Source organism: Leuresthes tenuis, unplaced genomic scaffold (genome assembly GCF_036924035.1).
Source record: "Leuresthes tenuis unplaced genomic scaffold, fLeuTen1.0.hap1 SCAF_10, whole genome shotgun sequence".
Classification (NCBI taxonomy): domain Eukaryota; kingdom Metazoa; phylum Chordata; class Actinopteri; order Atheriniformes; family Atherinopsidae; genus Leuresthes; species Leuresthes tenuis.
In genome coordinates this window covers 22,594,386-22,665,380 of record NW_027325364.1, presented here as the reverse complement: position 1 = coordinate 22,665,380, position 70,995 = coordinate 22,594,386, and the positions used below count along the sequence as shown (strand labels likewise).

Here is a 70,995-nt window from a genome sequence, read left to right as displayed (position 1 = left end):
CCTCTAACTGACCCACTCAGAATCTTCCCAATTAGGGGTTATGATCCGGTTTATGATCCTCTTACCCTTACAATTTCTATAAAAGAGATTAAGTGTTAACCTGTTGTAAGACAGTATTCTTTTATTCAACGCTTAAATACAATTTAAAAAATAAAAAAAACTCTTGTTGCAATAAAACTTCTAACTGCAGCGTATCAGCTTAGATTACATTCAGAACCAATGCTGTGAACCCCGTGCTTGATGGCCCATCACATGATTGAAAAACACAGTAATTCTCAGTCTATGGTAGAAATGTTCCTGTGGGATTAGTGTTGTGGGACAAGACTCCTTTGTTTTGGATTTCAGCGCTACATTCTCTCTACACTCAAATCATTTCGCAACTACAAAACAGCTTGCTGTTCAGCCACTGGCAGCACCGAATGCACTCCTCCAAACGGCACCGACCTGCCTCCATCACTTTGGGCACATGTCATTACTCTCCACAAACAAAGATACGGCTCATGCACGCTGCAAATCTCCCTTTCATTACAGTAAATAATTCTGCTACGTTTTCCAAGCTGATAACAATTAGGCCACAAAGACCGTGCGTGTAGCGCCAAGCTATATGTCCAGATAGCACAATAAGGTTGTGTATCAGAGAAGTGGGGTGTGAATGAGAGACTTACAAACGCTTTCAAGGGGGACGCTCTGAAACTTCCAATGCACATTTGTCATGCTTTTAAGTGATTTACAAATGAGAGGCATGAGGGCTTTGTGAGAGAGAGGTTTTCAGAGAGGAGCTTTGTGTGTCCCTGCCTACTCGCAGCATATAGATGGAGTTGGAAATTGTGTTTGTGCGTCATCATCGGTCATTAAAGCAAGACACACACTAGAGTCCATAAGGGTGATGGAGGTGAGGAGGAAAAAGGGGAGATGACGATGAGGATGATGTATATTATCTGGACACTTTTCATTGATTATTAATTTCATCAAACGAGAGAAATTTAGAATCTAAGTCAAAGAATTGGAATGAATTCATTTGAAAGTATCAATATTCCAGTTGAGGTTTTTTCTCATCCATGTGTGTCCACTTTACTTCAACTCCCACGACACCACACCCACTCTTTCCTATACACACATAGTTTCTCCCTTTCCCACGCGCACACACAGTCATAACACCTCCACACAATAATAACATGGAGCATCTTATGTGCTCTGACATTTGTTCTCGCCACTTTTGACTCATTTCTTGTAGTTCAGTGTTCAGGGGTTGCTTGTTCGAGCCAGGCAGCCCTTGAACAAAGATGAGAGTGAAGGAAAAAAAATAAAAAAAGACAGAGGAAGAGGGAGGAGGGACAATCTAAAAGCCACCCATCCCCCCTCTCCGTTAGAAAAAAGAAATGCAGGCCTTACCATGATTTCCTCTCTCACCTTCCTACATGAGGCCAATGTTGTTTTTTTAAAACTTTTACTTTGCATAAGTAAGAGAACAAGATAATGCTGAACACTCGAGCGCGTCACTGTTTGACTGTTGCCACCGTTTATCATTTCGAGTTGAGGAAAGTTGTTGACTAGTTTTCTACATACGGCAACAGGTTTCCTCTGCGAAAACAGGTTGCTTTAACTCCACCATAGATGTAATTTGGTGAGATAACTTCAACATATACTCTAGCTATAATTGCCTATTCTTTCATAACCACAAACGACTGATAAGTATAAGCTGACACGTATGAGTGTCAGCTGTTTTGAACACGGCTTCTGTGTTGGAGCTATTGTCACTGGCTGTGTGCGCCTGTGTGTGGCTGATCCGGGGTCTACTTTGCAGAGAGGATTGGGAGTGGGGGTGGGTGTTGTGCAGTGGGATGCAGCTCCTATTGTTGTGTAGGGGTTTCGGGCTCCTTCTCCACCATCCACACTCATCACTTCGGCAAAGCACAACTAGAAAGGGCTAATTACAAAGTCAGTTATAGCACTCGGGTGCAATACAAACAACAGCTGTTTGTGGCATGAGTAGGAAAGTCAAACACACAGTAGCGCACAGAGACACAAATCTACACACACGCCTTAGATATAATTAGCAAGATCAAGATAAGTGGAGGGCAATACAAAATGTCTGTTATGTGTGTCCCGTGTGCTGAAAAACATCCATTTGTTAAGTTTCACAACCACAGATGAATGCGCTGAAACTTTGTGTTGAATGCACATATTTAGATCTCTCTCTGTTTTTATTCATCTTATTTCATTTGATTCATCTTGCTCTCCTCCACTGACCTCTGTCTCGTCATCTATTTGTGTTTTTTACACGTCATTACGATGCTGTCGTGTGATTGTGGCTGTGGTAAGCTGCAAATGAATTGCCCCTCTTGGGATCAATACAGTTGTCTGTGTCTGAATCAGAATCTGACAAGCAAAGGTAGTTATTGTGATGGAAGAATGGCTCTCTGGCTGACATTGTTTTCACTTTGTAAGTCTGTATGTGTGTGGTAATGGAAAAATGTGCTCCTGGAGACATCCGCTGTGGCAGCACTACCACAAGGGGAGGTTTGAGTACTTTGTCAGGTGTTTAATTTGTCTGTTAATGGCCAGATTCCACTAACACAACAGCGCTGCAACTGTGGAGGAAGAAGACTTGATGTATGTGTGTTGATGAGATCAAAGTGAGGGCTAAGTTCAAAGATCCTTAAACAGCAGCTGTTGACAGATGTTGATGCTGCTGGGTTTCCATAAGCGTAAAATATGGTCTATGACATTATCAGACTGAGAGTAGAATTTACAGCTTGAGCTTGCTCTGTGTTTTTACAGTGAAGACCAGCCATTGTCAACGCAGCGATGTGGCTCTCTACGTGGTTACAAGATAAATCTGAGGAGTCATAGGGTGGTTAATGATTCTTCTGTTTTTTAATATTATTGTAAAATGCGTCTAAGTGTCCTCGGTCATTCAGTGGCGCTCAGTGTGATCTGGTATAAAACTGTCTTAAAGCTGTCGCAAAATAAAAATGGAGATAATAAAGTTTAAAGAAAATAGTACAATACTGATTTGAAATGACACAGAATGCAATGGACAAATACTACAACGTCATTCTAAAGAAACACTGTAAGCACGCTTACTTAAAGGGATATTTCTTTTTTGATTAAAGTGTGGTTGTGTGATGCTCTGAGTTCAGTCAGCACGGTTACATGCACAGTTCAGATGAGCTATGGTTCCTGCTCAACTTGTCCCAGTATAGACGCAGGGGAGCAAATCGAGTTATTAATCGAAGTGTGTCCGACTCCGCAAAGCTGTGGACTGTTCGAGAAAACATGAAAGATATTCTCCTGCTTCAGACTTCCTCGGTAGAAGCCATCACATATGCAAGTATAGCTGAGTTCACTGCACAGACAGTGTATCTTAAGTTGCTTAAATGGTGAATTTGTCAGATGATGTTGGATTTTATTAGAGCAGAGCGACAGTCTGGAAATGATTTTTTTGCAAGCTGAAGCGTAGTCTTAACGCGCTGATTAACAGTCCTAATTTCTGACGTGTTTAGCTGTCTTTCAAAAGAAACAGAAACATGTGAATTAGGACAACTGTATATAAGTGTTTATATTTTAGTTTTTTTCTAGTTGCATGTAAACATGCTTATTGACAACTCACAAAAACTTCACAAAACTCAGCTTTAGAAAAGAAGAATCCCTTTAAATACTCTCACTGGGCTGATTTTAAGTGTGATTTTGAGACTATACTTCACTCTTAAGCTGGATATAAATGTCAAAATCAAGGCCTTTTTTTTTCTTCTGGACACACATTTTTGAATAAACAAAAATAAAACAACCAAGAAATAAGCTAACCAACTGGATGTCAGAAAAATGCCTGAAATGGATGTGTTATGGTAACAGGATTTTGTTTTTCACGTTTATACCAGTATTTGACTCCTTATTTTTAGAGTGGATCAGGAGAGGGTAAGAGTGTGTAACTGAAGGCTCGGCAAAGCAGGTAATACTGTGCCTGAATCCTCTGGTTCTGCAGCTGAAATGTTTCATGCATTGCAGCAGAGCTGGTGGATGAACTGGGTGAAAAACAAGTGACAGGGAGTCAGCTGAATTTTCTCATTAAAAAGACATCTTTGAATTTTTTTTAAACGTGTCAGCCAAGCCTGCTAATCCCCGTCTGCCAGGAGGAAAGCAATCAAGATTGGTTTCGATCCCTCAGATCCAAACGAAGATTCCTCCGTAAGTCAGATTCCCTGCTGTTGTTGACTTTCTTTTTCCACCTGCACCAGTAGTCACATTCCTGTTGGGCCAGATGGGCCTCACGAGTCAACCTGTTGTCACTCTCCATTTGTTAAATATACAAAGCTCATTTTCAGAAAAGTTGGGAAGTTTTCTAACATGCAATAAAAGCAGAGAGTTGCAATCACAAAAGAAACATGATGCTGTGTCTGTGTTGAGCTTTGGTTTGTTTTGAAAAAATTAATTGGAGCAACACACTCAAGAAAAAAAAGAAAAAAAAGGGGGATATTATATAAATTTCCAGTCCTATCGCAGGACTCAAACTCCTCCAGCTTGATGTAGACCCTGTCCACATCTGTCTTTACGTCAGTGCTTTGTGCACTGAAAAATGCCCTCTCAAAGGTGGGCAACGCAGTGCATGAGAATGAGAGCTCCTGACCTTGAATTGGTCCACGTTTCTGTTGTGTTGAGCTTAAAGTCGGCCATTTATTGACATTAGTGAACTTCAATGTGAAGCTAACTTTAGCTCCCATTCAGCATTGTTGTTGCCGAAGGGGGACAAAGGAGATGCAATGAAGCAAGGCCCCCGGACACGAGGATAAACATTACACCTTTGGGAATTTCCTGGAAAATGAATTCAGGATTTCTTTTCATAGAAATCGGACCATGGGCAACCGAGGAAAATGAGGAAGGCGTCACCTTTAAGTCACATTCCAGGTTGTTCACACACACTGACTGCACACCTTTAACTGCTGGTGTTATGACATAAAACACTCTCGAAATCATAGAATATGCAATTCAGTGTGTTGTTAGCTTAAGCTATTGTTGTTTGCATTTTGTTGAACTCAGAAATGTGTTTGATTAAGTATATTTTTATAATCCATCACTGTGGCTTTACTGTGACCTGTTACTTTAATTGATTCTAAGAAAAAATGGTAAATGGACCACACTTATATTGCACCTGTTTTTTTTTTTATATTAACTTTCCTTTTTCTTTAAGCATTACATACCTAAACCAAGAGGCATTGTCACTGTCACTGCAAAAATGTGCTCTAATAAATTATATGAAGGTGTTTAAACCATCTTTTTCCCGGTATGGTTGCTCATTCAGTTGAAGTTGTTTTACAAAAGAAACACTTGGTGTCTTTTTCTAAATATTTCACTGCACTTGGTTTCGAGTCGTGGAGGCATTCTTGTTTGCACGACCGGAGTCGCCAGATCTGTGAATTTCATAGAAAACAGGTCACCAAAACCCACGGTTTTAACGTTGGTTTTGTCTCAGCCCCCAAAATTCTCATAAAAGCACACGCTGCAGTGCGCACACGTGAAATAAAGCTTACTAATGGGGTGCCCAATACAAAAATAAGCATGTTAGCCCAGTTCAGTGTTCTCATTACACATATGATAAAACCCAGAAAGTAAGTTAAGTGTCTTTCAGCTCGAAATGTGTTTATTAACATCTGATTGACACAAACAGAAGTGATCACAGAGACACAGTTATTACTGAAGCAGCTGACCCAGCTTCACATGTGGTGAATAAAAAATCCTTTGAAAGTCATCATAATCTTTCTTCATCGTTATTATTGTCCATACAGTCGATTTATTGCATTATAACTTTACTGAAGGAGATTACCTCTCAAGAGAAGTTTGTTTTTAATGAAAACCTTCGGATGAACCGGAGCGAAATGTTTTGTTTCCTCCTTACAGGATCTCACGGACACATTTCAACAGTGGTGCATTTCTCACCCGTCGGAGCGCTTGCTAAATTGGAATAATAGAGCCTCATGGCAGACAATAATGTGAATTACGTCCTGTAGGGCAAGGAGCTGCAGAGATAGCCAAACAAAAGATAATCAATATCATATGGTGTGTCGCCTGGAGTCTAGACTCTAGACTCGCCCGCATACTCATCGCATGCCTCTGAGCGGTTGTCTACCACCAGAGTCAATGTCAGACACAATGTCAAACAGCCAACACGTCCAGGGCAACGTGTTAATCACAACATCATCGCACTAGTAAACACAATAGTGATCTGACAGACTTCAACACCACGTGTTATTGTGAATGTGTTAAAAGCCAAAGGACTCTGATAGAGTTCAACAGCAGGTTGGGTGGATTAAAAAAGATCTGAAAATCACTTAGATGATATAAATATATAGTTCTAACGGGAAAGACCTTTTTTATTTTTATTGCCTAATAAAAGATGTGGAAGCACAAACGTATGAAGCCATTTTAAAGAGTGTCCTAGTTGTGTGTTTATCCTGTCATTAGACACCATATGTAAAGCACAGTAGTGGTGGCTTCAAATATCAGCATAGGCAGATGTATAGAATGAGGTTCAGAACTTACAACACAAGCTTTATGCACCTTTTCCTGCCCCCATCACATGTGCATACTACTAACACCCTCCCTTTCCTCTCGATTTCTTTTGAACCTGAGGACAGACAGAGCTGGCTCTGTGTTTGGATTAAAGGGCCACGACAGGAGCGGACACTTCCCTTCTTCTGTGTCAGGCTCTACGTGACAGGGGCGCTGTCACCAGTAAAATTAACCATGCGTGCATGTCGATGGCAACAGCGGCTCCCTGCCTGACTTCCTGTTTGCCTTGTGTAAGTCAGACATGGGATCCTCATGTGGGCTCTGCAACACAATCACAGAGTGACACAAGATCTAATGATGAAATCCCAGGCTGTTATATTCTCAGTGTATCCCCGATGGCTGTTTTTGTCTTATTGTTTGCTCTCCCGGCACCTCGTCTCTGAACATGCATGGCTGCCTTTGAATGAGGTGGGGAGTGTGTGTACCATATGCAGGGGGGGGGGGGGGCTTGCTGTAGGGAATATGTAGTTACCTTTTGAGTGCATGTAAAGTCTGTTCTTTAGGTCATCATCTCTCTTGTAATCAGCTTGCGGACTGTGCAATGTTTATTTGTGTGGTTGCTCTTGCCCCTGCATCTCGCAGCTGTTTGTGTTCAGGTCTGGTGTGTGTGTGTGTGTGTGTGTGTGTTTTTTTAGAGTGATAATTCTGCTGAGAGGTAGGCAGACAGTAGGGGAGGGAGAAGGAGGAGGAGGAAGAGGAGGAGGACTGAAGACAATGTCAGCGCTGCAGTATGATCCTGTATCCATCAGGCTGCCTCCTGCAGTCACTGCTGCTTAAAATGCACTGCCACTGAAACACACACAGGAAATGGTCTCAATCACTGTAGCACACCGTCCACAGTTTCTCATTCCAGATGGGATTATGATGTTATTATTGCGCGATTACACCACATAACTATGTTAGCAACAGAACACAACCTGGGACTTGTCAATCAGTCACCTTCCCTTTATAATAAGAGGACTTTTCAACAACCCCTCCCTGCCTGACACACACACACACACACACACACACACACACTGCACACATCCTGAACTAACAACAACAGGAGTCAGCCATTTACCTTTATCTTTATCCTCCCTGCTGCTGCTGGCAAATTAGTTATTGTAAACATGGTGTAACAATGTTTGTGCTGCCATGATTTGCTATTTTATGCTCCTGAATTCATCCAGTGATGCAAACAAGAAGTGTTTTATTGGGAGATTTAATTTTTTTTTTCTTTGCAGGTGAATGTTACAGCCCCAGCTGAGAACAGCTCTGCTAAAATAGCAATGAATGATCACTCATGTGGGTGGATCCACCCTCACTTCCCCTCCCCACCCTTTGGAATTTGATAAGTTGGAAAGGAAAGGTGGACAAGCAAAAGAGAAGAAGAGGACTGGTGGAGGCGGGGGTGGTTGGGGGTGAAAGAGATGTGAAATTTCTAAAAAAGAAAGCAAGGGGAGGGGAGGGGTGGGAGGAGTGTAACCAGGAAATAAATGAGATCCAAAAGCTGTTTGCGATCGAGTCAACAAGATAGAGAATGAGAGAGAAACAGAGTGAGAGTGGAGGGAGCAGCACTTCCTCCTGTACAGTAATGAAGAAGTAACACAACACAGTTTTCCTGAATTCAAAATGCAGCCTTTCTGGAAACATTTTTTGCCTCAGAGTCATGAGGTGTGTGTGAAAAGCTGTAACCGTATGACACAACTTACAGCAAAGAAGTTAGAAATGAGGATTCACACCAAAAATGTATCTATGCATTTATTTGACGCCTGCTCAGGACATTCTTCTGTTAAACTGAAGTGACTGAGGCGTGGCGCGTTACTGTATTTGTCTAATTCAAATGAGAGGGAATGCGATATATCACATGAATATTTCACGTTGTATGGCAATGCCTGCTCAGAGATATGTGTTCCCGGGCTGATTAGGCAACAAAGCACCACCCCCACCCCTGCACTCCCTAAGGCATCTCCTTCAGGGCTCCCCTTGCACTCCTTTGCCAGCTGACAATTAGCATGCGGTCGCTAATGCACTACAACATAATTGAGCACAAGGGGGCTGAAGGTGTCAGTCACTGGAGAAGGCTTGTGATAGCGGCGTATCCCACCACTGAACACAACTGCCATTTTAAGATAAGAAGGGATCAACTTAAGAGAGGAAAGTGGGTCACAACCTGAACAAAAAGTAAAGTCAGGACGAAAGTCTAACCACCTCCTCTTTAAGCAAATATTTCTAACATGTTCAACACATTACATTAGGTAAAAAGTGTCTCTCAGTGACATGCTATGAATTATTCGGCTGCTTGAAGAATATCAGCATTTTCACAGTAATTTGGTGAACTTAATTTCCCTCTTTTAGTCAATACCTCACAAGTGCAATTCATAGTGAAGTCAGGTATCAAAAACCCGTTCTGACACCACATATAAATCAGTGCTGGCTGGAACACTGCACATCATTGAGTTGAAACCAGGGGTAGCTATTATAAGAGCTGCCCTGAGGTGCGTGCGTGTGCCTGCCGCGCATGCAAGTGAGGCTATGCATGTGTGCAAATGCGTGCATTGTTTATCTGCATGCACCATGCGTGCAGTGGTTAGGGGAAGGATTTTCAGACCTCTCTTTTCTTCAAAGGTGAAGGTTCACTGAGGTGTGTTTTAAATTGCTGAGTGGGTGCAGACTGAAGGGCGTTCAGCAAACGGCAGCGAGTCTGCTCTGCCGACTGCCTCGGAGAGGAAAAGAGACAGGAGAGGGAGAGGACACCTTGGTGTGTGTTTGCCTTGACATTCCCTCCGACTTGGAAAGCAGGAATGGAGAGAAGGGGAGACTGTTTTAAAAACGGCTCTCTTATAAAACAGGAAGTATCTGAACAGTGACTCACACACTACAGGGACAGAGTGTTGAAGCTCTGTTCAGTGTGTAACAACAGTATGCATCACTCGTGTGTGTGTGTGTGTGTGTGTGTGTGTGTCTTTCTTATACTCAATGGTGGGAGTAGATTTTTTTTCTTCATGCATGTCATACTGAGCATCAGTTAATGATTGTGTTTGCGTGTGAATGACATTTACAAAGCAAGGAATTGGATATTTTAGAAACCATGGGGCATTTTAAGCATGAATCCTAATGTACGTGTGTTTGTAAGGAAGTCCACTTGCATGCATATGGATTGGTGTGGGTGTGTGTATTACGTTTGCAAGTAGATCACATTTCAAGAATGCTGCTGTGCATGCATGTGTGTGCGTCCGTGCACTCGGAGGCTATCTGCATGTTGTCATATATGAGTTTACGGTGTAATACTGAGTAAATCTTCACGGATACAATGATTTTTGCTCTTGACGAGCATGTCCCTCTGTATCTTCAGGTGTGCATGCATATATTTGATGTTTGGTCATCAGTGTTTGTTACTGAAGGTGCAACGACGCATCGCAGAGAACATGTCAGTGTGTGTATGGGAGTGTGTAGCTCCCGTGGAGCTCTGGGCGCTGCATATACAAAGAACTCTGCCTGCCATAACAATTCAAGGGCTTGCTGCTGATAAGATGTCCGTGTGTCTTGAGTCACTGGTGCATCAGCAGCCAGCAACATGGCTCCTTCTTACTGTGCTCGAGCTGAGCAAACAGCCCCGACCTCTGTGTAACACCCTCAACAACACAGACAAGCGACAGTTAATACACATGACTTGTGTACATAAAGCTGGAGCTCGTTTTGTCGACACCACAAGTGGATCTGTGCGGCATCACGGTGTCGAAGCCCTGAAGAATGTACACAGCTTGGTGAGAAGCAACGAGTGTCTTGAGCATATCATCAGACTTTGAAAATAGTCTTGAAAAACATTAGATGTGTGATCATGGTTTATTACTGGAACCAAACAAGCATACTTGTCCACACATTTGCACAGTTTCTGATAAGCACCTTCATTTTTCATGCTTTTCTAGACCTTCCAGTCCTGCGAGGGAGGCACGGTTAACTCCTGCTTGAGTGTCATTTTTCTTAGATGTGTCAACAATAACCTGATTAATCTTCTTTTATGTTTTAAAGTACAGGTTATGTGAGTTTAGAGTCACATCTAAGCAGCCATCTGTTTTTTGAGAGTCAGGGTAATCATGTATTGGACTTTTAAAAGCTGATGTGCTGCTCTGTTTGTCATTTCAACCTGAATATGTGGAACTGGATTGAGAACCTGCTCTGCAGTAACAGACATGCTGTCCAGCAACAATATGGTGGCTAAGCGGAAGTTTAGTTTGCTTTGAAGAATGATACAGTCCTACATTCTAATATCCATTCTGTTCCAAATCTTTTAAAGCAGGAAAATTTCTTCAATAGAGCAAACATGTTGTGAGGAATATACTTTTGTTCACTTCCACATTTGAGAGAATACCTCAGGCAAGTTGAGACTGCATCTATATTGCTGACAGTATTGATACAATGTTAAACTATTCTGCTCAGATAAGAGGAAATTATGGTCATATATTTATGTTTTTTTTGGTTAATATTTCTCTCAGAATAGGACAGCCTGGGAGTCTAAAACAGGGTGGGTCAAGAACTGGAACTGTCTGTCAATATAATGTCACTCGACTGGCATAGCGTGTTATAATATTCCCATTGATGATTTTGCATCCTTTCTGCGCCATAACGTAATTTACAATCTTAAAATGACTGTAAACACGTCTGTGCATTGACAACGCCGCACTCTTGGGGTACTTTTTCGGAGTCCCCCTCAGCGGCATCAACAACTTTTCGCTGATGAGACAATAGCAGATAGTTCCATTTAATGCAGCGCCAGCCATTCCGCCCGTGAAGAGGGGTGTTAGGAAATCGTCAGAACTCTCACGCAGGCACCAACACGATGTTGCTCGCGCTGGGAACTCGAGCTGTTTTAACGTAAAACGCGTCGGTTTATTTGGTCAACACTAAAACTTGACGTAAACCCGATACGCGAGGGCTCGCGAGGAGGATTCCACGCTCCAGCCTCCCCCTCGTGGGACAGAATGGACTCGACCTACTCAATCATGCACTTCAGCATACACTGCAAAGAGCACGCTTTCACCTTTAGGATTGTCTGTGCTTCTTGAAGTCACCCTGGATTATTGCCGTGGCTAAAGCGGGTACGCAGATCTACTGTTTCCTTCTCTTTATTTTACACATATGTAGACAGGCGAAGCTGTCCCTGTGTTTTGAATGGGCTGTAGGTGGAAGTCGGCTGTCTCATCTTGATTTATAAATAGGTTACATGCAGACAGGGTTGTAGTGGTTGATTGAAAAATATATCATGCACGACCTGTGTCTGTGTCTGTGATCATCTATCGGCTATAGAATGGTGGGAGAGTGCAAATGTATTTTGCGAGCCATTTCCTACTTTTAATAGACACTTGCTGACTTGCAGCAGTTGGTTCAGACTTGTGAGTTGGTGTAAGTGCTCGCAGTTCATGCCAGCTTTAATAAACAGCCCAAACTTAGGGGTTCGATATCAAGCTGCTGGAATAATAATTAAAAAAAAGAAAAAGAAAAAGGAGCATCGGCGGAACATCACGCTCCACTGACATCCTTCTTGAGGTTAAGCAAACTTTCCACCAGCTCACCATACACACTCATCTCTTCCCTGAGCATTTTTTCTTTTTCTTTCTGTCTCTTTTTCTTTCTTTTTTTTCATGAAGTCCTCAGCTTTCTTATCACACGGAGAGGTGACACCAACAGAGCCGTAAGTTGGGCAGAAATGGCTAAAAGAGCGGATGCTTCTTTTTTGTGTGTTTTTCAAAAAGATTGTTTTATTCACTCGGAGACAAGCACACAGAGGGTGGAGGTGGACGTAGGGAGGGGTGGGGGTGGGTGTGGGGGGGGTGTATATCCATATTAGGAAGTGGTGTCCTACATAATAGACATGGCACAACTGCCACTGAGCAAGGCACAGGTGCCAGCAGTCGGTTCGGTGCTTCTTCTTGTTGCTAAAACGAGGATCTGAAACCGCTGGAAGCTCTCTGGTGGGTTGCCTTTCTTCTTCTTTCAATCTCTGCGCCAGCTGAAGCTCTCACAATCTGCATGCGGTGGGTGAGCGCGCGCGCGTGTGTGCGCGAGTGTGTGTGTGTGTGTGTTGTGGGGGGTGCGGAAACATGTGGCGAGGGAGGGAGTGAGGGGACGCAGGGGCTCGATCACGTGCGTGTGTGTGCGCGCGCGTGTGAGAGAGCGATGTTGGTTCCTTGCGTGGAACTTTTAACCCTGAACAACGGCGAGGCGCCCACAGGATGCCGGCCCCCGAGGGGACGCAGTGGAAGAAAGTGGCATCGAGCAGTCTGATTGAATGACCTTTCAGAGTTTCTACCTAACCTGAGTTATCAGACTTCTGTGTCTGCAGGTGACTCTAACAACTCCAGCGCGCGCGCGTGTGTGAAAAAGTACGAAACCCGATGAGAGACACAGTGTTATCACTCCCAACATGTCAACCAGCCGGTGAGCTGGGCGACAATTGTTCGGTGTGACCTCCTCTCCGGACATTTTATAATTAAATAGACACACACGTGCACGCGCCAGCTGATCCTCCTCCCGAGGAGACATAAATGAAACAAAGACACAGTGAAGTGTGTGTCCTCCGCGGGGGGGGGGGGGGGGGGGGTGGGGGGGGGGTGACAAGGACTAACACCGCAGGGATAAACTTTTTCTGCTTCTCTCTCTCTCTTTTTTTTTTTCGCCCTCGATCTTGTCCTCGGTGTTTTTCACACACACACGTACACGCTCACACGCGTACACATTCAAACGCGCGCGCGTGCACGCACACAAACAGGGCTACTTTCCACTCGAGGCGCCTTCAGGTGCTCCGAAAAAGCTCGGCTATTCCCACGCTAGCGAATGCGAGCAGAAACAGCGCAGTGTGATCTGCAAAAGTAGGAAGGACCTCTTCGCTTCGCGGTGGCAAGGGCGAACACTGGGTGGTCACGTGCGCTTTATAAAGACACCATATGCAAACTAGTGCACGCCAGGGCATAGTTTGTATTCTGGGTCTATAGAAAGATTTTTCCAAAATAAATTAATCCAGCAAGAGCTAAAAACGTTTTGTTATCAAAACCAACAGTTTCAACTGTTGATAAAGAACTAAACGACTATAGGGAATTCACTTTAATAGCCTTTATATATATTATACATTTATATGCTGTATAGATATTCAATATCTATATAGCTATATATATACGTGTGTGTGAACGCACATTTTGAGGAGCCCATGAATGATTTGGGATTCTTGATGAAGATAGATAAGTAGAAATAAAAAGGAACACTGATAAAAATGATGAATAAATGGATTGCATATAAGAAGACACATTTGAGAAACAAGTAAATCAAGATTTAAATAGAGTGGGAGGGGGGGGGGGGTATATCGACTTTAAGAAGACTCGTGAGAATGATTTAGCATTCATATCTAAAAGTCAAATGCAAACAGCCAAAGCACGAGGTCTGAATGTATCTCATGGACCTATAATTGAGCTTGTATGTAAAAAAAGGGGGGGGGGGGGGGGGGGGCGTCTCTCTTTCTTTCTCTCTCTCTCTCTCCCTCTCTCTCTCTCTCTCTCTCTTTGGATCGTTAGTCGCGAACATGTGTCAGTTTACCTCCGAGTTGCAACATATCCGACAATACCTGAAGGCAGCACTCGTGAAACGACAGGAGACAAGACAGAGAGGAGAGAGAGACCGAGAGAAACAGAGAGGGGAGTGAGAGACAGAGAGAGGAACCTGTGCTGTTCCTCAACACAAGGAGACAGGAATCCACCAGAGATCATGATCATTCCTCTCGATTTGAGCAAAGTTGATCCGCGGGCTGCTGCTGCTGTCAGCCGCTGCTCTGGAAGACAGGGAGATAGTGGATCCCCTGTGTATCCCTGCTGGATCTAGACTCTGAACAATTTGCTTTTGGAGGAGCTGCACCGGTCCTTTTTTCTTTCTTTCTTTCTCTTTTTTTTTTTGGTTTCTGCCAGTGTTTGCGCTCAGCTGTGTTTGAACCGGTAAGGAAGTGGCTGTGTATAATTATTATTGTTTGTTATTGTGAGGGTGTGTTCGTCGGGGCTGCCGCTGCTCCTGCTGCTGCAATCTTTGCCTGTTACACTCTTTAGTTTTAACCTTGTCATTTCCTTTTAGGCTAGAGGAGAGAAAGCTGATTAAGAAACGGGCAGCAAAAAAAAGTACATGTGCCTCAGTGGAGATAAGGGTCATTTGGAGGAATGTTTGGCTGATAAGAGAGTGGAACGTTGTTTGGGGGGGCGACAATAATCCCGTGATACATTTAAGTCCCAATACTATAATAGGCTAAAAGAAGTCCCTAGAGGAATGTCATAGTTTTCCACTATAAAAAGCGATCTAGCATCATGGCACAATGGAGCATAACAGCGTTCTAAACTTTTCTCCCCCGCAGCTGGAGTTCCTGATTGAGTATCATAGCTAGCATAGGTGATAAAGAGTAGAACGCCATAAAATTAAAGTCAGTGTAAAAGCTATTAAACATAAAATGTACCTGCTTTATTATCCTGCTACAGGAAACGTTACACAGTGACCCCCCCCCCCCCCCCCCCCCCCCCCCCCCCCTTCGGGAGCTGGCTGGAGTGGCTTTCAGAAGAGATAGTTATGTAAAGGCATAGTTTGCTGCAGAGAAAGAGAAAGGCTGCGTGTGCCCGCGCGTGCTCCAAAACTGTGCTCATTTCCATTTTTTTTATTTGTAGTTTGGGGTGGGGGAAACAAAAAGGATGAAGAAAGACGAGGAGGAAACAAACACTAAGTGTCGCCTTGCCCTATCTGTTGCTGTTGGAATTTTGACTTCCAGTAGTAGCCTATGGGATCGCTTTGCATACACACACACACACACACACACACACTATAATACTCAGCTGTGTGTGGTGCTTGAGTAGTTTTCCTCTCTCTTTCTTATCTGCGTTAACACAGTTTGATAATGGGGTTGTGTTTGGTATTCCACTAAACATCTTTTATAAATCCACAGTGTTTGTGGGATCCTCGCCTGCAAGGTTTTTTTTTCCTACTTGTTAGAGTTTTTCTGCCCCCCCCCCCTTCCTCCTTTCAGATCTACTCTCTTTGGTGTGCTGCTGTTGAGGTGAACGGCATTTTCTTCATTGTGAGGTCCCGCAAAAACACACACTTATAGAAAGACAAAGAGACAGAGGAGGGAGGAGACAGCGTGGTGTTTTGCAGACAGGATCGCTCTGTCTCCTTCAGATTTCAGATGTTATGTTGAACATTTCTTCTTCAGACAGCAGCTCTCACCCTGTGGTTGTGGCGGGGGAAGGCAGCATAACAACAATAAACTTCTCCGTGCAGCTCATCAGACGGTGGATAGCGGAGAACGCCACCTGTTCTCCAGCACGTGAAATGATATCCAAGTTGAGCGCATTCAGTCGCCGATCTTTTTGACCAAAATTGAGCCACTGACCTGCTGAATTGACGTCTGACAAGACTGAGAATCTAACTTCTCCTTTGTTTTGTTTTGTTTTGTTTACATGTCTGTCCAAGTGGATGGAAAGCCACAAATAGGATTAACCCCACCTGAAGATTTCAGTGTTGGGGAGTTACGTCATACAAACAGACTCTGAGGTCACTTGTTGAACACAGTAAATTGAGGTAAAAGACGAACGAGACCTGTGTTTAAATTGGTTGACTAGCACAGATGTGATTCATGCTCATGCTTTTGGACGGCAGTTGCTACATAATGAGATTTCTTTGAGACAGCCTGTCACTGCCTCAATTCGACTATCGGATCCCTCGAGAGCTTACACATGACTCGAGTGGAGCTTTTTGTTTGTATTTGATTGCCTTCCACCATTGTGCGTCTTTTCATACACTGAATAAATGCTGCATACATTAGGCTTTTGTCAATAGCACTGTTTGTCTTTTGTATGCAGCCTGTGTGCTCACTTCTCCAGCCATGTTCTTATCATGATCAAACTTTCAACTCTAACATGGCTTTCTCTCTTTAAAGTTCAACCACCCCCTTAGCCCCTCTCTTCTTTTTTTCTTCATGTGTGCGGGAGTAAAATTAGCAATTAAACATTTTTTTTTGTCTTGTCCCTGCACTGTGTGGAAGTGTTTTATTGGTGTGGCAAGAAACAATGAGGACAAGGCAGGGCTTTGTGGTGGCAGAAATGCATTTTTAACCCATGTGAATGAATGGCGCCTCACATTCCACAGCAGCAGGCCCTTTGCTGAATGGCAGCACTAACTGGGCTGTTTTCATTACTCATTACTGCCTTGTGCCTTTTCACCATGAACAAAGTCATTTACCTTCACCGACTAAGACAGGGGTTCAACTATAAAATGTTGACTTTTCTTCTTTTTTTTCTTTTTTTTTGCCAGCTTGTTGATAAGTTGTTGGTTCTGCTGCGTTTTGTGTCACTTGTCCGTTAAAATGAAATATATTGTAATAATAAATAATCACCCCACAGCATCAGTTCCTGCTTTTAGCTTAACTAAACCCAAGCCGTCTTCACACCCTACTCGTCACGTGTTGACAGTCGGTTAGAAGCCTATTGCGCTGGTTTTGAATGCAGCGGATAACCCTTAATCGTCACTTTTGGTGCAGGATTTCCCGAGCTGGGAATTGGACAGTCCTCATGGCAATGGAAGATGTCCGTAAAACTTTGAAATTGATTGAAATTTTTAATTTGACTGATTTGATCTGGGTAATAACTCAATAACCCAGAAATTAATGTAAAAAAAAAGAAAAAAAAGCAATTTTTGTATTGTTGTAGACCAAAATGACCAGAAACTTCTGTTGTTTTTTTTTGCTGCCACAGAGCTGAAGAAGTCTCTGACTGAACACCCAAACCCTAACCAAGTACTTTAAAGTTTAACATTTTCCAACTACAGCGTATCAAAGTTGTGGAATGAAGGAAGTCAAAATGAAGGCGGGTGGTGAAAATATAGACCAATGAAAGAAAAGCAGAAACAACATTACCAAGATTGGGCTTGAACGTGTGTCTCATGCTTGGGAGCCGGATGTCTATCCCCCTTCCACCTCCTTATGTAAGCCGTGATTTTATTTTTTTTAATGACCTTTCCTGTCACCTTTTATTATTGATGCTGCAGTTCCCTGTGCCTTGGAAAGTGATGGTAAAATGGTACCCCGTGCGTTGAAAATTGATGCAAAAGGGTTAGTATGTGACAAGTTGGGAATGTGTTGATTAATCAGGATACAGAGTTCAGCACCAAAGCAGCTAAAATGTCAGATCCTTCAGATATTTTCCTCATGAGTTGGTTGAGACCAAAACAGAGCTAAACGAAGAAAAGCAAGGTAAATGTTGGACTCAGGTGTACAGACACAAATACTAATGTTCTTCCACATCTTCTGGCTGTATAGGAAGAAAAAAAGAGTGTCCGAATCTCCTAGCTGTGGAAAGCTGTTTATTTTCATTGAACGCCGTTGAGCATTATCATGGGCCGAGGTCTCGGTGGGTGGCATCCACCTTGCAGAATTCCCAGTGAGGCTCCACAGCTGGATATTTTCTTTGCACATATGCATACTTAAGATGTAAATTGAATCCGTTTAGTGCTTTTTTGACTGTAATTGCTGCCTTGCTTTGACTGCACTCCCTCATCTCTGTCACAACAGTCCGTGAAAATCTTGTGCGGCTTTGAACTATAACCGGCGTGAAAAAAGAGTAAAGACATCAAGTCACAAGACAGATCGGTTTTCCCACCAAGTCAGTGCGAGTGAAGTTCTTTTTGTTCTTTCCATTTTTTTCTTTCAACTCTTCTTTGTTATGCTTAGGGTTGTATCAATCTTTTCTTGGTGAAGGCAAATATGTGTCTGCTTTCAGAGACTTAGATAACTTTCTGTGGCATATTGAGGTTGGATTAGGATGAGAGGCAGGAAACAAGTGAAAAACCTATTTTAACAGCTGTTCCTTTTTGGTGTTATGAAACAAAAATGAAAATAGAAAGGAAAAAAAAAAGAAGTCAGAAGTGATCCTCTTCTTGCTATAGGTCCAGACTGTCCCATATGTATTTTTATACTGGCTCTAGTGTCTTTTCTGAGGTGATGGCATTGATTCCCTGCTGCATAGTGGGGGTTTCCACTCTGAAAGGGCAATCTCTCTGTGTTAGCCTTGAAACACCAAGCTCCTGGATTAAATTATAAATGAGACCTCCATGGGAAACGTATTGCTTACTGCCTCGGATAATGAGAGGGAATTTGCATTAGCTGGGACTATCACCCTACACATTTCCAGATTCCACTTTTAGATGCCCATTTTCTTAAAACTTTGCCAACAGGTGGATATTTAATCCCTGTATTTGGGTCACACCTGTGCCCTCTCCACCCATATGGATCAATACAGTCTCGGCCAAGCCAAGCAGGACTGTCCAGGTACCAAACCTTGAAGACCCGACTGTCTAAATTAGAGCCAAAGAAAATGATGTGGTAATCAGGGGATTAGGATAGCAGAGGGGTCAAGGAGGTTAGAGTTGGTGGGGGGCAGGGGAGGTGCAGGCTTTGGGGATTTAGGCACAGGGCCATTTTAGCCTTCACCTATTGTGAGAAGTACATGGTCTTACATATCCTTTCTTTAACTGAACAAATACACGAGATATATCGGGAAACTACCATCTCCAGTTTTTGCTAATGTGACAAGGATTCACACTTTTATTTCCCCTTGAGGTGTAATGTTGCTGTGGTGGAAAACCCCTCAGAAACTCAAAAGCTACTCAAAGAAAACTGAAAAATACCCCCCCCCACACACATTTTTTTTCCATGTTACAGTGTTTCTATTAAGTGTTATTTAAGTCATGATTGCTTCAGCTTGATCTGTCTTCATCAGGGTTACTGATAAAGCAGAGTACAGGTGCTGACATTATCCAAAGATAGGGCAACTGAATGTGTCTATGTCTGTGGAAATAACCCACTAATTATCTGCAGCAACTCTATATTTCAGTTTTTTTTTTTGCTGCAAAAGTTCCATCAAATAAGTGCGATCATTGAGAGCAGAACTATTTGTAGCATCAGTCACAATTTGGAACAACGTTATTTACAATTCTTCTAAATGAAGCTTTTAAACGAAAGGGCAAAGGGTAAATCTGCTCTGAAATTACAATATTGAATATCTGATGCCACATTTTTAGGGGAAATGTTTGCAGTCATTCATAGAATGCTCACAGTGATGAGCACATTTTTTTAATTTTCTCTGGAATTTCCTTGTCATTGCTGTGGATATACAGGCAACAATAAGCCTTTTGAGTCTCAACCCTTCCAAACATTTTACTGTGAAGTCATTTTAGATGAATAAATAATAGGAAAGCAGTGACTCATGTAGGTGTCTGCAATTTTTCTTTGCAGTTTGCTCTTGTTTCCACTCTGCAGTTCGCTGGAAACACTATTGCTGCTAGTCGTACAGGTAAACGATATGTTCACTAATAAATCGGAGTCGGCCCCAGTGAGCGTCTGATATTCTGATAAGCTTCAGATATCGAGCACATGCATCTGTGCCCCTCAGGATCCATTCTGTGGCGGACTGTAGTGATGCAAGCCGCTTGGGAGCCGGTGCATAGATTTCATCAGTTGAATTGAGTGCGATTTGTTGGATTTTTGCCAAAAAAAACGACTTCCACTTCAGCTCAAACAGAAGCCTGTTCACTACATTACAAGGTGCTATATCCATCACCGTCACTCATGTTGATTTTCCGCCTTACACATTATTGATGACCCAATGAAATAACAGCCAACGAGCTGGCTGTGCTGAACTGAATGTGCTGGATTCATTAGCGGTGCTTATCAGGCCCCGAGCTGACGTAGTGATCATAGTTAACAGATTTCGGCCTGCCTCTATGAACCCACGCTTGGCATTGTTGCTGTGATTGCTGCAGGATTAAAGAAGAGAAATAAGCTTAGCTGGGAGAAATAGCCCGGAGAACCACGTGGCTGTGATCAGGGATTGAGAGAAGGGGAGAGCTGCCGCGGGAAGGAACAGCACTCTTTGTCCAGCCCAGATGTCACTGTAGTAGACTACCATTATTGATCCGCTGCTTTACACACATACATCCTGCATACACACCCGCACACTCCCGTGCACTCATGCTTTAATTAGATGGCATTAAAATGGGAGTTGCTGTCAAGATGCTGTCAATTCAGCTACATAAACACCTTTTATGACTTGATTCATCCTTTACTTTTTCAAAACACTCAGTATAGATTATTCTTGATTATTCAAAATGGAAAACATGCTACTGTACTACTCTGTAAAGCAGTGACCCGTGAGTTGGGCAGGTCCTATGGATTTGTTGAAACATATTTTGACACATCCTACACAATACATCATGTCATAACTGCCTGATCACGTGTAAAAAAAAACAAAAAACGACAGCCTTTCTTGGCTCTGAGCTTCATTCTATCGCGTATATCAAGTATAGACAAGTGGGACTTGATGGTCCTCCTCATATTTGATAGACCAAAATGACACGTGCTTTCAGCGTGTAGGTGTTTGCTTGTGTGTGTGTTTGCAGGGCTCAGCAGGGAGGGGACATGGCACCCAAACTTAATCCAAACTCACAGCAGCCCAGAGGGCATTATGGGTGAGTGGGGGTTGGGTGATCTGTTTCCTAAGCAGAGAGCCTCCTTTTTAACATTCTGTTCCAGTTAATAAACACCCAAAATAGGGATGGAAATTGTCCAAAATGGCCTTCAATTATATAACATTGGGCTTTTTTTTTTTGTCTTTTTACTTTTTACCTGATGAATTATCCCAGACTGTACAGGATATTTTACAGATCTTTTAAGAGTTAAAAAGGAGGAAGCATAGATGATATCCAACTTGGTGGCTCAGACAAAGAAGAGGAATGTCCCTCATTAGGAACTTTGATTTTACAAACAGGCTTGGGGTATTTCAGGGAAGTAGAGGGAGCAGAAGTAACGACAGCAGCTGACATTAAGAGCATCATTTTGAAACTGAAACAAGATGATGACAAAAAAGAGGAAGTTGTAGAATACACGTTGAAATAATCAATAATCATAGTCATTCCTACTTTAGTAAATTGATGCAAATTCTTAACTCCTCCATGTCCTCCCCCTCCCCTCCCCCATACACACATCGTACCGCCCCGTCTGCCTCAAGGAGCGACTGATGTTACTCCACTCTGGTATGAAAACAAATTCAAAAACAGCAAACTTCTCTATTTTACTCATCTCAGTTGCCCTACATTCTCCACATTGTTAGCATCATCCATTACTCCTCAAAAAGTCTTTCCTTTTAATTGTGCCAAATCAGAGAGAATGGAGGATAGGGCTTGTCGTTTGTTCCAACTGAAGGCCAGTGATGTTGCATGTCTGACTAACTCAGGGAAACAAGCTGGAAATGTCTCCAGGCCATAGCAGCTAATCATTCAGCCCACAGAGGAACTGATCGTTAGTCGCTGATGTCAGTCTAACCTTGCCACTGTGTGTTGAGGGGGAGAGCCAGGGGTACGTGTGGATGGAAATTTGGACTTTGCCCATTCAAAAACTGTTTGCTGATCATTATGAAGGGCAAAAAATACGAGCTTTATTCCCTCAATTAGGGGAATACATCTTTAAACTATAAAAGCAATTACCCACTGCTGGAGTATGGGATCAACCTTTTGCTCTGGCAAAGGGAAAAAAAGCCCTTCTTAGAAGAGCAGATTCACTCATTTGAAAATATGGAGGGCAGTTTGATTTCACCTTGTCCCAAGAAGCTGCTGGAGGTCTCAAAATGGATCAAAAGAACCAAGTGATCATATTTTACTTCAACCCAAATATATATATATATATTAGGGCCATCACCGAATCTGAGACCTTTATGGATTAAAGCTGAGTGAACCACCACTGCCAGAGTGTCAGTCTTACAACTGTCTATACCTCTAGTGGTGGGAATGAACAGGCATCGAGGAAGTAATGGTAACAGTAGGCGCTCCGACAGGGTTCAAGCAGGCCGCAGGGTCACTGAGGACAGAGGTGAGGAGGAGGATGGTCGCCCAGGGGCTACTTGGTTCACCTAGAATAAACGTGTTTCAGAGACACAGTTCAACAGCAAGCCTGTGTATGAGGAATGGTATCAGGAGACAGGAGCAAGTTGCCAGTCATGTCTATCATTTATTCTCTGTGATTCTTTCAACAAAAGTGAAAAAAAAAAGTAATTTATTTTTCTTTTCACTGTTTCTTATCCTTTTATATTCATTTAATTTGACTGCACAGACAAAAATAGCCAAGAAACTTGTTGGATTGAGAATGTTGGGAACGTTTTCTCCCTTCACTCTCACACTCTTGAATAGTTTTTCAAAACAGTTTGCTCTAAACTTGCAGTGGGGGTAAGACAGGTTGGATTTAACAGAGAGGAAAAGGATGGGAACCCTCCATTTGAATCTCAGAAGTCAGAATTTCCAATCCCAGACGGAACAAATGATTTAGAATGCCCCCTTAAGTCAGATTTTTTTCTTTGAAAGTCAGAGGACATTCACCAGCCCCAACATCATGACTCAACACGGCTCCCTTGTTTATGTGAAGTGACGATTGCTGCATTGATAAACTTAACATGCACAGTTTGTTTCTCATTAAATCAACATTGCACTGTGTTGTTACCAGCTGGCATTATTAATGATAGCTAGCCCAGTCAGTGACTTGCAAACTTGGATGAAAAAAAGACTAAATTTAATTTTTTTGCTGAAACGATTTAAATTCTTTTTTTGTCTTTTTAAATCTATCCACTGTAAAAATTTTCCGCTAACTATGCTTAATGTATGGTAGCCTAAACATGGAGGGATTGTATCGTTAAATCTGTTGTATTTACTCTGTTATGGGCAGAAAAAAAGCTTCTTTTTTTTTCCATCATTAGGATTTGTGCTCGATGCTGTGCTTCCTCTTCTGCTCTCTGCTGCTTACCTCAGTTCCCATCTGCCCATCAGTCCGTCTGTTGCTCAGGGGCCTTGCAGTCAACTACACAGGGAAGAAGAGACCAAAGATAGGGAGCTTTGTAGCCCCCCTCCCCCTGACACACACACACACGCTTTCGCACTACAACACACTCAACCCTACCGCCCCAGCATCCTCCACCACTTGCAGCAGCAGCACTCTTGATGTTTTGTGAAGAATCTCCCAGCACACTAACACCCTCCCTGCAGCTATCCTCCTGGCCTCTGTGCCTTGTTCCAACATTGTATCCAGATGTGTGGAGGATAGTTGAGGGGAGGAAGGTAGGGGCCCCTGGTACTGCCCACCTCTTTCACCTCCAGCCCCAAAGAGACCAGACCAGCTAAACACATCTCCAAACTGGAACTTTTCCAGTGTTCTGAACCCCATAGAAATAAAATAAATCAGACCTTCAGAGCAAAAAAAAAAAATCCTACTTTAATCTTATTTCCACAAATAAGCTTTTCCACAAAGACTTTCATTTCAGTATCTCACCATGTTGTACACACCAACCATCATAGTGACCGCTTCTGTGTTTTGACCTAAAACTATAACCATATAGATGAAAATCTGTTGCTTTTAGTGTGACTAGCTGTGATAATCTAATCCCTGGCTGCACAACTCTATTTAAGGAGCATAGCCACTAATCCCATCAGATTATACCTCACCAACTCCACAAAATCACCCAATTAATAGTCTTAAGAATGGCTACAAAAGCCTGCCCCCTTCAAAAAAACCAAAAACAAACAAACAAAACAACAACCTATGAATCACATTGAAAACAATGGAGTAAATCATGCTTCGTCTCACACTACAAAGCAGGCAGGATCAATATTTGGGACTCTGCAGCTAGAATAAGAGTAGGCAAGTGAAAAAGAATCATAACTACATGCCTATGCAAGTAAGTTTTATTTTGCGCTAGCTTACTTTTAAGTTTGAGATGTGAATTGGAGCAGGATGTTGTGCATGACTCAGGTATGACTCTGTCGATGCTTATCAAATTTGACCACTAGGTTTGAGTCCCAGAAGCAGTTGGGATGCTTAGATTTAAGTACCTGGGCAGCAGGCTCTGCAGGCACCATTGTGCCAAATAGATCTGTGTGATATGCCTGCATGTATTGGGATTTATGAAAACCGGTTCTGCCAGCAGCAAGCAGCAGATCAGTTTGTGCCAAATATCAGTATTTTAAAAAATGCCAGTTTCCATGTTTTCTTTATCTTTCATGGAATTCCAAGCGCTCAGCGAGGAAAGGCTCCCAAAGCTTTTTTTAATATATTAAATAAGTGCTGCCTCTTTATGTGTGAAATAGTTTCAGAATACCACATTAGAATCAGTTCAGTGCACAAAGTATTGATTTACACTGCAGCGAACACATAATCAATCAAGCTGCATCATATTAACAGTCACTTTGATTACAGTGAGTGTTCTCTGCTTGATCTGTAAATTCCCTGATCGTTTTGTTGTAACAAATCAATCTCTTGTTTATCCAGTATGAGACAACTGCAGCTCATAGCCCTCAGTTCAAACTCACTGCTTTTTGATTTGCTTATCTCAGAGTCCTACAAATACATGAAAGTTAGGCAGCAGACATTGTCTCTGGCTTCAAGTCTGCATGTGTGCCATTAGAAGAGAGTCGTCTTCATTTTCAGTGGCTCGTTCCTCAGTCTTCACAGTCCACTGGTGTGATGTGGAGAGAATGACTGCACGCAACCCTTAATATTCTGCTGCTTATTTCTCGTGGAGCAGGTCTGTTGGTAATTCCCGTTGAAAGCGTGTGACCTCTCCAGGGAAAGCTGCACAAACATCACTGCTTGATGCAACATTTGCCTTCCACCTGTATTACCCTCGGCGGCTCCTCTGAATTGACAGCTCCACAGTAAATTAAGAGCAGTTTTGAGTTTCTCAAACCTGCCTCATTTTTCCAACTAATTGGCCCTTTCCTCAGGCGTTTTCTTTTTTTTTTTTTAATGCAAAATCCTCTGATGATTGTCCATTGAAGATTAGGCTGGTCGAATGGATTACAGCTATAACAAATGCTGCTGCTACCTTTTGAGAGCTCATTGTAATTTTTCATAGGATGACCTGATTTGAATAAGTATATAATTTACACATTACTTATCCTAACCATTGTTGTCTCATATATACAAAGTGCATTCAAATACAGTGATGTATCTCCTGCCATCTGTCTGAATGCTGATGAGTAAGTGAAAGCCAAGCAGCTGAACAGCGATACACCATAGTTTGACTTGTCCTTAATTATATTCAGTCCTTGAATGACCATCTCTGTTTAATTTAAATGTTGTGTTAGCCTTTTTTATATTTTAACGTACTTTGATGATTGACCCTGTATGAGACATAACAAAGAATATGGACATTGGCCATTGTTCTTATATGTGTCCCATAATCACAAGCACTCTGGACCTGTTAATCTTGTGTGTGTTCAACGACTGTACACAGCGCATATGGAAAGGAAAATGTTGTGTCAAGCAGTCATGATGGAGTAACTCCCGAGCTTCACATTTAGTTTAAAATACACTGCTGAAGCACAATGAACATACTATATACTGTTCATAATGTAGGATCTAAAGGAAAAAGAGAAACAAGGCTTGACAGGAACCTGAAAGTAAACTAATGCATGAAAATGAGGCCATATTTAGGGACCGTGTTGCTTTGAGCTTAATGCTAACAGATGCATGCTAGCAAATTTGTGGCCACAGAAAGCAAACCAGTTGCAGTAGTCTATATTAGCATGCTAACATTTGCTAATTAGCAAGAAATCTGTCAAAACATCCCAAAAATCTTTATTTGCAACTTTGTAAATGGTTGTTGAAATGATTCATTTCGAGGGTTATGGGAGAAAAGGCATTTCAGTAGAGTAGAGCCATTTTGATCCTGAAATGTTGCTTGCTCGTAAAAAGCAACAGAGCTCACTTCAGAATTTATAAAAAAAATCTCACCATATTAAAAATCTCATTAGAATTTATAGCTCTACATAGTTAAGATTTTCAAGGGTAAACAAATTAACTGTCAACATGTCACAGTATGACACAAGGCACTGATAAACCCCAATTCACCTATCAGCAAGCTGCTAAACAGATGTAATATTAGACATTTTCAATTTTTAATTTTTGTCATTACGCCTACCAAATAAAAGCTACAATCTTCAGTGAATAATAAATATGGAAGTAATAGAAAAGCATATAAATTTGAAATAGAACAAATTCGTTGAGCCTTTTCTGAACAGCTATTAAACTACTAAACAATTTTTTCTGTTTAATGTTGCTGAGAGGACAGACCTTTATCAAATTTTTGTTTTCAGTTTTCTTTTTTTCTCCAAAAAGTATAGATAAATGAGAAAAAAACAACCCAAAACACTTTGAAATCAGACCCCTGGGCGACCGTTAACTTGACCAGACGGATTGTCAGTCGGACACTCTTGCTAATGAAGATGTGGCATGCTTCCAGATGTTGACCTGGAGCTGCCTGATCACAGCTGGTGCAGATCAGGTTGTGCTGGTGAGTTTTATTGTAGAAGCTCGGGGACAGCCGCCTGTGTACCTACAAGATGCTGTGATCTGGTTTTCGTAAGCCCACCTGCAAAGGAATAGGTGAATCTCAAAATTCCTCATAATTTATACACTTATTGGCACACGCATTTGTCATTAACCTTTGAACTTCATATATGTCATCTATGTAGGAGTTGTTTTTCTTCACTTTCTTATTCTCCAAGGAAACCTTTTACCCAACAGCTCGTGTCACTTTAACCGCTACTTACCTGAAGGGAGCTGCTTAATGGTTTCCATTTCCCACAGTCAGCCACCCATTGTTTCAAAAACAAATCCACTGAATAAATAAGGAAAAGGGCTTGTGCAATGGTCAAACACGTTTACATTTGCACTGTACGTTGTATTTGGACCGGGGAGGGGCTTTTAGGTGTCAGAGCGTAACTGTAGAAGCAGAACTGTTGGATAAACGTGAGTGTTGAGAGAGTAGATCATAGCCAACTTCCTGTGTTGTGGTTACACTGCAAAAAATATGATATGACTGTTTGATGCTTATTGTTTCTATTATGCTTTCTTGAAGACTACTTGTGGGAGAACACCAGATTTAACGAATGATCGTGAACAACCGTCTAAATTCATACCAATCTTCTCCTAAGACAGTACTGATCAGTTGTCCAATTACCTAAAAAGTTAGAGTATAATTAAATTATATTTCTGCAGCGCAGACATCTGGGTTTTTTTTTTTTTTGCTCTATGTCGGCCTCAGTCTCCCACAACTCCCCGTCTTACTCTCTCTCTGTCAGCTCTTATTATCCCAATCCATCTCCTGCCAACTTTACATCACTATTTACCACTTATCTCCCCTCCGTTCCCCTCCCCTCGTTATTTGCTCTGCCTTTTCTACTCTTCTTTACATGCATCTGTTCCCCTGTCTCTTCTGATACAGCCTTGTTTTGCTCAGTGTTGGTTTAAGGTTTTTCCACTGGGTGGGTTAACAAGCCGGCATGATTTCATCAATGCGAATCAGTCAGCCTGATAAGACGTGACCCAGATGGGATCTCCAGCTCTTTTTATACAGCCATCCATCACGGCCACCTAGGCACATAAGCTCTCGCTCATGGTATCGCCTGTCAGCCTGTGCATGAAAGAAATGTGTCACGTAGCGTCCGTGCACTCCCCAAAAAGACTCTTTGTCCCATATAAAGGGCGAACGGTGTTTGTTGTTCTCATCTAGCAGCCCTAGTTTCTGTGTGGTGCTTCTTCTTTTATTATTATTTTTGGCTATAAAATCCTGGGCAGATGTTGCAGCAGAAGCACACACGCACACTAGTTTGTGCACACACACACACAACAACATAAATACTCCCTATGGGACTTAAGGAATATTTCAATAACGAGCTTATCCTAACCTTTGTGAACTTTGTGGTTTTTTGCATTTCCACTAGTGTCACTTTGATATTCCCACAGTGATAATTCTATGGAGACTAAAACTATGTTTGTCGGACATAAAATAGATTTTCTAGGCAGACGGTTACATTGTACGCTAAACATGTTCTTGTTGTATAGAGCAATATTCTCTCTTTTTTGCCAAGATATACTGTAGACATGGAAATTGTTACATATCTTGGTGCATTTTGGGTTACTGGCTTTGCTTATACACCGTATTATAAGCATCCTACTGGGACCAAGACTCTATGCAAGGACCTTTCACACCAGCCTACACAGTCGTGTTTTCTATGCATATACTGTACAACTAGCTTTTAAAATCATGCCTGAGGTAATTCCTTCTCAACGCAACAAAATGAGATGATATGATAAACATGTTTTTAACAAGCTCCAAGATAATTGCAAGACCAAGAGTTGGTGTGGCGTGATTGAGGGTTCTGAGCAGAAGTAGTCCATCAGGTTAATTCCAACTTCTGGATTGTGATATTTATCTTGTTCCTTGGTGGCGTCGGTACGTTTCTCTCATTAAGGTTCACATTGTTTCTCTTTGTTGTTGTATTCTCTACCAGATCATCAGACCATGTTGACCAACTTTTTTGCTAAATGAAACCAAAACTTAGCAGGAAACAATGGTAGCGGAGCCTTTCTCACAAGACTGGATCCCAGTCGGTTCATGCCAACACTTCTATACATACTGCTTTTTGGAAGCTTCCCTTGAGTTGTTACGTATCGACCTCGAATACGCTGTGGAGTCATGAATAATGGCATTTCTAAGCAAAGGTTTTTCCTCAAAACCAGCAAACTTTTAGTGCATCTGCTCCTCCTCTTTGTCCAATATTTAGTCTGTTTAATTTTTTACCTGAATGGAGATTGATCCGGGCGTGCATGCAGTTGGGACTCTCTTTTCCCTGAGTTTTAATAATTTAGGCTGCACGTAGTCGACTGCGGAGGAACTTGGTGGAGCTTCGAGGACTACTGCGGATGATGACATTAACATCACACAGACTTTGCACCCAGGAGGACTCAGAAGAGATAAATTCAGCATGCAAAAACATGCAGTGTTTTAAGGTATTTCAGGCACCAAACATCCAGTTTGCATTTTCTGCAAGCTGCCTAGCTGTTTCTGCAGTTACAGTGTATCTTTTTACCTTGTGAGCCTGCTGGGTTCCTGTAAGATCGAGAGTTGACGATCCCAATAAATCCATCTGGTCAGATTAGTTGATGCTATGTGTTAATGACCAATGCGCGGTTATTCACATAAAGGTTTTAAGGCCGACGTGAGAGCAGAAGCAGTTATCCACAGTTGTGTGAGAACTGGATAGTATTTCCAGTCTGAGGGAAAAAAAGAGCAAAAGATGACCCTGAGGGCTTTTCTTTGTGGCAGAAACGCCTTTTACTTTTTCCGATTGGCTTCAGGAAGTTTGTTTACCAACTTGCTCCGCTCCATTGATCTCACTGGTTGAAGTCAGCCCTTGATAGACGGATGATTCATCCAGTACTGTCAGGTGCTGTCTGGAAGTGTCTGCCAAATTCCAGTTTGCAGCTACAGCTTCATAGATGGTTCCGTGGAACAAAGCATCTTGCTGGTTTGGTTTAATTCTGTGAGGTTGTTCTCAGGGCTCATCAATGCCTCCAGTTTATGCTCTTTCATATTAAGACATACCATGACATCGATAAACTAATTAGAATTAAACTCAAACTAAAAATAACAAAAGTTTGATGCAACTGATATAATTCTCATTGTTACATGTTGTGATTTATTGTACATCAATATTGGAATTTAAAAAAATTGTTCTGTTATTGATTAGTTCATGATGCCGTTGGACATCTTTTATGCTAGTTTTTGCCTGATATACAATTTAAATATTCTAAAAAGGACATTATTTTTGGTGACAAAAACAAAAATCTTGCACTGAATCTTGCTGAATTGCTGATTATTTCACAAGACATCACACATCCTTTCCCTCCTTAAGCGCTGACAGAGATGGTTCAACACTTGATCCACACAATATCCAATAACACAATTTCTTCTTTTTTTTTCACCAACGGGTGAAATTGGATTTTCCTCAAATATTACTTTGTTTGGAGTTGTTGATGTTTCTTTATAATGCGTTTTTGTGGTTTTTTTTTCCTTGTATTTTCTGTGTATGTTTGTACTTTAGATCAGTGTGTGAGCACTTTGCAGCAACAACTGCCTGTTTGAGCCCACACACTCTTTCTGTACCAGAGCCATCAGGAGATTTCAGTGGAAACCCTCCCATCCTGCTTTTCAGTCTGTGTTTGTGTATTTGTATTTGTATTTGTGTGTGTGTGTGTGTGTGTGTGCGTGTGCACACGCGTGCGCAGGCAACAAGAAAGATTCTAAAGCTAGATCTATTGCACTGCTATGTTCTCATATCTGATCTTGACAACTCTGACAGTTTGTGCACTTCAGATTTTGCCTCAAGGTAAAATCAGGTTTGAGAACAAGACACAAAGCAAGTAGATGAGTAGGCAAAGAATATTTCAGCACAAAGCTTCTTTTTTTTCATCCCAAGGAAAAAAAAACAGTGAGGGAGTCAATGCAACACTTCAGACTGGGCAATTGTTCCTCAAAGCATGCATTGATGACATGTTACGCAGTGAAGAAGTGAGATGAGAGTCAGCAAAATCCATTTAGGTTTTTTCAGTAAAACACTGACCATATGATTGTATGCTAATACATTTTTTGTACATTGTGAAATAGCATGTATTTGTATTTGAGGTAATGCTTTCCACTCACTATACATCGTATCTTAAAATGTGGTAAATGGAATTTTTTTCCCCACTATGTGATGTCCTTTAATGAGTAAGCTTGAAACTTGAAAGCTTTTTTTTTCGTCATGATCAGCTGACGATTTGGATGAATTCTTCCATCGGTATTTCTGGGAAATGACAAGTGAGAGCAGTAGATTTTAACTGTTTAAATCGTGAGTAAGCCGAATGACAGTTACATTTGCATTACATTCATTTGCTGTTGTCTAATTAATGATCTGCGTGTTGGTAAACTCCCAACAGCTCGGGCATCTTGCCTCAGCAAGCAGGAAAATAAAGCAGTGGTATCTTAAAGTATGACAGTTGGAGAGACGTTGAGGTCATTGGTCTAATTACACTTTAGAAAGACTGATTTAGGCTCAGCTGCAGAGGTTGTTCAGGGCTGCAGAGAGATGACGGAAAGCACAGAGGAATGTGAGGAAGGCAATGAGAGCTCTGCGAAGAGTGGACAGCGGGGAATGATGTGAAGATGGATGGAAGAGTTTCAGTTTAGATTTAAATCGAACACTATTATCATGAGTGGTTCTGCTTTTGGTGTTGTCACACCCGCAGGTTGCACTTGCGTTCTGTTTCTGCCCCAATCTGTACTGCCTCTGTTTGCCTTCACTTTCAATGTGCGAGAAAAATAGAGGTGTTTTTTTTTTTCTTCTTCCAGCTTTTTGGATCGATCTGAGCTTCATCAATCTGAATTTTCTTTTTTCCTTTAATCAAGCACAGCTCTCTTTAAAATGACATTTGTTTTTGTCTACTGAACAGTTTGGCTCTGTTCTTAAAAAGACTATCCATATAAGGAAAATAAAAAAAAGACTGTTACATAAGAACATTTTGATCATCCTTACATCCAGTTCAGTAGTTTAGGCTTAAGATTTGGATTTAGGGGTTTGTGGATTATGATTGAGATTAAAGCTTGGCTAAAGTTAAGATGAGAGATTTTCAGCATTTAAAACCAGCAATTCTGCATATGAGGAACTTATCCTGTGAACTTTGTTATTTGTGAACACTGAGGTAATTTAGTCTAGTTGCACAGTGACAGTAGATCTCGGGACCATGCATATGTGTGTGAAGAATGCTGCTGTGTGCTCAGGAGCGGGGTGGGTGTAGTGAGCTCTTTGGGCAGGAGCACCCAGGGGTTAACGAGCGGTGTGAGAAAAACAGGCAGAGTTTGGGAAGGAGGGGGGAGGGAAGCATGCACGCACACACACACACACACATACAAACACACACACACACACTAAGTGAATCCCAGAGGAAGCTGGAGATGGTTTGGCCCCAGAGAGAAGGAAGTGCTTGTTAGCTCTAAATGCAACTAAATTATAGCAGCAGGTATCGCTCCACCTTGATCAGATAAGTAAGAAAAAGTGATGGTGTTTCTGAAATTTACTTTCAACAGATAAATAAGCTGTAGAAATTGTGTTTTTTTTCTTTTTGTTTTTAAAATGATTTTTTCTACCTAAACTAATTTTTATTTGTTTGCAGAAGCTCAACTATCCCCGAAAATACGTTACATGCTGCAACAGTCACATGATACATACCAATCGTAGTGACAACCAATTAGTCTAAACCAGCATCTTTTTACAGTCTTCTTACAGTATTTCTTGTTGATGTGGAGTGTAGTAAATTGGGCTTAAGGACGTCAATTTCTCCTCCTGACCCGTCCAGTAATCCCCCTCGCTTGGGCAGGTCACCAAATGTGACATGACAGTATTGACCCAAACACCTGCTACTTCATACGCACACAGACATAAACAGAGACCCGGTTGGCTCTCTTTTAACCAAAAGCCCTTCTCAGGCAAATAGAGTAAGCAGGCTGGATTCCCTCTCAGCCTTTTTATCAAGGGGGGAGTGTGAGGAGAGACAGACAGCGTGGACTCCCTCTATTGTTCTGGCTGGGTTTAAGGGATAGACGAGGGGGGTGCAGGGATTGAACCAGGGATAGGATGGGAAATGGAGACCCCAACAATGCCACAAAGCCCCCCACTGCTCTTCCTGCTTTTGAGAATGACCTGCTCTGACAAAGCTGGGACTAAAGGGACAACTTTACTATAACTCGGCTCAGATTGGACCCAAAGTGGTCACAGACATGATGCAAAATTGGACCTAAATAGGAGTATGGTTGGGAATCGAAAATTCCTAATAGAAACTGATAAGAGTATAACCGTTACAGAGAACTTGACATAAAGGAGCCCATCCTGGGAGATAGTTATGTAGGCTGTAGAATCACCCAACTCTATAGGCTTCCATTTTACAAATAAAGAATGTTCTTAGTCTCAAGTGTACGTAATACACTGCGTCACATAAATACATGAATAGCTAGCTAAAAAGCTGACTGACATTGACTATTGTAGCAAACCTTAAGCAATCTTATGAAAAGCTGCAAAAATAGGTAACAGAATAATGAAATGAAAGGAAATTTAAAAAGGGAATCAAACTTGGTTTGAATCAAGTAAACAAGGCTGCATAAAGTTGCCAGAAGGTGGCGGTTTAGGCTACTAGTAACGTAGCCTAAACCGCCACCAGCACAGATGAAGAAGAAGTTGTCCTCACCAGAAATTAGACCTCTTATTTCAATGTGAAAAACGACAACTGATACCGCGGTGGACATCCACAGGAGCAAAATCTAGTGAAAACTTCTTCAGGAATTACTCTCATCTCTAGAAATATCTGATATGACATCATAGCTCATTCATGTGTTTGTCGGTTTCCAGACTCTTGACTGGAAACAGCTGTTGAGTAACATTTTAATCTTTTCCAAGTCAGACCCTGTTCGAAAAGTTGTTTCCATGTCTGCCGAGTCCTGGAGCCCAAAGCAAATGTCTACATTTAGATACGCATACGTTTTATTTAGATTTTTATCATTCACTTTGTCGTATTTACAACTTTCAGATTCTCATTAAAAAAAAATGCCTGAGCAAAGCCAGCTAATAATTTATACGAGGAGGTTTCCTACTAATACACAAACTGACAGTTTGAGTTTAAACGTTCAGGCTGAAAATGTTTTTGCTTTCTCAACACCATTTCGGAATCAAACTAGAAATCAAGTTAGAATCAATAATATTCCCAAAATGATTCCCAAAATTGGAGTAATTTCTGAGTTAAGCTTGACAGTAGTTCTGACATTCAAAGCAGACCTGCTACCAAACGGCTGTCACGTTATGCCAAATTTCCTGATAGATGTGTGCCTATGCTTTGACAAAGAGACGTGATCAGAGACATGACTGTATGTACTGTGTGTGAGTCCTTTGTGCAATATTTTCTTTTTTCCTATTTAAAGCAAAGGCAGAATCAGATATGAATGTGCATCAGTGTGCTTTGCCAAACTATAATTGGGAAAACGTCATACACAAGCCAACATTCACCTTTGTCACCTTTTTGTGCACCTTTTAGCATCAGAACGAATGTTACTGAGGGAGCATTTAATACAAAATTGGGCTAAAAGTGTCTAAAACATAAAGCTACACCACATCCATGTGCGTTTAGCTTCTAAAGGATTGTAGTTCCCGTGCATGCAAAAATGCATTCCTATCCACATGTGGTTAGATGTAAGCTTGTGAGAAACGCAGCACGGAGCACACACAGTTCATATTGCAACACTATTAAAATAATCTACATGTTATCAGTGGTGTTTTTTTTATTTCTTTTTTTTGCTGTTCTTTATATTTCAATCTGTGTGACACAAAGTTTGCAATCAGGTTTTTGTGTGTGTGTGTGTGTGTGTTGTTTAGTAGCTGATACATTTGTTGCCCTAAAAAAAAGAGGAAAAAAAATCTGTGCGTGTGTGTCTGTGTGTTTTTGCGAACAGCCTTTAGGTGTGTGTGTGTGTGTGTGTGTGTGTGTGTGGTGTCTTTCCAGCTGCGCTTTACTTTTCTCTCTTCATCGTGGAGCATACAGCAGACCTCTTTGTCTGCTGGTTTCGAGCAGGGTAGGAGGTGAAGAGCAGTTTGTTCATAATGGATTATTGATTGGTCTGAGAATATACTGGCTCTGCACTGTGTGTGTGTGTGTGTGTGTGTGTGTGTGTGTGTGTGTGTTTAAGACTCCATACCATTCCCTCTGTCCCTCTGAGCACTGAATGTCTCCACTTTATGAACAACTGTACAGAGGATAGTGAGTTTTTTTTTTGTAAAGTGCTCCCTGTATGTTATGCTCCATGAAGCAATATGTGTGTGTGCCTGCATGCACGCATTCGTGTGTGAGAACCTCTCTGTATTGGCCGTTAAGCTTTCAATGCTGCCTGTATGAAACAGTGTTAAAAGCCCACAGTGTGCGTCTATAGACTTCCAAAAGATGTGTGTTGACAACATTAAAAGCCCTCTGTTTTCCTTCTTGATTCCGCAGTTCCCCTGCATGTATGCATGCGTTTGTGTGTTCGTTTCAACACAAGGGCCTCTCTTTATTTTTCCCCGCTGTGTTTTTTTTTGTTTTTAACCTCAAATTCTTGGGTCTGTGGCGCTGTGTGGGAGGGAAGCAGATCCGATCACGGCTGAAGGATGTCCCGCACAAGAACAACCTACAGTCATTACCAGTGATAAGGTGACGGTGTGAGTGACTCAGTGCGTTATGAAAGCCAATCTCCACACCCTTGGGTACAGGAGATTTGTGTCATGGCTGCCTCTGAGATGATTGCCATGATGAAGTCATCCTGGTGGGATGACTGTTTTTGTCAGAGAGGAACAAAACCGTAGGGCCTGTCATCCATTGAAAATCTCAGGCCTGCTGTAGTCTGTTTTGTGTCCAAATGTGATCGTCCCTCTTTAAGCAGAGGCAGAATGTGGCCACGAGATGGGGCTGTTGAGAGAGCAATCTTTTTGTTTGCTCTTGTTTTTTTTTGTGGTGTCACTGCTGAACTTTGCCATATTAAAACTTTGTTTGTAGGTCCGGTTTGTAGGAGCACTAGTGTGTGAAAAACAAACACAAAGTGAACTCTGTAAACAGGTCCCGCATGCACAGTTAAACACTGTTTCGAGATTCACTCCAGATGTGGACCTCACAAGTCCCTGGAACAGAAATAGACTGCTCTGTAAAGGCTCAATGGATGGGAAAATAAGAACGGATTTCCTGCTCTTGCCCATTCTCTGCCGCTATGCTTCGGCGTTCAGAAAGCAGAACAGAGGAGGCTGAGCATGCTCCGACATAGTGAAGGGAGAAGGGGGGGGCAGTTTGTTTTTGTTTGACACAGCAGTCATTACCAGCTGAGTGTAGGCCTTCAGTCATTCCCAGCGACCCGTGGAAGGCCGGCTTTAAGTGGCAGCGTTCTCACCTATGGTTAGACAAGTTACTGTCTTAAAGGATGATCGTTCAATCGGAAATGTTTTGATCCTCATGCAGCGTTTAAACAATCCCACACCACATTGTCATCTCCAGTTATATCCAGTTTTAATAATTCTTTTTCAGTGCGCGTGTGTGTAAAAGAGAGAGAGAGAGAGAGAGAGAGAGCAGTTAATTAGCTGAAGGATGTCAATGACAGTCAAGGTTTACAAAGTGGACTAGTATTTTCAGCTTCAGGAAAGCCGCTGTGTTATTCTTGTCTTTTATAGTGCTTTGTGACTTCTTCTCTTTTTTATGACTTTGACTATTGGTAATTTTCCTCCTCTCACCTGTACAGTTTCTCCCTAAAGCCAAATTGTCTGTTTTTTTTTGTTTTTTTTTTAGGCGTTTTTCTTCGAGCCTCAATGTTTGAGGAGCTTGCATTGTTTCCCTTCTGGTGGTTAATCTCATTACATTTCAATTTGTTCATGTGACTGTCTGGATGACAGGCTTACTGTTGAATTGTCTCAACCCCTCCCTGCCCTCCTGACCCTGAGTCAGCAAGACCATTTAATAGAAAATAAGATCATTATCCCTGTTTTTGACACCAGAAAGAAGAGGCTACTAAGCGTAAGACGGAGCAGAGGGAGGTTGCTTATTCAATGGCTTTGTTTTCTGAATTTTGCTCTTGATATGTACATCATCACCAGACTGTTTTTCATGTTAATTGATAACACAGTTTATGGCTTTTTGTAATCTTTCTATTCAAGATTCTGTGTAATAATGCACTTTGTAGTTTAGATAGTATGAGAATATCTCCTGTTGGTGGCAATGAGCTCTGAACACAAAGAATTAATATGATCTCTCACTGTCAACATAATAAAAAGTTGACTTATAAAACAATATATAGTACAATATAGACTGATTTCTATTTGCAGCTATAGGATTTGCAACAGCTGGCCAGTAGATGGAATGCAAATTTAAGGCACTTCCTCTTTGGTTTCTTTCTTCAGAATGAAGATGATGTCGGTTTGTGGTGTTAGCATGCTGGTAGTTGCTACTTATGATAGAACATTAAAGGGATACTTGATATTTTTTAAAAGTTGTGTTGAGGATTGTGTGTATGAGTAGCCAGCGTCTTGCATGCAGTAGACAGCTTTCGGACCACTCTGAGTTTGCAGAATCTGACTTTTTTTCTTGACAGGCCGGCTAAAGCTAAAAGCTTCTGAGAACGGGGCAGTCAGAGGAGCACATTTTCAGTTTAGCGTTTATAAGCGGGAGCCAACTGTATTTTCCGGGTGTGTTAATCAGACTTTCAGAGATTTGATTTTGTACGATTTCGGTGGACTAAGTTTTGATTTGATAAGTTTGATTTTGGTTCGATTAAAACATTTTTTTCTTTCTTTCTAGTGTCATGTAAACATGCTCAATGACTACTCATAAGTACTGCAAAAAAAAGCAAAAAAAAAAAGCCGAGTCCTTATAGCTTCGAATGCCTGAACAAATTAAGATGAGCAAAATCTCAAATTGTAAAGGCAATGCAAGAAGAAAACTTTGAAATATTTGGAGTTATCCTTGAAGTACCATTGCTGTCTGCCCAACTTTGCAACTGTCTGTCTCGTCTAGTTCATGTTGAGCTATTTCACAGGATAAACAAGGACTTTGGAAAGTCAGGGTCCCAGCAAAGTTATCAAGGTTATTCCTTTTGAGGCCATGAATATATGCAAGAAATCTGAATGCAGATGATCTAACATCGGTTGCAATATTAATCTGGACCAAAGTCAGTGGAAAGACAAACCGACTGAATGATATTGCTGTCTCTAGAGCCATTTTCTTAAGGCTGACGGTACCTTTAAAGGAATCTTTTTTTTTTTTTATGCCAAAAAGGAATAGAAAGCCATTATCTTTTTTAAAATCGTTTTAGACAGTAAGAGCTAGATTTGAAAATAGACTTTGTTTTGAATAAATGTCAGCCATAGTTGTAGTCCTGGCTGGAGTAGTTCTTGTTCTCTGGAAGCCTAAGCCTATTAAGCCCTCCAGGAAATAGCACGGTGAACCATCGAGGCTGATTTCAATAGTCTAAATCATTCTGGATAGATACGGTGCTCAGGTGCAGGGTAGTCATTTTCAGCACACAACTTTAAGACGTATGATTGTTCTTGCGCTAACTTCCCTCCTCCACCGCCTTATCCTTTTATGATAATGATCAATTATCCACTTGTAATTAGAGCCTGGCAGTATCTCAGCTTATGGGCTCTGACACTCCATGTAATAGCCTATAATAATGTTGTCAGTCACATTTCATATAGTCCACACGCAAAGGCAAGCTTTGTTTGGAAATCTCTTTTCATGCTTTAGGGGTTTTGTGATGGAAATTTAGATATTGATTCTATTTTTATACATTAAAATGGGTTATTTTGGTCAACAAAGCTGTTATAATTAAAGCTTTATTGAGCTGGAAAATAATTAAGATGTGATTAATCTTTAATCTGAACATTGCAATGTACAATATTTGCAGCACAATACAACTAAATGTACAAATGAATGTGTGAGTTTCAGGTTTCAAAACAACCTGTTAGCACAGGTTTTCCATCCACTCAGAATGATGCATGTGGCAAGAAATTAGTCAACACGGTTGAAGCGCATGTGTTTCTTTTTATCTTGATCTCGCTTTCGCTTTATGTTTTACTCGCTCCTTGACCCCATTCAACATTCAACATTCGAGTTTGAGAAATGGAGCAAAGCAAACTGTCTGAAGAGCCACTTCCTGTTGTGTACTTAAGATCCCTGTCATGTGATAGTGTCAGTTAGGGCGGGTGTGTGAGGCCTCTATGGGGAGGGAATATGGTGGCACTGCTGATCTTGCTGATGTGAACACGACTACCCCCTCATCTACCACCCTGATTGTGTAAAGTGTCGACTCAGCCGCTGTGGCATCACAGCCCCCTGGCCCTGCACTGCTCAGGCACAATCGAACACACACACGTACACACATGCGTGAACACGAATAGTAGTGGAACTCAGTGCCAAGTAGAGACATGCTATGTAGCCTCCGCACATGGTTATAACCCACCTACACTCGGTTTTCCTGACACATGCCATGGTGCAGCGTTTTAGCTGTTAATCGAGCAGCGTATAAATAAGTTGACATACTTGGTTTTGAATATGTAGCTCACTAATTTTAACCACAGACTATAAAGTACATAAAAATAAGATATTAGCCTTAGCTATAAAACTGCTTTCTAAAAATGCCATCCTAAATGCTCTTTACCAAACAATGATCACCGAGCTTATTTTCTTGTTCACATACATTGGTAGATAAGCTTTCAGATCTACCTTATGACCCCGTGTAGTCAAACTGTGTTGGATTGAATGTTTCTGAGACAAGGGAAGTATTTTTTTATGAAAATAATGCATTAACCAACATGTTCCCTGTGTGCTTTCACTCTTTAGGTCCAGTCATGGAGAACTCACTGTGATGTGACCTGGAAGCTTGTGAGATACTTCGAAACCGAGCGTGAGGAAGCCAGTAAAATGAGGACCAGAAGTGAGGTGGATTAACTGCTCTGATGCAAAGACCTCTTAAAAATCCACTCTACCCTCATGACGATGACTCAAAGCTGATTGTTCCCCCTATTCTTGCAAAGAGATTAAATCTCAGTTATTTAAGCTAAGTGGATTTTAGCCTGAAAAAGCAGATGATACATTGCTTTTTATGGTTTGAGTTGCTGAGGAGTGTGAGTGCTCCTGTAAGTGGACTTTGCTGAAATCAGCTGCTCTAGCAGCAGGTTGATCACTGAATGATTGAAGGTAGGAAAAGGATTTAGTGACCAGTCGAGGCACAGAAGACATCCCTAGATGTTCAGCTGCAGATAGCAGAAGTTTTAAATGTTTTTAAGCTTGTGAACGGTCAGGTACACGGTGTGGCTTCATTTATACCATGAATCCCAGAGACAGTGTTGACGTAATGGAGACCCAGGCAGGAGGCCAGAAGGAAAAGCTGATTGGAGAGAAGGCCAATTCTGATAATGGAAATGATATTGAGGGTGAGGATGACAAAATCCCCGGGGCTTTCAACTGTAACATCTGTGGACGCAGCTTTCCTTTCCTTAGTTCTTTGTCGCAGCACATGAGACGTCACACGGGTGCACGTCCTTACAAATGTCCCTACTGTGACCACAGGGCCTCTCAGAAGGGCAACCTCAAAGTCCACATTCGCAGCCACAAACTGGATACGCTGTCTACCCACCATTCCAATGACGACGAAGACGGTGGAGCGGAGGAAGAAGAGATGAGGGTTTCAGAAGGTCTCGATGGAGGTACCAGTCCTACTAAGAGCAGCTCTGCCTGTAACAAGATGATCAACGGGGATTCTGCCGAGGACAGTCGGAGGAAAGTGCCTGCACGGAGTATGAAAAGGGAAAAGTCTGTCACTAACCAGAGGCCTTACTGTTGCCGTCTTTGTGGCTACGAGGCCCAGCGGGAAGACCAACTCCTTAGCCACATCGAAAAGGTTCACATAACGGCAGACGCTGAAGAGGAAGCCGTCACTGTGAAGGAAGAGGTTGTGACTGAACCCGATGTCATTCAGCCCCAGAGCGATGGGAGCTTCCCCTGTGAGACCTGTGGCCAGGTTTTCACCCAAGCCTGGTTTTTGAAGTCACACATGAAAAAGCATGCAGGAATACTGGACCACTGTTGTCGAATTTGCGGGAGAAGGTTTCGTGAAGCATGGTTTCTCAAATCTCATATGAAAACGCACAACACCAAATCCAGGTCTCGGTCAAAAGCAGATTCAGCTGAGCATCCGGCCACCATCAATGATGTAGCCCAGGATCCTGATGTTGTTACTTGCTCTGTTACATCTGTCTATCAGATGTGTTCCAAATGTGGGAACCTTTTTCACAATAGAGAGAGCCTGAGAGCCCATGATAAAGTTCACAGTCCCGGCAGGAAGTCCCCAATCCAGTGCAGGCCAAGTGATGACGAGGACTCACCAGCTGCTAAGAGACGTTTCCTTGACTACTTTAACCTCCACTCTGTTGAGGGAAAGACCCTGGATGAGGAGGAGGACAGTGAGAAAGAGATTCTAGGTCAAAGAATTCCAGAGTTAGATCCAGTTTGCAGCTACCAGGCCTGGCAGTTAGCCACTAAAGGAAGGGTTGTGGAGCCAGTGGAGCAGAGTTACAAGGCCTCCTATGGGGGTGGAAGTATAGGGGAGGAGGGCCTTACTGGAGCTGCTGTTGTTTTTGAGAAGGAGAGCAGCAGTTATGTCCTTCAAGGTCAAGAGAAGCGCAGCTCAGGCAGGCGCAGCAGCTCTGGGTTGGGAAGCCACGCTTCTTCAGGGTACTGGACACCAGAGAGCCTCAGCGACTCTGAGTACCGACCGTCGTGTCGTCAGGACAGACGGCGAGCATCCCAGTCACAAGCCTCCTCCAAGGGCAATGAGTGCTTCGAGTGCGGGAAGGTGTTTCGCAGTCGTCACCAGATGATCGTCCACCAGCGGGTCCACAGGAAGGATGGACGCAGGGCATCTGTTGGAGAAAAGGAAAGAACCCCAAGAGATGATCGATGGGGCTCCACCAGTGATCCAGAGTCTGGCTCACCCAGCCGACCCAGCACCCCGGGGTACGGAGACTCTCCACCTGCCTCCACCCTTGGAGACCAGGCCTCTGAGATGGGTACCTCAAACTCTGGAGAGCTTGCAGGTTAGTCAACAGTTTTCATACTCTAAAGGTCTTATCTTGGTTTTTTTCCCTCATACAGCAGCTAAATCCATCTAACAAGTATTAAAAATGAAGAAATATACGATTGTAAGAGGGTAAGTAGCAGCCAGATGCTGCTAATCAGGTACACTTAAAGAACTGGTCATCATCATTAAGTTGTGCACCTCTATAAAAGCAGAGTTTCTGCAATTTGATGGTCTGGAGCATTCAGGCGTGTGTTAACTCAATGCCCAGAAGGAAAAACTTCAACAATAATCTAAAAGAAGGAAATGTCGCTGCCTATCAATCTGGGAAGGGTTATAAGACCATTTCCAAACAATCTGCTGTCCATTATTCTACGGTTAAAAAAAAAAAAGATTATTCCCTTAAGTGGAAAAAAGTCAGCTGTCAGTCTTCTCAGGAGTGGACGTCCCAGCAAGTTCAACCCAAGGTCAGATGTGCAATGCTCAGAGAAACCGAGGGTTCAAAGGTTCAAGTTTGGCTTGTTTGGAAAGGTTGTAGCAGAGAGCCACTTCTAAAATAAAATAACCACACGGTGTTATATGTCACAGGCTGTTCATCTGAAGTTCATCTGAAGACCTGAACTCTACTAATAGAATATTTTATGCACTCTTGGTTTCCACAATTGACGAGGAGAACGATCATGGTTGTGTGGCAATTTGATTCGCTCGGTATCAGCACCAGTACAGTATATAAGGGTACTGGCTGAACTTTGTAGCATAACGCTGTGGATAAATGTAGTTGCAGAAACCTCTTTGTGGGCATTTTAGTGGCAGAAAGACTGTTGCCCTCTTCGAGCCTCGATGCCGCTGTCACTCAGTAAGCATCTGTTGGTGAAATGTGCTTTTTCCTGGATTCATCATGGAGTGGGAACTGGAGCCACCATGTGGCAAAATATCAAGACAACAAGTGTGGGAGTAACGGTCTAAAAGAATGCTGTTTACAAATTCTATCAAATTAATTATGTAAGCTTACAATATATTATTAAGACATCATTATAAGATATGATCCAGCCGTTAGGTTAACAATTGATTGAAACATTAATCCTTCCGGTGGAATGTCAGCTGTGCAAAGGGGGCATTTTTGGAATGCCTATCATGTTTTTTTTTTCACCTTCACAACCAATAAACACTGAAGAGAGAGAGAAAGAGAGAACCACCCATGCTAAAGCACCCACAGTCATGGCTGTATGTTCAACACTTGAAAACTTTCTCGCTTTTTTTTTTTCCTTATCTAGAAAACTGAGCCGACACAGGTCGAGATTGTAGAAAACAAACAGTTGTAGTGATTGTTCCCATTCTTCCCAGCACAGACACTCAAAAAATAGCAGCAGCATTTCTTCAGGCCCGATCGAGCTGTGTTCTATTTCAGGTCTTCCTGTCTCAGGAAACCCCCCCCCAAATTTCTGTTGTCTGAATATGGTTTTTGCTCTCTTTTTTTAAGCACACAGATATGTTTGTCTGCTTTACTTTAAGCTAGTGTTGTTTATTTTGTGTTAACCAAGTGTCATGATTGAAATAATCAAAGGATAGTGCTGCACTCCGACTGTTACACTGCATGCTTCTTTTCCAGTAAATAAAGTGTAGAAAGTTGACTGTCTCCAAATCAAAGACACTTAGGCTTCTGGTATATTAGAAATACTCAATATTAATAAATGTATTGATTTCAGCGACATCGAGGTCTTTGAATCGCTCTTAGTCTGACTCCTCCCCTGAGACCAATTTGCCATAGCAGACCCTACCAGACAACGCAGCTCAGCATTTACCCAAAGCATGATCTTGTACATTCATCCGTCCATTACCTTTTCTTGTTACCTCTCTTTCTTATATCCCCGCTGACTCTTTAATCTCTGAGGTTACGTACTGTGACACTTCTACTGTCACTCATCCACTCTTCTTACCACTGAGCCACCCAGGCTGCCTGATATCTGAGGGACTAGTTATTTATAGTGTCACCTCCCAATAGAGGATGTGCACCCAGAGGACACTCCCAAATACTCTGATGTAGCTTAGCTACTTTTGAAGGGTGCAGATGATTTTGATCAGTGATAAAAGTGCTCCAAATGACTGTAGAAATGTTTTCAGTTTGAAGCTGTTAACAGAAAGACAATTACAGTGACTGAAGACTAATATAATCGGCCTGGTTAACAGAGCTTATCAGTCTTGCCACTGTGCTTAGAGTTGGTCGGTGTTGCCTACAGGAAGCCAAATGAATAACAGATGGTATGCTACTGGTGTTATTGTGAAAACAAGGCAAGGTTATAGAGAGTTGGGGTGAAGAGAGAAGAGTTGGAGAGTTTTTTACTCTTGTAAAGAAGTATTTCTACCTCTACAGGTAGAATTCCTACTGAAATTTCTACTTTTTACTGATGCTCGTGGTCTCTTAATTCCTGTTGGAAATCGAACACATGGGGAAGTAAGTTTACCAATGATGGTGAAATTCACTTGCAAAGTTAGGTCACCGTCGCCACCTTGTGGAGAACTTAAAAAGCTGCACCTCAAGAGCTAACAATGTTGGTCCAGTACAGATAACATGAGTTCAGACTAATGCAGTTTCTTTGCAACTGTCTTACAGTGACACATTTTTTCTGTGGTTTGGTTTTCTATTTCTTTTATGCTTTCCATATTCGAGTCTGTAAACATTTTTGATATAGTGTTTGATTTTTTTTCACACCTAATGGATCTTAGGACAGCCTTACATTTACCGTAGAGATAACCAAAACCTCTGATTAAAATCTTTAGAATACACCCTTCACAGAAGTACTGGTTATTATGGTTATTCTGTGTCTTTGAACAATCAAAACCTTGAGGCAACACTATGATACGATTCACTTATCTACTGATAGTTGTCATTAACTCAAGTGTTATTAACTCTTTATACCCAGTGGACTCTTATGGTCCAGTTTGTTAAAATGTAAAATGAAAATAGAGGATATAGAAAAACGGACCAATACTGCCACCTGGTGGCAGAATACCAAAGCTACATCCTGATGAAACAACATAAATGTTGTAGACTTGATTGAAGTATCAAGCTCTGGATTAGTTAGCAGATTTTCCCTTTGCAGTCATTGACATTTATGTTGCCATTCCTTTTGTCCCTTCAGATATGAAGCCTTACATCTGCAGCATGTGTGACTTTGCCACCACAGAGTCACAGGCCTATTTAACCCATGTTCGGGTCCAACACCCGGCTGCCTCCAAAGATAGAACCTGCTCTGTTCCTAGCCCTGGCTCTGGCTTGGACAGGGGAACGTCCAGTGGCTTTCCCAAACTCAAGAAGGCTTTTATGCAGGGGCTGAAAACCACCGCATCCCCTCACACTTATCTCTCAGCTCGCTCCTCTTCACGTGATCCAACCGTGATCCCTATGGATCTCTGTGTGAGGGCTGAGGGCATCAGGGGCATAGCCTCCTCAACTCTGGATAAGAAAAGCCTCCCTAGCCACAAGTGCTCCTTCTGCTCCCACTCCACCCGCTACCCCGAGGTGCTCTGGATGCATCAGACTGTGGCTCACCGCATCAACAGCAGTAGCTCCAATCTGGCTCCGAAATGGGCTCTTAAAAACAATTCAAAGGGCTCCAAAAACAGCTTGTTGTCCTCTAAGAGACGCACTGGACCTCCACCAGTCTTGGAAGGGAGGGAGTGCCAACCACTGCCTCCTCTGATTCGCACCCAACGTACACAACCTCCAACCTCCCCCGGTGAAGTCCAAAAGAAGAGCAGGCCAGCCAGTAATGCAGCCAGTCATGCAGCCACTGCATCGTCTTCTTCTGCCCCCTGCACCTCATCTTCGAGGGGTTCCTCGTCCACATCAAGCAACCAAACAGGGAGAGCCCCTGTACGGCCAGCCATCAGCACCAGCAGCAGCATCATCAAACACACAGAGGAGCAGAGTCATCGCTTCAGACCCAAAGTTGATATGTACCCTCGGGGTAGCTCCCTAACATCCTCTAGCTCCTTGGAGAAGAACACTGGGAGCCTCTCACGTTCGTCGGCCCCAAGCCTCAGCTCTGCTTCAGCTTCCAGGATGGCCGACCGCTACCTGATGCCTCAGGAGGGCCTGGGCTTCATGCTGTCCAGCAAACACGGCCTCGCAGAGTACAGCCGAGCCCGGGGCTCCCCTCACCAGCCACTTCCCAACTCCCACAGCCAGGGTCGTGCTAACACTTCAAGGCCCAGCGCCATCACCCACAGTTCAACCGCAACGCGCAACGCCTCCCAGGCACGGGGAGGCATTCTGCAGAATTCCTCTTCCCCCTCCCCTTCCTCCACCTCCTCCTCCTCTTCTTCAATACCTGCAGAAGGTCATGGTCAAGATGTGAAACAGGAGCCAACCACTGAGACACCAGAGATGCCAACTGACATCCTAAGCTTTCTCAAAAACTACAGCCCACACGAACTGGCTGCCCTTTACCACCGCTGGGGCGCAGCCAACGCCATGTTGGATCCCACAGGTAGGAAGCAGTTTTTGTTCTTAACTGATTTACACATGGGATTTTGAAAATGACCTTTAATACAATTCAGAATTGGCGGTTATATTAAGAAAAATAGCTCATCAAGTTACTTGCAAAATGTTCATACCTGTTAAACAGCTTTTCCCCTCCTAATATCCCTTTTCTTCCTAGTTTTTAAGCTGTTTTGAACAACACTGATATCAGTAGTCACTTAGATCAGCACTTAATGTTTGATCTAGTGTGTCTACCCTCTCTCGTGAGCTCCAGGTTAACATCTGGTGATCGACAGTTAGATACAGTTCTCCATAACGATGAGGGTTTAAATAATGAGAGGAGATCCAATGAATGAACACCCGTATGTGCTTTCAAGTGTCCGAGGTTATATCTGGGGCAGTGTCTTTGTCCTTATGTGCTTGAGTTTTCAGATGCAAAAAGAGTTTGTGTTTGTATATTTGTTTATTATTTATTTATTTATTTTTTACCGTGAAAGATGTGAGAGAAACCTTTGCTGCTCTCAGGTCTCTGAGGCATGCCTGGTCTCCAGCTCCACTCTGCCAGAAAGCTGTCACAAACTGTTTCGGTCACGGCTCTGCCTGACGAGAGGCTCGCACAGATGCGAATGGAGTGGTGGTGGTGGGGGGGGGGATCACGGACAGAGAGGGGAAACGGAAGAGGCTAAGAGAGAGATGAGACGGAATAATTACCCCACCAGCTGCTTTGGAAATGGTCATTACCGAACATCCGTATTATTTGCCCATTTTCTGTCGTGTGTCTGAGGTCAAGTGGGGCTGTATGGAGCCAGGGGTCAAAGACAACAGCCCCAGAGCAGACGGATGACATCGCTGTCACCCGTCCAGGCGCATATCGTCACGATCTGCCTTAGCCCTTTGAGTCACATGCTATAAAGTGACCTTTTCTGAGCAACTGAGTATTTCTCCCATTTCTCTCTGTAATATGTGCGCCAGTGTGTGTTGGTGCTGCTTGTGTTTTCCGTCCAGCTCTGTCTTGTCTTTCATTAGTGCATCAGTGAGGAGGGCTGGCGGCCCAGAGTAGAAGTAGAGTATCCAGAGGCCAGCAGCCGGGCTGCCAGAGACACTCTCTGTCACCTCTTCCACCTCCCTGTCCTCCTTGTTCCTGCTGCCCCCCCCCCCCCCCCCTCCTCCACCCTCCCTGTCCATGCTCATACACAAACATACACATACAACCAGTAGGCACTGCCCAGGTGTATGCCAGCCCTTATGCATGGGGTGTTCATGTGTCTGCTGGGGTTTTGGGCTGACAACTCCCCCTCCTACACCCCTTGCCGAAAGCACCCCCAAACCCCCAGGCCTGTTTTCTGTCAGCAAGAGAGGTCAGAGGAGTATATTTGTGTGTATGTGTGTGTATGTGCTTGTGTGCATGATTGTGTGTGGCTGTAATGGTCAGAATGTCATTAAATGGATCCAGCCAGCTTTAAATGCCTTGTCCTCATTCTGCCTCTGCCAAAAACATTAACATGTGGAAAAGAAAGATTAGAGCACGAGTGACGTGTGGTTTAGTTATCGAAGTTATGATCATTGAAAGTCTGACATAAAGCATCGGAGTGCTCTCACCAAACACAGCGGTGCTGCTTGTCCCTTAGTTCATTTCCTGGTGTCTTTCTCGGCGTCGTTTCAGAGCTCACAGTAGACGCTGAGGTAAAACCGGTTTGATTTTGCCAGGGCTTGTCTTTGGTTTCAAATCGAAGTAAAATCCAGCATCTCTAGGATTTCTGTAGAAAATGGCTTTACCTGCCGGTTTTGACAGGTTGTGTGCAAGAAGCACTGGAACAAGAAGCAGGATTGTAAATTCAAAGGAGTTTCAAATTAATCTGCGCGAAGACTTTGATGAAAAATTCGATCCGTTCTCCTCAAGATGAAAAGCTTCAGTTGATTGTCAATACTTTTGGCTTGTCCCGTTGGCCTAAATTCACTTGTCAGGAGAGACAGATGTCTCTTGTAAATGTTGCACTCCTGCAGTTGCGTGTAACCTATATAAAGAGAATTATATGGAAATAGCTGGCCTCATGTTTCTTCTTTCCTGCCATTTAAAGCCATTAACATGCAAAAGTGATGGATGCATGCAGTGTCAGTCAGTGTTTTGGCTTTCTGTGAATGTGTGTGTGTGTGTGTGTGTGTGTGTAAAATGCAGCAAGCCCTGTTGTGTGCCTTGCTTCCCTCCCTTGGATCCAGCACACATATACTCAGCTCTGAAAACGCATACGCATGCTGACGCACACACCTGACATGTGACACACGGGCAGCAGAGCGGGCACATCACAGCCGGGGCGTTTTAATTGCCTGTAATTTATGCAGTGTGTGTGTGCTGAGTGTGTGTCTTGCTGTCAGCCTATGAGATGATGCTGTGTGACAGCTGCAGTCCAGCCCCCGGAGCGAGCCGCTCATAATGACACATTAGACATACTAATGATGCCTGCGCGAGTCCACTGCTCATGCTACCTAGCTCCACCACTCCAGCCAAGCTCTGTGCCTGCGTACACACACACACACACCCTCACACACTTCCTGCCCATTACTGACCTTTATGTCTTTATTCCATCTCTGCTAACGCTGCCGTGTGAAAATCCTACTCATTTCAAATAACATGACGCCGACGTCCATCTCTTGGATCAGTCGTCAAAGAAAGAAATTTGCATGCAAAAACTCCCACAGGAAATCAGATCACGTCCCATTTCAGTCCGGATTTATGTGGAAGAGTATCGTTTTAAGGAGATTTCATATCTGAAAACTTTTCAGAAAGAAGGACGATTTGTTCTAAGATCTGTCAACAGCACTGGGCGCCTGATTGAGACCGCAGTTTGGCAACACGTTTTTTCTTACGGTGAATCTAGGTGAAGCAGGAAAGTAAACACAGTTGTTTATGAGTTAGTGTTAAAGATGTGGTTTAAACTGTTCTCCAGGAATCAGGGGAACTTCAATCCCATGTTGGGCCTCCTTTAGGTAAAGAAAGGTCTATTCGAACTGAACAAGTCCGATGTTTTGAGTAATGGTATAAAAAAACAACATTTCTTTTGTTTCCTTTTGCACTTTGTTTAATTGTGTGTTCGTCCTTCCCTCCTGTGTGTGTGTGTGTGTGTGTGTGTGTGTGTGTGATCAGGGATGCTGAGATCTCTCATGCGGCAGGGGCAGTATTTCTGCCACGAGTGTGGGAAGAGTTTCAGTCAGCCCAGCCACCTGCGAACTCACATGAGATCCCACACAGGTAAATACCACATGCAGACACACTGACACACAAAGAAAACTCAGAGGATATTCTGTGATATTCTTCCACTGGGCCTGACGAAAAGAAAAAAAAAACAAAACAGGAAATTCACTAAATGATGACTAACAATGATGATTATAATAATTATGAACATTTATTTTAGAAAAACTGTAAAATTGAACAGAAAAACGAGACAAATAAGAACGTGACTTGTTTTTTTTTTCCTTATGCGTGCTACGTCTGATTAAATCCTGTTATGTTCCCAGGAAGTCCCTTGCAGTCAAACAGTTTCGCTGTTTCTTATCCTCCCTCAGTGACAATGTTTGTCACACTAAAATATAAGTAATATGCACACACAGTCTCTGTGTAGGGGATCTATGACGCCTGTTCATTCAATTCATTTTGTAGTATTCATGAGGAATTTTCTTCAAATTTAGAACAAGTTCCCAGATAACGGCATTCTTGAAATAACGTTTTTTCCCCCTGAAAGTTAGTTTCGGCTGTCGTTTGGTTTAGCCGGAAGGATTTTCTGACATATCGATGTTCTCTGAATGCTTTTCTAATGTCTGTGATATGGAAGCCTTTAGGCAGCCTTTGCAAAACATTTCTTTTTAGACTTGATATCAGTGTCCCCAGAAACTTTACATTCCAGAACCTTTGGCAAAGCTGGTGAAGGCGTTGCGTTTAGCTTCACTAAATGCTTAGTTTTATTCATGTAAGAGCATTTGACCTCTGGGAGTCCAAACTGAACAATGGAATTAAAAAAGGTCTGCTATCAAGTTCTGGAATATGAGTTTTTGAAGTCGTACACAGCGGCTAAATGAGGCTTTGGAGGATAAATCGTTGGCACACTTCAGAAACGGTAAAGATGATCAAAAATGAATATTTATGAGTCGACAGAAAGCGCATACAGTCTGTGGTATGTGTGAGAAGTCCAAAATGTTGCTTTAGAATGATTAGCTGCTTATTATTCACGTACTCTTAGAAGTTTTGACCGCTCGTTTATACCAGTCACTCATATCTGTGCACACACATCACCACCCTCACAGCTCTGTGCACCCAACACTGACATGAGATATAGAGGATATATGCACAGCGTTTCACATTCGCAACAATTCGTCATCGTCTGACTTCCCCGTATGACTGCCGCTACGTCCCTGCGTCCTGCAAAATAAATCAGAACACATCTTTTTGTTCAGTTGAGTGTGACAGCCGATCTGTGAGTCCCACCCTGCCCTGGGCTGGGCAGCTGTCTCTATTTTTTAAACTGAGACATGATTTGCTGCAGATACTGACCTGTGACAAATTGTATACATTATTAATCGCATGTCAATTAGAGAGATGGAATTGTGCATTCTAATGAAGCAGAACAGCATTTGTCCATGCCAACCTTGCGAATCCATTTGCATGCATCTGAGTGCCACTCAATGAACGGCTTGATTCAGACACGCTGGCTTTTCCTCGACTTTCTCTGTTTCCCTTTACTTTTCTTTTCCTTACTTATTTCCTTTGTATTCCCAGGGTCTCTCATTTCCTCCTCTTATTCCCTTCTTTATCTCCTTTTTTTCTCACTTTTTGGTTGTTTCTTGGCATTTTTGTTTGCTTTGTTCTTTCTCTTCAAGCTTTCTATCTAATTTTTCACCCCTTTTCCTCTCCCCTTTCCTGTTGTTTTCTCACATGTCATCCATCTTGTCCCCTCTTTTAATTCCCCTTCTTTTGGTCCCATTCTCTTTTCTTCTTTTACTTCTTTTGCCTTTTTATACTTTACATTCTTCTCTTCTCTTCCACTGTTTTTTTTGTTTCCTCTGATAATTTCTTTGAACTGTTATTCCTTCTTTCTCTTGAATCCACTGCCTCTCCTCCCTCTCTCCACTTCCTCATCTTTTCTTTTCCTCTCACCACACCTCTTCCCCTGATCCTTTCCTCGCTTCCTTCTTTTTTTCCTTCTATTCTCTCTTTTCCTCTCCACTGCTCGGCTGCCTGTTTTCCTACCTCCTCACGTCTCCCTGCGTCCTCCTCCTCCTCCTCTCCTCTCCTCTCCTCTCTCCTGTCCTGTCATGTCCGTCAGCCGGGCTGGCAGTGATCGCAGTAGACACAGAGATAAGTAGCTTCTTTATGGAGAGTGTGAATGATATGTGGCACAGCCAGTGATTCTAAGTGACAGAGGCCAAATGGTAAGTGATGCAGTGCGCCATCCCCCCCCCAAGCCTTATTGTAAACACACACACACACTGCATTAAGCACACACACACACACGACTGTGCGCAGGGCCTGTAAACACTCGCAGAGGCTGTAATTAATGTTGTCACCCACACTTGTCTTCAGCATGGACGTGCACATGCAGAAAAGGCCAGCCACCTCGAGGCCTCTATTAACATGCGTCATATTAAATCATGGACTTGCCTCCACCAGGTTCCATCACCATCATCACTGCCATCATCATCATCATCATCATCATCATCATCATCATCATCTCTGCCAGCTCCCCTCTATTAACGAGGGGGCTGGTGGCAAACGATGTTGTGTGCTGGTGGTGGTGGAAGAGAAAAATAAAATGCTTGTGTGGATCTGGTAGAGCGTTTAACCAAATACCCTCCTCCTCCCCCTCCTCCCTCCCCCCACCCTTCCTCCTCTTCCTTCTCCCCCCACAGTCGGGTTTGATTATAACGGACTCCACAGAGGTACTGACGCTCACCCCACCGCTTCTGAAGCTCCCAGACAAGTATGTGGCACAATGGCTGATAACTGGGCTCCCTCATTGCTTCTGCATGTCTCTTATTATTGCCGTCTCACCTCTGCATGTGCATGTGCGTCTGTGTCAGCCTCCCATCCTCGTCTTTGTTCATGTGTGACACGCACACGTGGCGCCCTCTGCACCTGGCATCACCACCTGGTATTCTCACACACCTGGATTGCACCTGACATGAACGTGTGTATCCAGTCTACATACGACAGGTGTCTCAGGTTTGCTGAGAAAGAGTCAGTTTTTGCGATCGTCATGTGCTGATTACACTTAAAGCATAGTTGGTTCCTTCATTAACACAGAACAGCTAAATATTAAAGAGTTTGACAATTTAGCAATCTGATTGACTTGTGTCTCCCCACATTGCAGATGCCCATAGAACACAGCCTTTGTGTGTGCTGAAGTAACACTTTTCAAACACAGTACCCACTATAGATTTACCTGATTTAAACATTGAAATGACACCAATTCAACTGGAAGCCTGATTATAACAGCTTCAACTTTTGGTCGGTCCAGCTAGTGATCACAGCTATTTATTATATTACATTTATAACAGATTGGGCTAAAGCACATCAATGCTGCTGCCCAAACAAGAATAAGAAAGCCACAACCTCATCATACATCATTAGCAAACAGCCCAGTTGCTCACATGCTAACATGTGCAAAAGAAAGTACATCCTCTTTGCGTATCAGAACATAAAGGTCATACAATGTTCACCAGTTCTGAAAATATATCTAAATAGAAACTCAGATTTAAAACAGCATATGACATATATGTAAAAAAAGAAAGTAAGCCAAAATGTAGTAGCAGTGTGTGAAAAACTAAGTACACCAACTGGAATTATGAGGGTAAGTAGCAGCCAGGTGCTGCGAATGTGTGTTAACACAATGCAAAGGAAGACATACATCAGCAGGGGTCTTAAAGAATCGACTGCTGCTGTCCATCAATGCGAGACTTATTCACAAGTGTTAAACTTTCAGGACAGTTGCCAGTCAAGTTCACCCTAAGGTCGGACTGTGGCTCAAGAGGAACAATAAAATCCAAGAGCTTCATCTCAGACGTGACAGTCCACAGTTGGCATGTAAAAACTTCATGACAGTACAGTTAGAAAAAGACTGAAGTAGTATGAAGAAGTATGGCTTGTTTGGAAGGGTTCCAGGAGAAAGCCTCTTCTCTCTAAAAAGAAGAACAGCTTAGGTTTGCAAAGTTACATCTTAACAAACCACAAGATGTCTGGAACAATGTCCTTTGGATAAACAAGACCAAAGTGATAAAAGTGTTTGGTCATAATACACCGCACCATATTTGAGGAAAGCCAAACAGCATATCAGCACAAACATCTCTTACCAGCAGGCTGAATTTAGGTCATGCAACAACAAAAAATGATCCCAAGCACCACATTAAATCTACAACAGAACGACTGAAAAAGACCTCCAGACTTCAATCTGACTGAAATGCCTAAAGAGGCCTTGAGGAATCTTAGCACAAACAAAAGCCTACAAAACTCAATGAAGTGAAACAGCGTTGTAAAGAAGAGCGGGCCAAAATTCCTCCACAACAATGATAACATCATATGGACATACTTGAATTTATTGCTGCTGAAGGTGATTCTGCAAGCTGCTGAATCATGGGATGTGCTTAGTTTTTCACAAACTGCTGCTGGATTTTGGCTGACATCATTCATGCATGTTCCATATCTGCTTCATCCAATTTGAAGATCTGGTAAGAACAGCAAGATTCTTTGCAATGTCCTGAACATAAAAACGGGGGTGTTGTCTCTTTGATATGACTGTAGATGCACAACCAAGAGTCCAGCAGGAATTGTGTTGTATATTTTTACCAAAAACAAAACCCTCCAGTGGAAACAATATGCTTTACTATGTCATTTTTTTTCCTAATTGACATAAAAGCTTGACTTAAGCCATTATTAGCATTCGAGAGATCAGCCATTGTGCTGACTTGAGCCAGCCAGCTGGGACAAACTCTGGAAAATGTCCAAATATGCCCATATGTGAACACAGCAGGTGTTTTTTTTTCCAGAGTAGTATGATCCTTGATAACTGAAGGAAAGTAGCAGTAAGATCGCAGTCATGTTTCTGAACATGTTTTCACAGTTTCTGGAGTCAGTCATATAGAAAAGGACTGAACACAGTGGGAACAGAGGATTAAATCTGCTCAGCTTTGACATTCGTAGGGAGCCGGGTTCTAAACTCTGCGCCTCCGTCATAATTAATCACACACATCACACACGCACACACCCGCACAGACTCTGATTTACCACACTCTATGAGTGATGGGAGCAGGGCAACAGAGGAGCCCAATTAGATGTAGTGTTGACGCTGCTTTACGGTGACGATAACCTTTAGTATAATGTAGTGCAGCGGTCCCGTCAGCGATGTTTCCTCACAGGACGATGTCGTGGAGGTTCTCGCTTTCCTCTCACGTCTCTGCCTTGCCATCTTTCCAGCTGTTCTTTTTTTTTTCCTGTGCGTGATTTTTGTGTGATTAATTACACCTTTTTTTGTTTTTATCTCTCTCTTTCTTTCTCTTCCCTTCCTCCTCTATTTCTTTTCTTTCTGTTGCGTTTCTGATGATGTATGATAACAGCTATATTTCCTTGTTTCTTCTTCTGGGAGAAAGGTGTGGGACGGGCAGGGGGGAGTCATTTGTTTTGCCTCTTTGATATTCTTCCATTTATCAAAATGATAATTAGGTGCAATTAAATGGCACTCTCATTTGTTTTGTTCACGTGTTTTTTTCCTCTTTCTTTCTTTCTTTTTTTTTCTGCAGAGGTGTCTGTGCCATTGTAGGTCAGTCTAATTAGAAGAGAGAACGCGGGGTGTGTGGGGGGTATGTTTATAGGTGGGAGGTGCATGGGGTGGCCCAGGTGATTGAGAGAAATACGCAGAGAAACAAAAGTAGGACTGTTCATACAGGGGATGTGTGGCATTCTTCTCCAGATGGTAGGAAAAAGGGAGGAAGAGTTGCTCCATCTGGGTCAGGATAGAGAACTTTTAAAGAGAAATCGGGTGAAAAAGATTAAATGTGAATGCTTCACTTGACCTGCATAATGTTTCCCTACTTCCAGCTGAATGCCATTATGTGTATCAGGTTATGTATATCTGCGTTTTCTTGTTTTTTACCCCCCGTTTGCCACCGCAGCAACCCTCATCTGTGATTTCCACACTGTGTTTGTTTACTTATTCACATTACTCTCAGCACTCTTGAAGATATCTACCTGACCTTTCAACTTTGTGTGTATTTCCATTAGGGGAAAGGCCATTCTGCTGCCAGCTCTGCCCATACCGAGCCTCTCAGAAAGGGAACCTAAAGACACACGTCCAGAGTGTCCACCATATGCCTTTTGATAACAGCCAGTACCCAGACACGAGGGGCTTGTTACTGAGCCAGGAGGAGCAAGGAGCACTGGCTGCTAAACACCCACCAAAACCACAATAACAGCAACAGTAGACCCCTCCGACTGATAGACCACAACATGGACCCGAGGACCAGCCTAGTCAGGGAATCCCCCCAAAACTCTGTCACTATTCTTGAAAATCTACGCTTTGAAAGTAGGTCCCAAGACTCTTGAATGACTTTTGAGCTTCTCCTCTCTCCACTCATCATCCTTTAATGACCTTAGAGACATTTTCTATTATGAAGCTTCTTGTAGTTTTTACAATTGATTTTTTTTTTTAACGAGGCTTTTTAAAGCTGTAATCTAAGCAGAAAGGAGGGTCTTACCACAAAATGGAAAGACTTTCCAGTGAAACTGTGCTTTGAGAAAGTTGAGGAAATGAAAACTAGACGTTTTCATTTCAATTCTTCGATTCAATTCTTGAGTCTGAAGGCTGCATCATCTTTACAGATTACTATATCGGGAAGGCCTCAAAATACATAGAATTGCCTTCTGCTGCCAATTTGGAGGTACCAACAAGTGAAGTTGCTGAGTGCAGCCTAACAGGAAGAGTGCATTTCTCCAGAAAGAAGCAGAAAAAACTGAACTTGTATGCAGCTGCTAGCCTTTTAATCAAGGACAGTGGCTTTGCATTGCTGCTCTAGTTGCCCCCTTCAAGGCTTTTTCTTTTTAGCTTTATTGTTTTTGAGAGTTTGTGCATTTCTCAGGACAACAATCATCAAGCCACAGCAAGAGAAGACGCCCTGCAATCAAGCAACAGACATTTGACACGCTGCAAGTCTGGATTCTTGCTCAGAGGATGAAGAAAGCATCTTTCTGCCAGCGTGTGCATGACTGTGTTAAACTGACTTCCTTCCACTCCACAGTGTAGTATAGTTGGAGTGCAATGACCGCTCAGAGGCCGTGTAGCTGATGATTAGAAGGAGAGAGGTGGGATTAGAAAGGAGAACGCTAATGGCGATGTCTGCTTAAGTGCTCATTAAAGAAAAGCGTGCGTTTTTAATAGCCAGTATAAATGAGCGCCCCATTTTCATGGCCATTCAATTATTGTCCATTTAAGAGGAAGGGACCGAGTTTTCCACCATAACTCGTTCATATTAGTGCTTTTTACTTAGACAGTTGTGATTTAAAGTTAGACTTACTTCACAACATGAGAGTGGCAAGTAGATGCTCGCTCCAGATTGAAGAGATTATACTGCAACTTGTGTACTCAAGGAATGTTTTTTCCATTGCAAAAAGGCCACTTTGACCTATTGGCCCAAACTGTTTGAAGAAATCTACACGAAAATGATCTCATGTTGGGTTCAAACTACACAACATTTCTGTCTGTTAATCCTTGCCGTGACTTTGCTTAAACACAGGGCAGACCACAAACTGGTGGATGAGCAGTCATTGCTCGCCGTCATGCCTTATCTGCTTGGTTCAGCTGGACAGGCGGCATGGAGAAGCTTCTTGGAACAACATAGTAACGGTTGCATACACGGTACTGGCTGTCTTGTGGCCAGTAAAGAAAAAAACGTAGATTTTTTAAATTTATTTTTTTTAATCCAACTGGGGATCAATCAAATCAAGAAGAAAATTCTGGTTGCTTTTCCTGGAATACAATACTGTGCAAAAGTCTTGAGCCACCCCTCAATTCTGTACATACTGCCAGGAAACCTGGAAATAGGTGCAGTTTGACAGTTTGTACAATTCTGAAAGTCAATGCTTGGTATGTCAATGACGCCTTCATTCTTCAACACAGCCTGAACCCTCTTAGACAAACTCTCTTGTCATTTCTTTAAATAGGTATCAGGAATCATCGCTGAAGGACCATATGCGTGGCTTAGCTCCCGTTTCAGGTCTTTGCATTTTTTTCCCTTTATTTTTTCAAGGACATCCCATCCAGATACTGTTAATCTGCTGCAGATAGTTTTATAGCCATGGCACTTTGTCTTTTGTCCTCCACTTGTCCAGTCTCCTCAAATTTTTTTAAGGTTACAGAGCACACCATGCTGAGATATGCCAAGTTTTCAACTAATAGCTCTTTGGGAATCATCTTGTTGGTGCAAAAATAAAAAATTTTTGTCTGTCAAACTGTGTTATTGTTGGTAGTTTTCGTTGAAGCAACTAAAATAAAGAGAACCATTTCTGAGTCTTTGAGACAGGCTGCTAGTATCAAAGTGCCTAAATTCAGAACTGGTTCTTTGCAAAGAGGACTGGAATGAAAATGAGTAAAAAAGCAGCCAATGTTCAAAGAAAAACATTTTAAAAAATCCATCAGACAGTCTAGAGAACTATTGCGAAAAGATTGCATAACATCTGACTCCTTAAAGGCAAAATGTAAAGAAGTGAGGGGTGGCTCAAGACTTTTGTACCAATGCAAAATGTATTTCATGTTTCATTTAATTTAATTTCATGTGAGATAGACGTCACAGACATGTTGTGCATTTATTTCCCTTATTCGTTATATATGCCACACATGAAACCCTGACACAGTGCTTCCCAGCTACGAGATTACGTCACGGAGTGAATTGAAAAGAATCAAAAACATACATTTCAAAATCAAATCTAATGAAAAGATACAGCGGTTCTCATCCAATCCTTGACAAGAAAGTGTATTTCCCAAAATGTAAACGTGTTGCTTTGATGCTGGCTGCTTTGTTTGACTTTTAACATTGGCAGAAAAATTGAACATATCCATTATATATTAACATGCCTATCAGCCACCCATTAGCCAGCGATGCAGAGGCGATTTTGTTGTTTGAACATTTAAGCAGACTAATGAGCCAGTCTCTCTGCTGTCAGTCCCATTCAGTGACTGGTGATGTGAAGATTTGCATTCTGAGGGACCAGAGTGAGACAGAGAGCAGCCAGAGGTCAGAAGATCAGGCTTCCAGGGAGTTCAGGGATAAATACATCAGGTGGAGACATTTCCAAGCCCTCTGAAACGTAGAGCTGTCACAGCCTTAACGCAGGTGTGTGTGTGTGTGTGTGTGAGTGGACACGCATTCTTTTACGCTACACTCACCACATCTCTGTGTTCCCCTGCCGCCGTCTCGATGCTTTGTATACTATCCTACCTCCTTTTGCAACGAAAGCCTGTTACAGTTTATCGACATGTTTATTCAAATGAAGCCGGACTGTTTGTTTCGCTTGATTTTCACTCCTAATGAATGGCCGCCGAGCTCCAAGTAGCCACGCCTGGCTGACTTGTTGGTGACTTTAATAGAAGCAGCTCAACACTTAAAGACCGAGAGTGAAACAGTCAGCTTCTTAGAGGTAAAGATGACAGAGCATACAGAGTGCTGTGAAGTACTCTCCATCTATTTTGAGACCTCAGTACTTTTTTTTTTTTTTGCATGAACACACAATGAAATGGTTGCTATCGCAGTGGGTTGTTCAATGCATACATCACTGTGGGCTTGAATATGCCTATTATTATACACAGAAGTGTATATCGCAGGTGTGGGTAGTGAATATACTTGAAACGGATACTCTAGCCTTTGAGGTAGTGTAGTACTAATACCAATGTTGTACAGAATTCCCTTTAAAATTAACTCCTCAGAATTTGTACTCCAAAGTGTGACTTAGAAAGCTATGAAGCAGGAGCGAGTGTATGTAATATATACTGTATATCTGTAATCCACTCTTACCAAACCCTTTATACCCTTAACAGTGGTAGAAACCAAATGGCATTGCTAGTGCACTTAGACTAGGTTAGTGCTTTAACCATTCTCATTTAATCGATTCTAGCTAAGGTTTCTTTGAGAATGTCTTTTTAATGGTGCCGGCTAACGAACTTCAAAGTCATTTCTGCTTTAGATGCTTTTATGGTTTAAAAAAAAAAACATTTTTTTTTTTTTTTAGAATAATTCTATAGATTTCGAATGAGAGATTATTTGTCCCGTGAAGGCTGTGCGGCACAGCTTTTTAGCTACCTTTTCCTCATGGAAAGTTTGATAATGCTAGGTGGAGCAGTGCTTATTTTTGTCATAAAGATGTAAGAGTGAGTTTTTAGTCTTTCTCTTTGCTAAACTGTAGGATTTGTACACAGCTGCCCTCCCAGAGGGACCGGCTCGTGTTTCTCTTTGGTTTGTGTTTTTTCATGCCTCTCGAATTGTATTATTTGTGTCTGTATTGCTTTTTTTTTTCAATTTGTTATGATTCATGAGTAATTTACCTTAGAAGACATTATTATTACAAATGTATTTGGTTAATATCTGTATTTATTATCACTTCAAAAAGGATGAGAGGACAGTGGCAGGCGGGAGTGTTTGTTTTCATTTAATTTTTGTGTGGGTGTTTTTGTTTTTTTTACCGTGTGGTTTTCAAGCCAGCAAGCCGATGTGAAAGCTCTACCTCGTCTGAGCCATTCTCAGTTCTGTTACACTTTTTTTTTTTTGTACATCATTTCAAAAAGATGTAATGTCATGTCCACAAATAAAGACACACAAAATGGCACCTGCTGGCGCCCGTTCATCTGGTGACGCTTGTTTGTTTTAAATGTGCCTCAGCCACTGTGACCGAACACATCCACATTTTTAGATGAGAACGCTTCGGAGAATCACAGTTTTGAGGATTTTGTTTTTCTCAGTTAGTCGCGCTATCTGTGTGAAATTTACAAAGACCCATGCAGTGCACCATGTTGACAGGATTTTTAAAAAAAAACCTCAGCAGTGTGGTTTCTCATCTTTCTCCCAACATCTCTGACACAACTTATTACACAATGTTCTCATTTATTACCATGTTGTTAAAGGAAGCACTCAAATGTAGTAATGGTGTATTAAAGGCCAAAATAGTGCAGTTAATGAAGGCTTTCACTGAGGGGCTTATTGGATAAGTGCCGTGACTTAAGTAATTTTGAACACATATTGCAAACAAAAATACATTTTTAAAGAAAAATCTCTGATTCTTTCCCAGACTTTATGGCATCCAGTGACTCTAGTCATGAAAAGCCTGTTTTCTTGATCTAGACATGATGGGCACTTTTCCAACACTGTTTAAAGGGATATGAAGTTTTTGAATCAGACTGTGTGGAGTCCTCCTGAGTAATCAGTGTCCTACGTGCGGTAGACAGCGGTGAGAGCGCTCTCAGTTTGGATAATCGCTTTTTCTGAAGGCTCAGCTAAACTAAAAGTTAAACCTCAATCGATTAAAACCTTTTTTTAAAATTCTTTTGCATCTTTTGTCAAGTTTCAAGTTGTTTTTTTAAGTTTCCTTCTGTTGTCCCTGTTATCTCTACTCATGGATCAGGAATCCTGTCTGCTTCTCCTAACCGAGAGGCAGAGAGCAACGCTGAGAACGAGTGGGAAGCAGGAAGATTATGGAAAAGCAGCTGACTGCATGAAAGGATTTGCCTCAATCTCATTGTTGAATCACAGTCAGCTTTGAGTTATATTTTGTTGCATCAGTCAAAGGCTAACCACCGTCATCTAAGCTCTGCTTAAGCTGTATGATCCATAGTGATACATAAGCAGGTATGACAAACAGATCAATACACACAGAAATCAAGGTGCAGGAACGATCCCAGAAAGGTACGCTTTGTCTCTCCAGCTGTACCCGGGCAGATTATCATTATTATTATTTTTTTGTCTTTCAATGATACCTTCTTGTCTGTACCTTTGAAAAGGTAAAAGTTCAAACTCTGGACAAAAAGACCACATGAACTTTCTACAGCCCTGTGCAGCCAACATCTTTGTCTCCTTAGTTGTCGGTGATGATTCTGTTCTGTATTTACCCAAAGGACCAATTCTACAAATACTAAGATCTGTAACTTTGGGTACTGGAGTGAAACCCCTCTTTCTCTCTGTGTATAGTATAACTGTGGTTAATAACATTTAGATATGAAAATAAACTCAGAATGCAGTAATAAGTCTTAACTCTCACAATATAAATCAGAGAGAAGGTAATGACCTTAAATGAAGATTATTGTTGCATAATGATTAATAAATCCAAACAAGCAGTGCTTTGTGCATTTTATTGCCATGACATGAAAATAAAAACACATTTGTTTGGGTGGCTGGCTCAGACAGATGTTGCTATATTTTTAACAAACATGCTTAGACTGCTTCTTATAGACCCCTGCATTTGTGTCAAACATGAGAAGAAACCCATCAAAGCATCTTTTCCTGAAGCGAAATGTTGTTCCTGGAGGTGAGAGACCTTCTGCAGACGGAGTGAAAAGTAATTGAAATAGTTCAAGGTGTTTGTTGACCTGAGAGGTTCCCTCTCCTTAATACACACAAATGCCCCTTGGTTGTTTTTAATCAATATAAGACCTATTCCAAATGTTTGCACTACTTTTAATGCTGAACACAAGGAAAATGTGGCTCAGGTGTAAAGATACTTGAATTGTCCTTTTATAAATGCTCTGATGTGTCTAATAGTACCCTGTGAGCCCGATTCAGGTCTGTCCAATCTTCATTACCTGCACAAGAAAGTGTTCGTGAGATGAGGTGAGAACTGATCAGACCAAAACCACACGGCTTCCTTTCATATCATGTGACATGTTTGATGGATCAAGACTTTGATGTTCACCCAGGCCTCGCTGCCACCTTGATGTCCACGTGTGGCCGTGCATTTGAAGTCAAGCTGCCAGGTGACAGTGATGAGAAACCCACAACCTTCAACTACAGGCGACCACCTAGGGATCCCTCGCCACTTTGCCAGTCTCTTTCATGTTTGGTGTCTCTGAGCACCATCTGTCTGTCGGTTTGAGTGACGGCTGAATGACAGGTTCCCTCTGAGAGCATGCCGCATAATGTTAATGCCAGGCAAGCCTGCGGGCTGAGAAAAGACTGCAGCTGCCCGTCACTCTTCCCAACCTCATCAGTCACTGCGAAGGCAGACGTGACGGCCCAGAGCTCCCTGAAAAACATGTTCGCTGACATCTCTGCTTTCTGTCACACAGCAGAAAGAAAATGACTGACTGAGTGAGTGACTGAATGACTGACTGAGGTGGAAAATGCGCCAAACTCCAGGCTGAGTCAAAATTGATGGATAGGTTCGTTGAAGAACACAGTGGGCTATAATGTGATTTCTATTTTTTTTTTATTTCACATCTTTGTGTGTCAGATTCAGAAAGCCGTTGCTCTTCCTTGAAAGTCTTGGGTTTGGCACAGGTGTAGCCACAGGGGTATCTACAGATCACTTTTTCTCACAGCAGAAACTTTGTTTTAGATTTGAATCTTTTTAAAATACATGTTTATTTGTGATACGAGATGAGATTTTTGCACTGACATATGAGGTGGACAGTATTTGCCCATTTCAATGATTGTGATAGGGTGTTTCGGGATTGTCCAAGAGTAAGGGAGCCTTTTTTCACACACTACAGAGGTGAAAAAGTATAACTCACCTTTATACTTGAACTTCTCTCTTGACATTATTGCTGAAATGGTTGTATTAAGTTTTCTGCAGAGTTTATTATCTTTTTATTGTTTTTTCAATATTCTCCACAAATTCTGAGTCATCTGAGAATCCCTTTGCTCCCATGTTGATGGATTATAGACATTCCTGTAGATGCTGATCTCCTCAGAGATTTCTGCCAGGTTACAAAAACTGGGAGGCCCGTGACACCAAGACATCAAATTACCTTTTGCATCACCAGTGCATCAATTCTTTTGTTGCATCCAACAAGAATGTTACCAGTTTTTGATTTAGTATCAACAAGTGGCATGAGAGCATATGAAGGCTGTGACTTGCATTCAGTTTAAAGCTGTCTGAAGCTTGAGGCGGGACATCTGGAAATCATTTTAAAGTTAAACTGTCGTTTGGGCTCTTATTTATACCCTTACATCACGTTAGAAGAAAAAAATAGTATTTATTGTATACATGTCAACACATTCTCTCCGGGTTCTCCGGCTTCCTCCCACCATCCAAAAACATGCATGTCAGGTTAATTGGTGACTCCAAATTGTCCGTAGGAGTGAGTGTGAGCGTGCATGGTTGTTTGTCTCGTTTGTCTCTATGTGGCCCTGTGATGGACTGGCGACCTGTCCAGGGTGTACCCCGTCTTTCGCCCAATGACTGCTGGGATAGGCTCCAGCCCACCCGCTACCCAATTAACGGATTGACGGTATAGAAGATGGATGGATGGATGTTAACACATTGGTTCGATGGAAATCCTACTAAATCAAAAAAATTTTTTAAATTGGACTTAAACACTCTGGTAATGTGGTTTGAAATCTAGTGTGTCAGACTCAAACTAGCCAAGTTACTGTGTACAATCCAGTTTGTGGCCCAGGCTTTGACCCATAAGTAACAGAAGAAGACGATACACAGAAGAAGAACCAGTAAAAGGAATAGAATAATCACATTGATATGATGCATTGTATTTGTGGCAAAATAAAAAATAAAAAGTAAAACACATAACATGAAATGAACATACAGAGCTGCAAAGACCACCTGATGTCGAACCAATTAACTGCAGCTAAACAATTTTTTAAAATAATTTTGGTTCGTAACTAAATAGATTAAGTGAAAAAAAGCCCACTACTAACAAGCAAAAAAGGGGGCAAAGCCCCTCTTGTTGTGGCAGAAACAGACACACTTCAGTCATTAAATCAATTCAAGTATTTACCCTCCAGTTATTGTATACTAGGACAGAGAAAGTGGTTCAATTAAAGGGCTCAACCAAGCTAAAACTCTAGTCCAACTAAACTGTGACACATTCCTCTGTTTTGCAGTTCCAAGAAAAGGCTTTGGTGCCATCCCATCTACACATTCCATCAAATCATTGCTTTCACTTTCCCTCTGTTTTGTATTTTCCTCACAGCATTTTGCCCAATTAGCAGTATTTGTGTTCCTCCCAGGAGTTGCTAGCTCGCTAGCTAGCAGGCAAATTGTCTTGCTTTGTTTTGCTAACTAGCTAGTTACTGTAGACATATTGATGGTTTATTGCAGATATGGGCAATCTTCAAGTTTCTTACTTAGGTGACATCCTTTAGTAGCATCAAGAATGGTGATGGTTTATGTACTGGGACTGTTTTTCATGAGGATTCTCAAAATAAATCAACCAGTTTCTAACTAACCAATGCTAGAATACACTTTACGATAATTTTGAGTCTCTGCATTTCATTTGCATCTGTCTGGTATCTTACAGTTTTGTCAAAAAAAAAAAAAGAGAGGGGGTGGCTGCAGTCGTGCTTCTGGCTTCATGACTACATCTTTGCATGTAAACCTTTTAAGCTCTGCAGTGCACTATGCCAAAGGTTTTGATCCATATCTGCCACCAGAGAGCAGTATTCCTCTCTAATGGCCCCTAAACGGCCCTCTTCAGAAGGACAAGGGCCACATCAAAGACCGAATGGCACTTGTATGTGTAGGATGACTGCACGCATGTGTGGTAAATATACTTAAAACACACTATGGAGCGTATCAGCGCGGCAGCCTTGACTGCAGTTACCACCGGAGAGTCTGACTCCTCCGCATTTCTCAGGCAAAAGGCCAAACACATTTACAACACTTCAAGTGTCTGCGACACAAGAACGCCCTCTCCACTGTGAAATATGTAAATATTGCACTAATCAAAGGGTTGTGGAATCGCAAAATGCCACGGAAAGGTTATGACCTGGAGCCTGTGCTAATAGGAGAGGGGGGTGAGAGAGGGAGGAAGAGGAGGATACAGGAGGTGGTGAAGGGAGGGTTGGGGGTTGAGTTGTGGTGGAGGTGGGAGGGTAGAGGAGTGACAGCTACCACAGGCGTTACTCCTGCCTGAGGAGGACCTTCACATGCTGACCTCCGCCTCCTGCACTCCAACGCTCTGACAGTAATGAATAGGAAGGGGCTGTTTATGCATATCAAATGTTATTTACTCTCCCACAGTCAACTGTGGCCACAGAGGAAAGAAAGAGAGAGGAGGAAAAAAACAGTATATTCCCTAAGACCACGGCTGCCATTAGAACAATGTAGACAGGAATGCAGAGGCCTCTGCGGTGCACTGAGGTTAATCTATCCATCGCAATGAATTACATGACATGGTTTTTGTGGGGCTTTGGCTCAAATTGCTTTAGAAATGCGGCATTGTTCACTGCTTCAATTATCGTCCAGGATTTCAGGGCTCGACAGATACAGAGCACCTGCATGAAAACAAGCGCTCGCAAGTTTCTAAGTAAACTTGACAGTGAACTCCTCTTGATATCTAGCCCACACGATTATTTATTTCAACTATCTCCAGCTCCACCAAACTAAAGTCTATATCCGGCGACAGAATCAGGGGGATGTTAACATACATTCTAGTCATGTAACATATTTCTTAAGCAGGATTAATTCTTCTCCACATTGACATGATTGGTCCTAAATAGCACAAACCGCAAAGCCAGAGGCAGGAAAAGCCTGAGCAGAATTATTCAAGGGAATGACGTTCGACGACGAGCTCAAGAAAATAACCTTGAGCGTGAACAATGAAGAATCAGCCGCCAGAAAACGTTTGTGTTTTCCCCGAGTCTACGTGTCATCGCCATCGGTTTACGGCTCGGCCTCATTTTCCATCACCCCTTTTGAGAATTAAGTTGGATCTTAAGTATGTAAATGAGAACCTATTCCGTGGCCCCCACCCTCTCTTGTTTGAATCCCAGGACAGACCATGACATTTAACATTGCCTTCACTAATTTGTGCTTAATAGCCAAAAAGTGATTAGAATTAACATTAATGACATTTCATATGTCTCCCTTTCTACATTCATTACCCCTTCTCTGCTGCTGATACTTAACCAGCTAATGCTGGTGGCTGCTTCATGCAGCTTAAATTTCACGTTACTTTTGGCAGAAATCTTTCAGTTGCCCCTTTTTTCACCCATCATTTTTTCACTGCTCCCTTTGCCAGAAGACAACAAGCAAAGAGAAGTAAAGCAGGGGCGGCAGGAGGGTGTTAGAAAGCTTTGTAAGTTGGAAATCTATTCTAGTGGTCACACTCTCTTTACCAATTGACATGAGCATCGCGGCAGATTAAGAAGGGATATGTGTATGCGTTTCTTGCCCTACGTCTGTTCTGTCATCTGTGGTCTCTCTTGTTGAAACAAGTGCTGTCCGAGGAAAACGGGCCTGGAAGAAATGTTTTTTGATTCTTTTCCTCAGATCTGTATACAGTGGAGATTATTGCGTGAAAAATGAGCATTGTGTCTCTATCAAACAACGAGCACTACCAGCCCGCTGCCCTCCTCTCTGGTAATTAGTGATGGTCTCTAACCTTGTTCAAGGGCGGTGAGCTTTTCCCTTGTGTTTCTTTGGGGAGGTCACCCGATCCTATAGCAAGTGTGTGTGTGACAAGGGTGGTTTAACACCAGCCTCAGCAACTACAAGCTTTTACAATGTGATGGCAATTTAATGGCAGGAAATGTTTCTTGAAGGGGAAAAGGAACAAAAGTGGGGGATGCGTGATTCAGAACACGTGTAATGTTGCTTTAATTTGTATACTGGCATTCTTTTTATTGTGTAAATTAATGGTACAGCATGTCCACTGTAAGAAAAACCTGCTAATCTGATAATAACGTTGATATTTTTTTATGTTTAAGCGTTGATGAACTGCATGTTTTTGAATAATGCAAACTTGCTGAACACCCAATAAACTGAATTGAACTTGAACCAACATGAGGTAGAATTTAAAAGAAAAACTAAGACACCGACTTGAATGAACTTAAACATCCAGTTCAAGTAAAAGAAAATATCACTGAGAATAAAAGAAAGATAAAGCAATTTGTGAATACATTTATTAATCTTTTAAATGACTGAGTGCAACTCAACTTAGCCAGGGCGAAGATATGATGTGAAATTATTTATCTGGGGGAAATTTTGCTTGAATAATCTCAAATTAGTTTGCTCCACTGTAATTGTTACTGTTGAGGTACACAAAACTGTCAAGGAATATGAAGTTTTTTTCTGTGTATGTAGGGGGCCACGCTCGAAAAAGCTTTGAAAACCCCCGCTCTTGAGTTACTTAAATATTAATTGTAAACCAACAGTGCTAAATGATGTCAGGCAGTTTAAGTTTTGAAGGGAGAAACACCGAAACACACAAAAAGCCCATTAATTAAAGCTTTTGTGCTGGTTTAGCCGATCTTTAAGTCAGTTGTTTTGTCTCATTAAGATCATCGACTGGAGGGCAGAGTTTAAGCACCTTTTTTTGTTTACCACTTGAGCATGGTTGTATTACAAGGATGGAGGACAGAGTTGGCAATAGAAGAGGAAAAGATGCAAGACAAAGGGAGAGGAGAGGATATTTCAGTGCAGGGCTGGTTGGGGGGGGGGGGTTAAAAGGGAAGAAGAGCTAGGGTGATCATTGGGTAATGGCAGTGGCCTGGCCGTTGACAGACAGGCCAATCTTCCGTCTGGACAGGCTCAAGAGAGATGTGTCAGTCTCTGCCGGCACCCCAGGCCAGCCGCACCACCGCACCGCTAAATGTGTATTGGCAAAGTGTCGGTGCCAATGCCATTAGCCAGCAGACTTAAATTCCCCTGTAATTTCCAATGGCGCTCCTCGTTATTGGCACCTCTGATGGGTCGAGTATTCGAATCCTGGTTCACTTTTAATGGATGGCTGGTGGCGGTGAGCAGCACGGCAACTTGTTATCACTCCTACTAGACAGGTCCACACAAACTAAAGCATGTCCACACACACACACACACACACTCCTGTTATTGTCCGTTCATGGACCTTCACCTACACAAATAAGGCCTGTTTACGAAGCCAAATTTTTTTTATGACCTTTTTCTTTTTTAGTGTTTTGTCCTGTTTTGCTTTAAAACAGAACAGTTATACCTTTGAATTGAATGAAAGTGACAGCAACTTGTTGTTTGGCCTAATTTGGCTTGTATTTCGATAACCTATCAAGCAAGCAAACAAATAGGAGGATACTGTTTGTGTTTTTCTACAAATAAATCAGCTACAAAATATAAAGGGATATTTAAGAATATTGTTTTAAAAAGATAATTCCAAACTGCAAGTTCCTTCCATAATTACACTGTTAAAGAAATTAACATTCTTCTTAATGTTCTTAATTTATAGGTGTAGTCTTATCCATTAACATGTTATGAATGTGCTTTTTGTTGTTCCAGCAAAAGCCAGATTTTCTTCCATTCCTAGCCGGGTTTCCATCTACTAGTGAAGCGAAAAGAAAAAAAAAAGTGAATCAGACATATTTTAATGAATTGGTTTGAGGCAAATAAACGAGGCCGCACGGTGCCACTAGAAGGTGGTGATATATGCTACATCGATCAGACCTGAAACAAGCCGGCGAGTGACAAATTTTCTAATATTTGCCAGGTCAGGTAAGTTGTCAGGTAAGTTGTCTCTATTTTTAAAAGACTTCAAAACCACTTCAAGCGAGTATATACGCTGTTTGAGCCTTTTGTGGAAGTTTTTCATTAACATTTTTTGATTCCTATCCTTTCCGTGCGGTTCAAAATGGCAGTGGAAACCGCTAATTAAGTCCCCACAGACAGAATTTATCATGCTGTACGTTATCATGATGACATTGTTAAAACAGTATTTGGAAAACATTATTCCAAATTCCTTTAATAAATAACCCATTAAAGAAATAAAAGAATACTTCCCATTAATCAAGAGTCCCATTAATCAGCTTAAAGTAGTGAAAAGTACTGTCTACACCAGCTAAATCCGTAAAAATGCCACACAGTATCAATCCAGCGTCACACAATAATTAGGCTATTTTTCTTTTTCGTTTTTTTGGGTGAAAGTACTGCCAAATACTTAATAGAGAATATTTCAGCTCTAGTACTTGAGGGATCTGATTCCAGTACAGGTATTTCTTCCCAATACATCATCAGAGTTGTTGTTAAAAGTACAGAAAAGTAGAAAATGCACACACACACTCTCGAAAACACACTTTTAACTTTCCTCATTACACCAGTGGGCCAGGGCTAATGAAGGAGGAAAGACAAGAGACGGACACCTTGGAGATGTTTTTTTTTTTTAATCCTAGCACAGATCTGGGATCAGGCCTACTCCAGTCCTCACTCATTAGCTTTATGGGGCAACAAGGACAAACTTGTCTGTGGTCTGATTGTAATTAGCATTTAATTTAATTTCTCATTTTTCTCCTTAATTCTCCCCGGATCACGATACAAGTGCAAAAAGACAAGACATTTTATTTTACTTCCTCTTACCATCTTTACCATCTGTGACCTAAAAACACATTAAAACTGCTAGAATTTTCATGAGCTAACGATTGTGAAGTCTTTTTGGACTCTTGTGGGATTTGCAGTTTTGAATGTCTCTTTCACAATTTGACTGATCTCTACCTCACTGCTCTCCTCCCTTCTAGCGACACTGCCCGTAGAGTGTCGAGGGAATACAGCAATCGTGAGGCCAAGACAAACACACGCCCAAAGCACACACACACACACACACACACGTGTGCACGCACACAAATGTTAAATAACTATATACAGGAGCAGTTTAGCTCTGCTGTAATTTGTATATGGTGTTTGACAACCTTGCTAGAGAAGTTTTCACCCTAGAAATGCTAAGTAGTCCCAGCAGGAGTCAGTCAGGAAGAGGAGAGGGGCTCTTTTGCTTTTTAATGTATTCTTCTGCAGCCCAGAGGCCTCAAAAACGTTGCATGTCTTTACCACTCACTGTACACACACTCACACACAGACGCATGCACACACACTTGCGTATCTGTCGGCAGTCAGGCTCTGAAGGAACACTGCTAATGGGGCTGTTTTTAATGAGCCAGGAAGAGGAGAGTGACCCTTCGAAGGTGAATATCTCTATTTCTCTGTTTTTTTTTTGCTGTGTGGTAATGTAGGCATGTATGCCATTTTCACACACACACACACACGCATACACACTTTTGTATGTATACGCACTCAAGTCCTTGTAAATTTATACAATGTTGTAATATTTATCTCTAATTGTTTCTAACTGCCATAATTACTCTCAGCTCTGGGCTCATTCATTCATCCAGTCCTCTCATCAGGAGCGAGCATGTGAAACATCAGAAGGCAGAAATGTGTGTTTTTACGGCTGAAGCGGCTGCATAAATTGCAAG

The 70,995-nt window shown here is 42.1% G+C and overlaps 1 protein-coding gene across 3 annotated transcripts; it reads left to right on the top strand.

Moving 5' to 3' along the window:
- The first annotated feature begins 11,565 nt into the window (after positions 1-11,565).
- Positions 11,566-60,460, top strand: LOC140316792 (zinc finger protein 516-like). Of its 3 annotated transcripts, XM_072394764.1 has the most exons (6): positions 11,566-11,645; positions 39,875-42,129; positions 45,251-46,600; positions 49,736-49,840; positions 52,492-52,562; positions 55,856-56,013. In XM_072394764.1, the coding sequence occupies exons 2-6, from the start codon at positions 40,362-40,364 to the stop codon at positions 55,913-55,915; spliced, it is 3,354 nt and encodes a 1,117-aa protein (XP_072250865.1). In that variant the 5' UTR covers positions 11,566-11,645; positions 39,875-40,361; the 3' UTR covers positions 55,916-56,013. The 3 variants fall into 3 exon arrangements, with proteins under 3 accessions (XP_072250865.1, XP_072250863.1, XP_072250864.1); XM_072394762.1 differs by lacking the exon at positions 52,492-52,562 and having other exon boundaries at positions 55,856-60,460; XM_072394763.1 differs by lacking the exons at positions 11,566-11,645; positions 52,492-52,562 and adding an exon at positions 14,108-14,525 and having other exon boundaries at positions 55,856-60,460.
- The last annotated feature ends 10,535 nt before the right edge of the window (positions 60,461-70,995 follow it).

Bases quoted from the DNA above. Each gene is read 5' to 3' on its own strand.
- LOC140316792 (XM_072394762.1), top strand. From the start codon at position 40,362: ATGAATCCCAGAGACAGTGTTGACGTAATGGAGACCCAGGCAGGAGGC. The intron at 42,130-45,250 runs GTTAGTCAACAG...TTGTCCCTTCAG, and splicing joins AAACTCTGGAGAGCTTGCAG to ATATGAAGCCTTACATCTGC. The intron at 49,841-55,855 runs GTAAATACCACA...TATTTCCATTAG, and splicing joins TCACATGAGATCCCACACAG to GGGAAAGGCCATTCTGCTGC.